This window comes from Periplaneta americana, chromosome 2 (genome assembly GCF_040183065.1).
Source record: "Periplaneta americana isolate PAMFEO1 chromosome 2, P.americana_PAMFEO1_priV1, whole genome shotgun sequence".
Taxonomy (NCBI): Eukaryota; Metazoa; Arthropoda; class Insecta; order Blattodea; family Blattidae; genus Periplaneta; species Periplaneta americana.
The window spans coordinates 100,996,920-101,065,392 of NC_091118.1; the positions used below are offsets into that span (position 1 = coordinate 100,996,920).

General features: G+C 35.9%; 1 protein-coding gene across 2 annotated transcripts; it reads left to right on the plus strand.

The window, feature by feature from the left end:
- The first annotated feature begins 30,693 nt into the window (after positions 1-30,693).
- LOC138694467 (uncharacterized) lies at positions 30,694-60,033 on the plus strand. Of its 2 annotated transcripts, XR_011330942.1 has the most exons (4): positions 30,694-31,127; positions 36,166-36,263; positions 49,454-57,620; positions 58,255-60,033. XR_011330942.1 is itself a non-coding variant. In XM_069818209.1 (3 exons), exons 1-3 carry the CDS (start codon positions 30,890-30,892, stop codon positions 49,925-49,927), a joined length of 810 nt encoding a protein of 269 aa, XP_069674310.1. In that variant the 5' UTR covers positions 30,694-30,889; the 3' UTR covers positions 49,928-60,033. The 2 variants fall into 2 exon arrangements, 1 of the variants encoding a protein (XP_069674310.1); XM_069818209.1 differs by having other exon boundaries at positions 49,454-60,033.
- The last annotated feature ends 8,440 nt before the right edge of the window (positions 60,034-68,473 follow it).

The window sequence follows — 68,473 nt, forward strand, 5'->3', positions numbered from 1 at the left end:
AAGCCACTGCCTCCAGTAACAATTCAGTCAGCAATACCAATATCACAGTCTAGTATATACAGTCACGAAGCTTAATACTTACTAAATATGCAAACATAAACAGTTGAAATATGCATCCATAGATAGTTGCTCACCACCAGGATCGCAACTATCGCCTCATCACAGAGACTTTCCCTAACAGACCATAAAATGTATTGTACTTTCGATATCGTGTTCTTTTGAAAAAATTAACACCTTCCTTCCACTATTGAAATATGAAAAATCATAAGGTTTATATATTATTTTCATAAAATATATATTAAATTCTATAAACTCACCTTCCTGGATCTTTCGGAAGAAGGATAACTCTAACCTGTTTTTCTTACAATCTATAGTACTACAAACGTCTCCTTGTCCCATATCATTATTCAAATTATTGTATTTTAGCCATTTACATTTATTACAACCGATAACGAACATCTGACAGTTTACATAGCTTTTCACAAAAATGCGAAATACGGCACAGTCAATGCTTTTTCGATCTAGACCGCCGTAATGTTTGTTCGGGTTTTCTATTTCAGTGTAAGGAGCTCAGTGAAATATTATATTATAACTTTATTGCTTATCATTGCTAAGCTTTATTTAGTGTAATGTGTCCATAAGTTCCGTTTACTTCTGTTGCATAATATGTTGCAGAAATAATTACAAAACTATGTTATTTTAATGTGAAGAGAATTTTACATGTTAACATAATCTGTTTGCATCAACATTTCAAGTTTAGAATGGAAGCTATTTTGAGGTTTAATAAAAAAGAATTTATATTGTGATTTCAGTTTAGCACATCTACATTCCTTAATTTTAGACAAAACATTTACCATACCATTGCTATGAAATTAGTGTACGTACAATTGTGTTACTTCGTCTCTCAGGTAGTAGATAAATACAATAATTCAGTACTCAATTGTAGTATAAAAATACAGACAAATTGAATGTCCGGGGTATCATATATGACATTATGCTTAATATTATAATGTATGATTGCGAATTTAGGAATATAAGTTAAATATAGTAAACATAACCTATAATTTTCATATGAATGGCAAGGCATTAGACAGAAAGGGGCAACTGGTACAGTAAACATAATCTATAATTTCAACATATCTAAATATCCGTGCGGTGCAATTGAAAATTATTGAATCGTGCATAAATGAATGTACAAGAATTTCGTAATATTTAATCGAAATAAAGGCAGGTATTACACATACGAACAACGTAATTTTCACACAATAAATAATATTACATCTTAAAATCCTTGAAAAAGTTATGTATAATAGATTAGTTCGGTTTTTAGATTGCAATGGTGCACTATCTAATGCTCAATTTGGGTTTCAAAAAGGCAAAGGAATTAATAACGCCATATTCACTTTCACGGAATTTATTCTAAATTCAAAAGACAACAAGAATCAAACAGTTGGGCTATTCCTGGACCTGAGCAAAGCATTTGACACAGTTGACCATAAGATACTGATCCAGAAACTACAATGGTTTGGCATAAGGTGGTTAGCTAAAAGTTGGTTTGTTTCTTACCTAAGTGCAAGGCAACAATTTGTTGAAATAGGCTCAATGAAATCATATCCCACTATCATGAAATGCGGGGTGCCCCAGGGTTCCATACTTGGCCCAATTCTATTTCTCCTATATATAAACGACCTTCCCTCAAGGATAACGCAAACTAAAACCGTTCTCTTTGCAGATTACACTAATATTGTTTTCAATGCTCTTGATAAAAATAATTTACAGGAGAAAATAAATGAAACCTCAAGACAACTAGAACAGTGGTTAGCTAGCAGTTGACTAAAACTGAATGTCAGTAAAACCGTTTTTATGTATTTCAGTCAGAAACAACTACATGACTCCATTGAAATACTACTTAATAATACTGGAATAAAGGATGTCGATTGTACAAAATTTTTAGGGATATGGATTGATTCCAACCTCACGTGGGAAAGTCATATTCAATTCTTAACTGATAAACTAAGTCGTTTGTGTTATGCTTTCCGTGTCCTAACCAATATAACTCCCAAGGAACTACTTAGAGCGGTTTACTTTGGCTATGTTCACTCTGTATTATCATATGGGATAATTATCTGGTGGTCGTCATCAAAACTTGCACAAGTGTTTAGACTGCAAAAGAGAATATTGAAAATTATAAAGAAAGTACCTATTCGCTCAGATAGTAAAAAAATATTCAAAGAGTTTGATATTTTGCCCCTACCCTGTATTTACATTCTTGAAACAGTCTGTTTCATCCACCAAAATTATGATAGTTTTAAAATAAACTCTGATTATCACAGCTACAGCACAAGAACATGCAATAATTTACATTTTAATCATCATAGGTTATCCAAGAGTCTCAATAGCTTATCACATACAGGGATAAGACTTTACAACAAACTCCCTGTTGAAACTAAAGCCCTTAACTATGCCAGATTTAAAAAGTCAGTGAAACATATTTTACTTTTCCACATGCCTTTTACTGTCAATGAGTATCTTAGTTTAGCACTCCAAATTTAGCTTACAGTAGTTAGTATCTCCTTTTGTGTTTACTGCTCTTCTTTTCTGTCTGATTCATGTCTGGGGTGAGACTGCCCAAGAAGATAAGGAAACCAAGAACTTTGTACAAATAATGGTCTGAAGAAAACTGTGGAGAATTGATTTCATTACAGAATGTGTTGATTGTATATTATTTGTATATTATTGTAGACATCTTGTATGTCGGAATAACATGTATGTAACCGCATATTTATTATGTATTCACTCTGACGATGCCATGAAATCATTGTATTTCCTAAGGCTAATAAATATCTATCTATCTATCTATCTATCTATCTATCTATCTATCTATCTATCTATCTATCTATCTATCTATCTATCTATCTATCTATCTATCTATCTATCTATCTATCTATCTATCTATCTATCTATCTGTCTATCTATCTGTCTGTCTGTCTGTCTGTCTGTCTGTCTGTCTGTCTGTCTGTCTGTCTGTCTGTCTGTCTGTCTGTCTGTCTGTCTGTCTGTCTGTCTGTCTGTCTGTCTGTCTGTCTGTCTGTCTGTCTGTCTGTCTGTCTGTCTGTCTGTCTGTCTGTCTGTCTGTCTGTCTGTCTGTCTGTCTGTCTGTCTGTCTGTCTGTCTGTCTGTCTGTCTGTCTGTCTGTCTGTCTGTCTGTCTGTCTGTCTGTCTGTCTGTCTGTCTGTCAAGTGCATTATGTCTGAAGTGTCTCATAATCATTGTTTTAAATTTTATTAATGGAAGTACACTACATTTTAGAGAAACATATGTTACTGTTTATGCATTCCAACTAATTTATATGGTTGAAACGCCGCCCTTCGTGATCGGGATAAGCGAGTTACATGGTCTGCCTTACGGCCTGTATTAGATCACGATGGCTGTGGCACAGTCTATTGTTCCTAGTACTCACAGCGCTCCAAGCGGCTAGCAACTATAGCGAGATTTGCAAAAAATCACCCCACGCTTCGTGACTGTATATAGGAGACTGTGCCAATATCCTCAAAATTATAGCTTGACTCCACTACAACTCAAGTTGCTTCCCTGACGGAAACACATCTCAAAACAGCTGCGAATCTGGAATTGGGAGTCTTTTCCAGGACTAAAAATGTATATGCAAAACATTTCTTTGTGAAACCTTTCAATTAAATCATATTTTGTATTAAAATTTAATATTCAATACAATCAGAATTCTACTGTCTAAGTGACTACAAGCTCATTTTAAATATGATCGGTGTTGATACAAATTTTGTATCCAGACCAGTCAAATGATCCTTCAGAGATCGAAACCTACTACGCGCATGCGTATGAAAATGAAAAACTTGTCTGGATTATGCCGAAGATCGAAGTACAGAGTACGAAATTACCTTTTCTTGACCTATCTTGTAAAAGTGGGTGAATCCAAAATTTTCTATTTCTTCGATTTCGGCAATTACGTAACCGCGTGTATAGATAAATAAATAGCAAGTGTCTGTTTCTTTCCCTTTCATTCTGAGAAGACTGCAATCGGCGCGACTGGTGGCATGAACATAAATGTCACACCAAGAGAAGCGCTACCGAAGTCTACTGGTGGCGTGGCCTTCGTGTGAAGGAAGTCTTAACTCACCATAGCCTCAGATTAAGCCATCTGCGCATGCGTAGCAGTCCAGAATTTTCAGTTCCGCTCTTAATCGAGATCCAATGTTGAAACAGCAAATTGGGAGTTCAGAAATCAGTTCAAGTCTTGTTGGAAAGCATGTTGAGATACTGTGCATGAGCAGAGTTTTCAGAATCGATTCTGAACTAGCAGGAAGAAACTTGTTAACAGCTGTTGACAGAATCAAGAGGACTATATATATTATAGTCCTCTTGGACAGAAGGAAAAAAAGAATAGATAAATTTGAATTAAGAATTTTGTTCCATCTGAAACATTTATTGTAATTTATTTAAACATCATTGAAGTGTGCTGCAATTAAGGTAAGCTACTGGTAGGAACTTCAAATTTATTTCGTCTACTCAATATAAAACCTGTATTTAGGGATGTAGGTCTACATCACATTAAACTATACAACTCAATTGTGTTCATTTAATGACTTAACCCCTTTTCAAAATAAATAATTCAATTACAGAATAGAGAATAGTGATAACAGTAGTACCGGCAATACATTTTACATACATAGACTATAATAGAATTTGTATAATGTTAATTTAAAGGTGAATATTACTTATGTCCCAGCCACTATAGGAACTTGATAAAATACCTTGAAAATACCTTGGATTTATAGTATTGATTAGTAGAAATTGATGTGATCACTAGGAGTGCTGTAATCTCACTCAACCTGCCATAAATACGTACCCTACTTATATACGAGAATCGCCGTGCGTGAACGAAGAATACGGCCATATTTATTTAATGTAACAGGGGGTTTCAGTGTTGTCAACGTAGTCATAATACTACACACCTAATCAAACCTAACCTAACCTGTCACATAATACACATCTAATCAAACCTAACCTAATCTGTCACATAATACTACACACCTGTAGTAACATTCCTCACATATATCATTTCATTCTCATGCATTGCCGGGTCGGCACTCGTGTCACTCGTGTCGGCTGCCATTTAGTGTAAGTGGATCGTACTAATTCCAGGAAGTAAATATGGTAATTTTCATGATAATCACATTTTACATGTTTCGTGGTAGGGTATACTAAACGTGTTAATGTTGTAATAATTATATATAGTGCAATAAGAATTGAAATGTGTTGTGGTTGTGATAAAAGTATTGAAAATTGGTTTATAGCACCACATTAGGAGTGATAAAAGTGTGCAATATTCGTTCAGTGGCTGATTATACACTACATTGACCACAGAATTGGACGCAGTTACGCAAAAAGGAACTAACTCACAAAATTAGCTTTTTCTTTTATTTAATACCATTTTCGGATGTGTACGATATCAATTTATGTTTTGTAAAAAAGTTCTAAGCCAATTGACCAACGGAGAAGCTTCATGCACCACGAGAGAGCAGAACGTCCGTCGGCGTCAACCTCCACCACTGACGAAAAGATTGAGCAAGTCCGAGAGATGATACTGGCGAACAGAGGCGTTAAGATTGGTCCACAATAAAGCGAGAACGGAAACAACAACGAGAACGGAAATATTGTTAAAATGTATTTAAATGTGAGCATTCACAATCAACGTTCCCGTTCCCGGGCTCCGGCAAGCTTCTCGTTAATTGTGAATATTCACATTTAAATACATTAAACAATTTTTTATTCTCGTTCTCGTTGTTTCCGTTCCCGGTTTATTGTGGACCAGCCTTTACCGTCGATGAGGTAGCGTGTTCTCTGCACGCAAACGTGTTGCGATGTGCCAACGCCTACCCGACCACTAGAGCAATAAAGACGAAGCATTGTTGAGCAGAATAGTCACAGGCGGTGAAATGTGTGTCCACCCCTACGAGCCCGAATTCAAATGCCAGTGAATGGAGAGGAAGCACACGAGATCGCAGCCGACATAATTTACAATTTTTCATATGAATTACTTTGTTTTAATTATTTATCAATAAGTGATTTTCTTCTCTGTTGAAATACGATATAAAAAATAGTTATTAATTCAGAATTAATTATAGTTCTATCCTATGTAGGACCTACGTATATAATGTGCGTTCATATTATGTTGCACTAGTGAAGTATTATCTTGATTTGAGAAAGAAAACCACGCCATCTTGACTTCCTATTACGACGACTCATGCACTTATCTTCCTTCATTCAATGTTGTGTCCTTTCGTGTCCAATCTTTTACTTATCATTTGTATTTCACACTTTATTCATCTGACACTTATCGTTCTAAAACCTACCTAAAACTAATTTCCCTCTCCCTACTACTACGTTTACTACCAGAACAATGGAAGGAGTCCATAATTGTACCTATTTTTAAGAAGGGGGACAAGACTAACTGTAATAACTTTCGTGGAATATCATTTTTATTGAGGTCGTACAATATTTTGTCCAATATTCTTTTGAGAAGATTAACTCCGTATGTAGATGAAGTTATTGGGGATTATCAGTGTGATTTTAGGCGTAATACATCGAATATTGATCAGATTATTTGTATTCGAAGATATTGGAGAAAAAATGGGAGTATAAGGGTACAGTACATCAGTTATTCATAGATTTCAAAAAGGCATATGACTCGGTTAAGAGAGAAGTTTTTATATAAGATTCTTATTGAATTTGTTATTCCCAAGAAACTAGTTCGATTAATTAAAATGTGTCTCAATGAAACAGCAGAGTCCGTATAGACCAGCTTCTGTCTGATGCTTTTCCAATTCACTGTGGGCTAAAGCAAGGAGATGCACTATCACCTTTACTTTCTAACTTCTCTCTAGAAGATGTCATTGGGAAAGTTCAGGATAACAGAGAGGGTTTGGAATTGACGAGTTACATCAGGTTCTTGTCTATGGGGATGACGTGAATATGTTAGGAGAAAATTCACAAACGATTAGGGAAAACACGGAAGTTTTACTTGAAGCAAGCAAAGCGATAGGTATATGACGAAGTATATGATTATATCTCGTGACCAGAATTTTCTACGAAATGGAAATCTGAAATTTGGAGATTTATCTTTCATACTTACTTACTTACTTACAAATGGCTTTTAAGGAACCCGAAGGTTCATTGCCGCCCTCACATAAGCCCGCCAGCGGTCCCTATCCTGTGCAAGATTAATCCAGTCTCTATCATCATACCCCGCCTCCCTCAAATCCATTTTAATATTATCCTCCCATCTACGTCTCGGCCTCCCTAAAGTTCTTTTTCCCTCCGGTCTCCCAACTAACACTCTATATGCATTTCTGGATTCGCCCATACGTGCTACATGCCCTGCCCATCTCAAACGTCTGGATTTAATGTTCCTAATTATGTCAGGTGAAGAATACAATGCGTGCAGTTCTGTGTTGTGTAACTTTCTCCATTCTCCTGTAACTTCATCCCGCTTAGCCCCAAATATTTTCCTTAGCACCTTATTCTCAAACACCCTGAACCTATGTTCCTCTCTCAGAGTGAGAGTCCAAGTTTCACAACCATACAGAAGAACAGGTAATATAACTGTTTTATAAATTCTAAATTTCAGATTTTTGGACAGCAGACTGGATGATAAGAGCTTCTCAACCGAATAATAACACGCATTTCCCATATTTATTCTGCGTTTAATTTCCTCCCGAGTGTCATTTATATTTGTTACTGTTGCTCCAAGATATTTGAATTTTTCCACCTCTTCGAAGGATAAATCTCCAATTTTTATATTTCCATTTAGTACAATATTCTGGTCACGAGACATAATCATATACTTTGTCTTTTCGGGATTTACTTCCAAACCGATCGCTCTACTTGCTTCAAGTAAAATTTCCGTGTTTTCCCTAATCGTTTGTGTATTTTCTCCTAACATATTCACGTCATCCGCATAGACAAGAAGCTGATGTAACCCGTTCAATTCCAAACCCTGCCTGTTATCCTGAACTTTCCTAATGGCATATTCTAGAGCGAAGTTAAAAAGTAAAGGTGATAGTGCATCTCCCTGCTTTAGCCCGCAGTGAATTGGAAAAGCATCAGATAGAAACTGACCTATACGGACTCTGCTGTATGTTTCACTGAGACACATTTTAATTAATCGAACTAGTTTCTTGGGAATACCAAATTCAATAAGAATATCATATAATACTTCCCTCTTAACCGAGTCATAAGCCTTTTTGAAATCTATGAATAACTGATGTACTGTACCCTTATACTCCCATTTTTTCTCCATTATCTGTCGAATACAAAAAATCTGATCAATAGTCGATCTATTACGCCGAAAACCGCACTGATGATCCCCAATAATTTCATCTACGTACGGAGTTAATCTTCTCAAAAGAATATTGGACAAAATTTTGTACGACGTCAACAAAAGTGATATTCCTCGAAAGTTACCACAGTTGGTTTCGTCCCCCTTTTTAAAAATAGGTACAATTATGGACTCCTTCCATTGTTCTGGTACAATTTCCTTTTCCCAAATAGCAAGTAAAAGTTTATAAATTTCGCTATATAATGCACTCCCACCCTCTTGTATTAATTCTGCTGGAATTTGATCGATACCTGGAGACTTGTACTTTTTCAGATTTTCTATCGCAATTTCGACTTCAGAAAGTGTGGGTTCCTTTATGAATGGCTCAGCAGTTTGCATTTCAATTTCGTCCCGATCATTTCTATTTGGCCTATGTACATTTAGTAGTTGCGCAAAATAGTTTTTCCATCTGTTTAGGATTGATGGGGAGTCTGCAAGCAAGTCACCATTCTCATCCTTGATCACGTTTACCCTTGGCTGATATCCGTTCTTAAATTCCTTTATACCCTTATATAAATCTCGAATGTTTTTATTCCTACTATTTGTTTCTACCTCATTCAGTTTTTCCTTCAAGTAACCTCTCTTTTTATTCCTAAGTGTACGACTTGCTTCCCGTCTTTCATTGAAATAATTATCTCTCTTCTCCTCAACTGGATCCTGTAAGAATTTCAATTTTGCCTGTTTCCTTCTTTCTACTACCATGCAACAATCTTCATCAAACCACGGTTTCTTTTTCTTAGTTTCATAATAACCTATGCTCTGCTCAGCTGCAATTTTGATACTATCTCTGATATTTTCCCACACGCTATTAACATCTAATTCTTTCTCAACTTCGTCGGAACTTTCTAAAGTGGCAAACCTATTCGAAATTTCGACCTGATAATTTTGCTTAGCTTCCTCGTCCTTTAATTTCAAAATATTGAATTTAGTAATATTAACTTGTTGCTCTACTCGCTTGGCTACTGATAATCTTTCTCTTAATTCTCCAATTACCAAATAATGGTCAGAATTACAGTCTGCACCCCTGAAAGTTCGAATATCTACTATACTAGTATGTCTCCGTTTATATATCAAGATGTGATCTATTTGGTTGTGTGTCAATCCATCTGGAGAAGTCCAAGTATATTTATGTATATCCTTATGGGGGAATGTTGTACTTTTGACAATTAAATTTTTCGATGTGGCAAAGTTGACTAATCTAACTCCATTGTCACTACTAATTGCGTGTAGGCTCTCTTTTCCAATAGTTGGTCTAAAAATATCCTCCCGTCCTACTTTAGCATTGAAATCCCCCAATAAAATTTTCATGTGATATCTAGGGAACTGATCAAAAGTATGTTCCAATTCCTCATAGAAGCTATTCTTTATATGGTCGTCTTTCTCTTCTGTAGGGGCGTGAGCATTTATAACTATGATGTCGCACCATCTACCCTTAAGTACTAAATATGATAACCTGTCACTGATAAATTCGACCTTTTTTACTGCTGATTTTATTCTTTTATGAACAAAGAATCCTGTTCCTAATTGGTGATTATTGTTTCCTTCCCCATAATACAACAAGTAATCTCCTATTTGTGATATGCCATTCCCATCTAACCTAACCTCTTGTACTCCTACGAAATCTATTCTATATCTAGCTAGTTCTTTTGCTACTAATGTTACCCCTCCTGTTCTATAAAGACTAGTTACGTTCCAAGTGCCAAATCTCAAATCCTTATTCCTTTGCTGTGGTCGTGCCAGAGAATCAGTCCTATTCCGAGGCTTATTATAGGGATACGTAACAAGCTGTTTTTTTACGGTGATGGGTTGTTAGCCCTTCGCCCAACCCCCAAGCTGGAGGACCACCCCTTATCGGCTGTCCACGACTGCTTATTCAATATATTCGCAGCTACCCTCCATATCTGGAGGCCGTCTCCTCTATCCGCAACCTGAGGACGCGCCATGCCGTTTTGAAAAATTCAAATACCTTGGAGCAACAGTAACAAATATAAATGGCACTCAGGAGAAAATTAAACGCAGAATCAATATGGGAAATGAGTGTTATTATTCGGTTGAGAAGCTTTTGTCATCTAGTCTGCTGTCAAAAAATCTGATAGATGGAATTTATAAAACAGTTATATTACCAGTTGTTCTGTATGGCTGTGAAACTTGGACTCTCACTTTGAGAGAGGAACAGAGATTAGGGGTGTTTGAGAATAAGGTTCTTAGGAAAATATTTGGGGCTAAAAGAGATGAAGTTACAGGAGAATGGAGAAAGTCACACAACGCAGAACTGCATGCATTTTATTCTTCACCTGACGTAATTAGGAACATTAAATCCAGATGTTTGAGATGGGCAGGGCATGTAGCACATATGGGCAAATCCAGAAATGCATGTAGAATGTTAGTTGGGAGGCAGGAGGGAAGAAGACGTTTTTGGGGAGGCTGAGACGTAGATGAGAGGAAGTTGGGGTATAATGATAGAGACTGGATTAATCTTGCACAGGATAGGGACTGATGGGGGCTTATGTGAGGGCGGCAATGAGCCTCCGGGTTCCTTAAAAGCCATTTATAAGTAAGTTGTAATATTTTCACTATAGGCCTACATACTTTTCATTGCCTTTTTTTTTACCTCTTATTCATTATACTCATATTGCAAAAAATATCTTTTTTCATATTCTCTATCCCACCTGATAGGGCCTACTCACTTTCCTCATTTTCAGTCCTTACTGACATGTAACATGGTTAACTCACACTCCTCGCTCACTTTGCTATTTACACCAATTCACTAATTAATTTAAGCCTACTACAAGTATGCTCAAAATTGTAAAAGCACCGATTACACGGATGATGCTGCACTGCATAGCACACACAGTGTACGGATTGGGCTCTGCAACTACAGGGACATCATTTTGTTTTTACTAACATTTTTAATATTAACCTGACTATATCTTTGAATTAAAGATCTATAAACGGAAACACCGCTTGCTCCCCCTCCCAAGACTGGAGTTCGATGATACTGGCATAAAATACAAATCACTTTACTAGGTATAGGAGGGAAGAGAAGTAGTTCATCCATTTATGTAAACTAGGAAATACCGCAATTTTGAGTTTGATAATTTTCATTAGGTTTTTGTTTAACCAAAATACAGTACCGTATTAACACTTAGTGTTTATACCACAGTCTAATACATACAGTCGCGCAACTCATACGTATAAAATATGCCAACATTTGACAGCTGGCGCGACCGTAGCCCTCTAGCGGCAGGCAAGTTAAAAGTGTGCACACAACATATGATAACACATCAGAAAACGGGTTTTGCGTAACTTATTTTATATTTGTATGCTATACAGTAAGTGTATATCGTTCTTATTAATTTTACTTTAGAATCCTAGAAGAATTTCACACGCAGTTAATCTACAAGTTTCAGAAGCTTGGAATAAACGTAATTCTTTCTCCTCCTTACAACTGAATCATGACCCTGATCACATATCATGGTTTGAAATAATATAATTGTTCGTACGTGGACGGTTAATTCAATTTATTCCTAAATATATTTATGAATCATTGGAAGTCTATATTTCCTGTGAGAAGAGTCAAAATTAGTAGTTTCAAAATTGTAGGGCATATCTCGTAGGGTACATTGCGTGTGAACTCCTCTCCCTATTTCCTGAGAAATTAACTATTTTCCATACCGCAAATCGGCCGCTGAGGTAAACTTGAAAATAAAAAAGTGGAAGATTTAAACCTTAATATGACAGACATTGATTTATGAATTTCATTATTTTTTCATTTCTTAAGAACCGGTATTTCCTTTATTATTTTGAGTCACAAATAGTGCTGATATTATGGTTTAAATTTTTATGGCAAGTTTACCGCATACAGTTTACATTTCCAGTTTTCACACGTAAGCTTAATTTTAACTTATCCTACCTATATAATACGTAATTTACATGCACTTACTGTTAATATGACGTAGGTGAGAACAAATAAATGAACACACAATTTTGTTGAAAAAATTGTAACTTCAATTAACTCAGAAAATGTAGGCCTAATTTTATTTTCAGAGCAAAAGTGGTGTAAGTCAAAAATGGGTAATGAGGGTTAAAGTAAACATTCTGTAAAATGTAGCGCAAAGTAGCAGTCAATATTGAATTTATTTAAACTATTAGTAGTCAGTGAATAGCACGAAGGCTATATTAATTGCTACTTTTCGCTGTATTTTACAGAATTTTTACTTTAAACCTCATTACCTAATTTTGAGTTACACCACTTCTGTTCTGAACGGCTCAAATAATCATTGGGAATGTAGAATCAACAGCAATAACAGTCATGCAAATTATTACAGTAAAGATTGCTTTTTATATTAAATTTAAAAAAGCTCTTTTATTTCTTGAGAACTTAATACGTCTGCCACATGAATCTACAGCAACACATCAGAAATGTATCGATACAGTCTGGGTTTATTCAAGAAGAGAATATTTTGCTAAAGGATTACAATACTACATGAATTCTTGAAAAATTAACACCATGAGCCATACTTGAATGCAATACAACATTCAACTTTTGAAAAGTATAAAGAAAAAAACACGAACACAAAATTATGGAATTACTTGCATTAAAAACTGTAGATACATTATCCAAAGTCGGAATGGTTACACATTTACACATATGATCTCTGCAAAAAAATAATACACTGTAACAGTTATTTACTTTGTTTTTATTTAAACTCTCCTTCCTGACATAGAAATAGGTAACTGATAACTAATAAATCCATTTTGAATCTTGCGTACACTACTATTAACACTTGAATATAATTAATTGATTAACTAGTGGACTTACTCGTGTTAATTATGTAAGATTTGTCCGGCTTACAGCTGTAACACGAATAAGTCCACTAGTTAATCAATTAACTAACAAATGTTTTATAGAACACAATACCTAGGCTACCTACAACGTGGATTATTGCTTATGACTGAGTTATGATTATCTCTTGGTCTTTAGGGAATCTGAAGAACGACAAATTCGGAGATTTAAACTTGTTGTTACTGCAATTTTCGTCATTCCACACATTGCCTTTATTCCGACTTACTATAACATCTCGCATCCCTTTAAAGCACGTACTGGCTGAACGTGACTGTATCAACCCTATGACCAGTGCCTTGCCTGCCGCTTGGGCGCTAGTGTCGCGAATGTTGGCAAAAAAAGTGTTGAAGTTGCGCGACTGTATGTATTAGACTGTGGTTTATACTCACGAATTGAGCTATCCATTCGGACGTATTAATTATGCAGTGTATATTATACTGTTACAGCACATTAGCGTACATCATAGAGAATGAAGTTAAATTGAAAAATAATCATAATATGGATATTTAAATACATTTTTAAAATGGTGGCCGTTCATTTCGATACAGGCTTCAGTTCTTTTGTGCATATTACTGCACTATAGACTATTGTACCTAATTCCAATTACCAATTTCGTCCTTCGTACTAGTAACTCAAGTTGAAATAATTCTGTACCTACTCTATAAAAGAGTACTTTACGTACTGTAAATTTAATCTTCACTTCTGCCCGATCCGAAAAGATAAAATTACTCAGAAATGCTATCTATTGTCCGTCCAAGTGGTTATGTCGCAGGGTCGTAGAAAGGGGGGGGGGATCACGTGACAGTTAATTACTTAATGAGGCCCTTTTACTTAAGTTATTTTAAACAATTGTATAATATTACGTAGACGTCCAATTCCTAACAGAAAGTAATGTTTTTAGAAAAGAGCTAAGACAGCCCAGTTACTAGACTTTACAGAGGGGCGAACAGAAGCATATGGGGGAAGCCAGGATGCGACATAGGAAAACGGACGACAGTACCTGTGCGAAAATATGATTCTATATTGAAAGCTCTTTCGTCACTGGAAAACGCGAACATATTTCTGGAACGAACTATAGGCCTACTCACTAACTCAGTACTGCATACGCGGCCTTGTCTCTGTGTGGCGAACGATTGTAAGTTTACTAGTAGAGGTGGTGGGAGTGAAGTACATTAAAAAACTCGGGTACAATAAAAATTGAAGTAAAAATAAAATGATGTCCCTGTACATTGCATTGTACAGGGACATCATTTTATTTTTACTTGCATTTTTATTGTACCTGCATTTCTGAATGTACTTCACTCTCACCCCTTTACTAATGTCCTTGCTCCCGTCAGACACACAAACTTACGGCCGCTGTTGCATTCGAAGTCTTAAAGCAGTGAAGTAAACACTGCAGTGTATAGTGTGTTTCATAAGTATGATTGCGTTTTCTATAGAAGAAAGAACCTATATTAATAATATCGTACTAAAAATTATATTCAAGAAACGATAAATTCAATTTCAGAGAATATGCTTCAAAATGTTTTTAATAATATGCATACTGAATTGAAGCCTGCATTGTAATGAACGGCAACCATTTTCAGCAACTTGTTTAAAAATTCAGATTAGCTTTTTTGAATTGAGGTGGCTAGAAGCAAAGGAATGCTAGTTACATTTGTAATAACATGAGTTAAGTGCATCCAGTGTAAGCAAAAGTATCTAAAATTTTAGTGGCAAAGGAATATTTTAATCGCATCACACATTAACATTTAAATAAAAATTTCACCGATTTTACGAAAGCTTAAATATTTAAACCCCATTTTCTCAAAAGTAACTTAAGTGCACTTACAGCCCTTTACTTATGACCCCTCAATTTAAATGCACTCTCTATATTGTATGTTAACACCAATAATTAATATGCTAAATAAAGTAGATATTACATAACGAACATAGCCGCCTGAAAAGTTGAGTTTTTGAAAAAAAAAAAAATGTTACTACTCTACTGTATTTTGATAAATTCCGTAAAAATGATGATCAAACTGAAAATCGTAATATCGTATTTCCCTACAACATAAATGGATACACTACTTTTCTCTCCTCCTATACCTAGTAAAATGATCTGTTTACATATTGCACTAGTAACATCAAACTCTTTTAATGGAAGGGGGGAACAGTGTTTCCGAGTATAGCCAGGTTAATGTTAAAAATGTTGGTAAAAATAAAGTGATGTCCCTGTACATTGCAGCACCGCCTATAGCATAGTTCTTACACTCTTACAAATACGGATAATAAACTGAATTTGAAAAAGGAAAGAGTATGCACTGCAATATTCAGTTATTACATTATTTATTATATTTAATATAGTTATGATATAATAATATCATAGATACTATCATTTTCATATTTCACCATATAGTCTACATTGCGGTCTATTCAACATCTGCATTCTTTTCTGCAAGTAATCGGGAATCTATTTCCACCGAATTTACTGCAATGCGCTAAAGATGCTCATCTCTTAATCGGGACTTATGTTTGGATTTAGCAACCTTCATTCTCGAAAATACATAATTGTTCGCATACATATGTCCAGGCGAAGGTAGCTAACATAGTGGCAGCGAATAAGCTCATCTTGGGATATTTCGTTTTGTTCGTTTTTTAAATAATTCTATGCTTGTCAAGTCATATTCTCTGCATTTAGTTCTGAATTCTACGTTACTTAGTAAATCAATTAACTCGTCCTGAAACTGCACTCTCACAGATTGTACTAAATTTACTATGAAAAGATTAACAAAAAGACAAATATCATTCTCCATACGTCTAATATCACTAAATCTATGTTCTGTGAATTCACATTTGAGCTGTTGCAGTACAGAGACATAATTAACTATATTTTGTTCAGGCACCATACATCTCTTTTCAAGTTCACCATCCATGAAGGGTTTTAGTGCCGTAGCTAATTCCCAACATACTACATAGGCTAACTTGCGCCAAATCATAGACTCTGAATTGTTAGACTCTCTTCAATGTTTGGCCTTTCATGAAGTTCTTTCAATTCTTGAAGCTGTAGTGAACGTTGTACCCCTGAAAAATTATTTTATCAAAATATCTATTTCTGCTGGAATAAAATCAGCACAATAACAATAATAATAGTAATAATAAGAGGTATAATAATAATAATAATAATAATAATAATAATAATAATAATAATAATAATAATAATAATAATAACGTTGGTATATGAAAAATAGACTATATTACAGAAAACAGCTTCTCTCTCACTTCGGCATGTTGTGGGTAGCAGAGCCTATAATATAGTTTTATGTTGCTCAGTAGTATTCCTGACAGTACCTTACAATATAGTAAACACTTTACGTTTTCACCGAACGTACAACAAAAATAGTCTTCCTCCCACACTGTAAGGAATGATCGTTTGCATACAGAAGGTTTTGACTGTATTGTCCCGCACTGTTCGTGCGTTTACTAAGTACTTGAACTGCCTTCTGCAGTCATCCATCGAGCTTCGAACGAGGAACAGCACGCTCTACATTGGAAGGTTGTGATTACAGAACGTAATCGGGAGTCAGAGAATGAGCATACCTGGCCTACTACCTTTACACCATATTCCTACACTTTACATAATTTAAATGACTCGTGTACTTATTTTCCATTGTTCTACACTGTATCCTTACATGTCTTTTCTTTTCTCATATCACTTAGTCAATTTCGTACTTTACTCGTCCAACACTATTTACCGTTCAAAACCTATTTAAATCTAAATCTAAATTTAATTTCCTATCTCTCACCTATGTTTACTATAAATATATTCCAGACTCAATTTTCACTACACCAATTATTCCAACTGTTTCAACCTTTCTTTCCTACTTCTTAGACCTTACTGGCATGTATCATGGTTACTTCCTACATCTAGCTCACTTCTTACATCACTTCATTATTTCAGTCATTACCTTTACATTATACTTCACAATCTTTGGGACATTATGATATTTTCACTCTTTTTCATTTTTTCTTTTCAATATCCTTTGGCACTTTTTCCACACTTACACACCATTTTCTTAAATTGTAGGTTGGTTTTTCTTTACTATTTATCTTTGCTTCACACTCTCAGTTTCCTTCTCGTTATCTTTTCCTTTACTTTTCAACCTACCTCTTTTTTTCCCTTTATCTTCATTCCCGGCCTTCTCTTGACTCTTCACCAGCTGACAGTCTTCATTCCCCCCTCTCCTCTTGCGCAGCTTTGGAAAGACGTCATCAGTGCTTTATTCCAAGTCTCGAAGCCGCTGTTCCCCAGTCCTTTCCTGACGTCATTCTCTCAGTTCATTATCTTCGTTGTCTTCGTTTTCACGCCCGTTGAGGATTTTTACTAATAAATTATTAGCTATCTTCTTGATCAATTTCGTTACTAATGTGGTTCAAGATTTTCGTATGGGGACCTACAATTTGTTTAATTAATCGTATGGGGAAAAGAAAATTTTGTCTGTATGGAGCCATACGGCATATGGGTGTCTAAGTTTTGTACGTGGAGATCTGTACAGATCTTAGATCATCTCTTGCTGTTCATAATATATATTGTTTGATGTTCATAAACAAAAATTGTCCACCTCTGCAGCACTGGAACCCATAATTATATAAAATAATGGTTGAAGTGCTGCAAATACACACTCCAAGATTCATCGAGACAAGTGTGGATCTACGGTGGTGTTACATGGTGTATTCTTTAAATCAGACTTGTTGTACAATTAAAATGTAAAGCAGAACAATTTCTTTACTCCTTTTTTAATATAAAAAAAATCATAAAGTAACAGTCGGAGAGATAGAGAGAGGAGAGTAAAATATATTTCAGTGGAGAAAACAAGGGGTGGGGCATATGCCCAAGAAAAGAATTACAATGACAGCACTGACAAGCAGTGTTTTTGTGTTCAAAGATTTTCTTTCTCTGGCTTCTCCGCGGGGCTTTCTTAGTACACTCATAGCATGCCACATGACACTCTAATCATTCTTTAGAATATTACTATGATGTACCGAAGTAGATATGATATTTCCGTGCATTACTATATGGTTAAGAATGGGTAGAACGGAGACAAATTCTCTCCGGCACCGGGTCTCGAACCCGGGTTTTCAGCTCTACGTGCTGACGCTTTATCCACTAAGCCACACCAGATTCTAGTTCAGATGCCGGATTGAATCCTTCTCAGTTTAAGTTCTACCTCTCTGTTCCCCTTTGGTGGCCACCCTCATGTACTGTGTCACAGAATATGTGACAGTGGCACAATGTCCAACACTATGTACAGAGGCCGTCTTGAATCACGAATACATTACTTACGCTTAAATTGGCTGCAATGAAACTTGTACGAGAGATTTTGCAGCTTTAGAAATTATGTAGCTAATGAGAGCATTCTCATTGTCACTATTTGAAAAAAAAAATACAAAAGAAGTTAAATCATTTTTAATTCGTTAGCTTTTCGTGTAAAAAATCAACAGACTTTTTTACATGGGTTGGGTATTTAGTTTATAAATGACGTTTAAGCAGAGAAGGTTTCAGACTATTATATTAGCAAGAATGTCACCACAAACAACACACTGCTGACTCGGACAGTCCTTGTCACCTGTATAGGAAAATCCAAATCTAATATAAATAATTGTTATCATATACTTTCTTTTCTTTACACGCGGTTGGCTTTTGTCGGATTGACACGCATCATTAGAAGTTGATCATCCGATTAGCTTGACGCAGTCGCTTACTCCCGATTTCGGGCGATTGTAAATTGCACTGGAAAATAGTAAACTGCACTGCAAAGAAACCGGACGGTTAATCACTTATCATTAGGGACCGGATTTTTATGTAATATCAAGGTGTGAAATATGTACATATTTATGTAAGAAAAATAAGCTGAATATGTACCAAAATATGTCAAATCATGAAAATATTTAATATCAATATCTGGCAGGTATAGGATAGGTAAAACTCTCCAGTTGTGATTTCATAGAGCACCCGACTTTTTTACCGCACACTTGACACATTACTATTTTTCCATCTGTAATGAAAGCTTCGTCCATCGCACTCCATGATTTTATTTTTGTCGTTAGGGTTGAAAATACAGAGGCCATTTTAGTTAGTTAAAAAACTCACTTGCACTTTATACTGTAAGTACTAAAATTATTTATAGAGAACTGAATGAAATGAATGACACAACAGTACTGCAAGCACTGTTTCGCTTTACTGGATTAGGAGAATAGTGCTCATCCAGTTTATAAAGTGTTAGATAATTATTTGTGCTTATATACTTTACAATCATGCCTCCGAAAATGTTAAAGTCTGAAGAAATCGAGGCTACAGTGCAGCGAGTGGTTAAAGAAACGTTTCTAGCCATGATGCAGGAGTCTGGCGCGCTGCAAACGTTAGCCAACCTTATAAAAGATGCGGTAGTGTCGGAGCTGCAGCGTAGCATAGACTTCAACTCCGAAGTTATCCAGGACCTGAAGCAGACTATTGAGCAACGGGACCGTAAAATTGGTGAACTGGAAAGAAAAGTGGACGATCTCGAACAATATCAGAGAAGACAATGTGTCAGGATCTTCGGGATCGAGGAGGAGGTTGGCGAGAATACCGACAAGCTCGTGGTGGAACTGGCAACGAACATAGGAGTGGAACTGAAGGTAGAAGATATCGACAGAAGCCACCGGGTAGGCCGCACGACTAGCGACGGTAGACCGAGGCCTATTATTGTCAAATTCTGTAGTTACAGGAAGAGAAGTGAAGTTTTCTTTAACAAAAAGAGGCTGAAGGGCTCCGGAATGACCCTGAGAGAAGATCTGACCAAGGTAAGGCATGGCCTGTTACGGGAAGCGATAGGCAAATTTGGTGTGTCTAGTGTCTGGACTATAGACGGTGTAATATTCGTTAAAGTAGGTAATGTAAAGCACCGGATAACTTGTGCTGCAGATTTGAACTTCTGAACTGTGAGCTGTTGTGCAATGTTACTTTTATTCCTCCTACTTTTTAATTTTCTTTAGTGTTAGTTTCCCAAGACTATATTATTATTATTATTATTATTATTATTATTATTATTATTATTATTATTATTATTATTATTATTGTTTAATTACACTTTTTAATTATTAGTCTAGGTTAGATCTACTAGCTTTTCAACTGGGTTTATATTTAGCTAAGTTAGCTAAGTTATTAATTAATAGGAAATCTTTACTTGTAGCAACTTTATATTTTTATATAACATTTTTTTTTCTTTTAAGTTGGATACCCTGATTTTTGACAGCAATAATCCGGTTGTCTCTGACAGAACATTGTACAATGACCTTCACTCACACCATTCCCCTATACCTGCTGACCAGAACCCTCTCTCTCACCCTGAGGCATTCAACATTTTAACAACAGCATTTTCAAAGAACTCTTCATCCCTTCACGTAGCCCATATTAACGCTCAGAGTTTGGTTGCACACTTTGACGAAATTCAATCCATATTCTCGAATCAGAATTTGCATGCTCTTCTCATCTCTGAATCTTGGCTCAAACCTACATTATCCTCAGCGACATTACACATAGATGGTTATACGCTATTAAGAAATGATCGTTTAAATAAACAAGGAGGCGGCGTTGCTGCATATATCAGATCAGATCTCAATCCCAGAATAATACACACATCTCCTGGCGAGTATGCCGGAAAACCTGAAATGCTATTTGTAGAAGTCTTGAGAAGCTTTCAGAAATGCCTTATTTGTGTAATTTACCAACCCCCGAAGATTAACGATATTGCAGAGATCGAGAGATCGTTGTTGGAATTCATCACAGATTATGAACACGTCTTAATAATGGGTGATCTTAACACGAATTTGTTAGCCTCTGATTCGAACTACACTAGACATCTATTGACCATGTTCCAGGCTCTTGATCTAGCAGTCCTTCCCCTTGAACCAACCCACCATACCCAATCTTCCGAATCCCTATTAGACTTAATTATTACGAAGAATGCAGACAAAGTACAAAAACATGGACAATGTGCGGCTTCGGGAATTTCGTACCACGATATTATTTATCTAGTATATTCTTTGAAGTGTCCCAAGCCCACACCTAAACCCATAAAGTATCGTGACTTGAAACGTATTGATGAAACCCAACTACTTGAAGACGCAATAAAGATTCCCTGGGACTCAATATGGACCTTATATACTGTTGACGAGAAACTTGTTAAACTAAATGAGTATATTATAAATTTATATGATAAGCATGCTCCTATCAAATGTAAACGCGTAAAAAGGACACCGGCACCATGGATGACTGCTGACATACGTAGTATGATTACGGACAGAAACGCTGCATACAAAACGTTTAAACATGACAAGACAGAAATCTCTTATAATTATTATAAACTCTTACGTAACAGAACTACTCAAGCCATTAGAAACGCAAAACTGACACATTTTCATAACATATTGAAGGAGGGAGCTGACCCTTCCCAACTGTGGAGAAACTTACGGACAATTGGCTTAGGAAATCCCAGGACTCAGGTAGACAGTGTGCCAGTTTCTCTTGACGAACTAAATTACCATTTTGCAACTGTACAGTCAATAACCTTGGATACGGTCAACAAACAGCAGACAGTTAACGAATTACAAATGACTCCAATTCCGGACAGAGAAATATTTTTCTTCACTTATGTCACAGAAACTGAAGTGAGAGCGGCAATAAAACGTATTACTTCTAAAGCTGAAGGTGTGGATAATATTAGTATAATATTATTGAAGAAAATATTGGACATAATACTGCCGACATTAACACATATATACAACGCCTCACTCATAACTTCTACCTACCCGAACCTCTGGAAGAAAGCCTTTATCCGTCCGATCCCTAAAATCAAAACCCCATTATGTGCAAATGATTTCCGTCCAATTAGTATCCTACCTGCCCTATCAAAAGCTCTGGAACGTATTGTTCACAAACAACTAATGAACTATCTAACCGAACATGCCTTACTGGACGAATACCAATCCGGGTTCAGAAATGGACATAGTACGACTACAGCACTACTAAAAGTGAATGAGGATATACGTGAAGCCACAGATGAACGTAAATTAACATTACTGACATTACTTGACTTCAGTAAGGCATTTGATACAGTTGACACGGACCTTCTATTATGCAAATTAAGACTTCTCTGAATCTTTCTGAAAGTTCTGTTACTTGGTTTGAATCCTACCTTCGCGAACGTCAACAATGTGTCATTGCATGCGATTATTCTTCAAGATGGTGTGTCGTGAAATCTGTAATTCAACAAGGATCAGTTCTCGGACCTTTACTCTTCATGATTTATATTAATGACGTGACTAAAATGATAAAACACTGCAAATACCATGCTGACGACTTGCAAATTTATTTGCATTTTCACCCTGATGAGACTAGTGACGCAGTAAATAAAATAAACGAGACTTAAATTCGATTTCACTGTGGTCACACAAATTTGGATTAAGGTTAAATCCAGAGAAATCGCAAGCAATCGTAATGGGACATAATCGTCTACGAAGTACTCTTGATAGTGGTACTATACCACATATAACATTGAATGGGATTATTGTTAAATACAGTGAAACAGTTAAAAATCTTGGCATTTTTATGGATAGCGATCTAAATTGGAACACCCAAGTAACACACACTTGCAAAAAAATATTTTCTCAACTTCGCTCTTTGTTTCATATGAAAGAATTTCTACCACTTAGTCTAAAAAAGAATCTTATTCAGACGTTTGTAATGCCCCATTTTGATTATTGCGATTCCTTACTAACTAATGTAAGTTCACTCTTAGCTGAGAGACTACAACGTGTTCATAATGTGTGCATACGATTCATCTGCAATACTCGTAAATTTGACCATATAACACCTTCCCTCCAGTTACTTTCATGGGTGCGTCTGAAGGAACGAAGAACAATACATTCACTGTCTCTTCTATTTAGAATCATGCATACTTCTACTCCGAATTATCTCTTATCGCGCTTTCAATTTCTTACAACTCTTCGAAACCGACATCAAGCACTTCTTTCTATCCCTCATCATAGAACGTCTCTATACTCATCCTCCTACACTGTAGAAATACCTCGTCTCTGGAATTCGCTACCTAATGATGTCAGGGACTGCCGGACTTTATCACAATTCAAAATTAAATTGGAAAATTTTGTCTTGTTTAATACTTTTTAGATATTGCTAGAAGTGTTGATTTGTGTTTTTTTTTTACTCCAGATTAAAATCGCAAGTTTCTTGTTTATGTTAATTAGGATACAATTAATTATACTTAATCACTCATTTAAAGTTTGTGTGACTGCAACCTGTGTATATTTTTGTGTGACTTTACTTCGTTTATAGTGTTTTTTTCCCCTTTTTATTTCTGTTATTGTATTTGTATTCCTGGTGTTGTGGAAGAGAAGGCCTGATGGCCTTAACTACATCAGAATAAATAAATAAATAAATAAATAAATAAATAAATAAATAAATAAATAAATAAATAAATAAATAATAAATTCCTGTCTCATTCAGACGAGTAGAATTATTCAAGCCGAGAACCATACTTTCTAATTGCTCGAAAAATTCCATTTCCGCATAGGTCTACTAAATGTAAAGTAAAGAGGTCAAGCAATAACCTGAAAAGCTATTTATTTTAATCTTTCAACATCTTTCCAGTTTTTTCCTTTACTCCAGCTTCTTTTCAAAAGTCGGCTACTTTACTGCGGCTCATGTCAGATTTGACACGGGTTTTCCCTGGAAGGATTAGGAAGAGGGTGGGTAAGGTTGCAAATTACATGGGAACGGCTTGTTAAGACGTGTGCAGAACAATAAATAGTTCGAGACAAATCATGTCATCCTCGTCCCACTCCACCGCATGAAATCAACACTCCTTTCTGAGTGATATTTGCAATACTAGGTAGTTGTATTAGAAAGGTTGTCTTTTGTTCACTCATATTTACAGTGGGTGGCATGGAGTGAGTGCCTCTATTACTTCCTGGAACTAAGGACGTTATGTTTCGTCCAGAAATATATCCTTTCTTGGGTAGTTAAAACGTTTTTTTTAATCTGTGTATTTCAAATTGTAAACTTCCTCAGGAGAAGTTTTTTTTTTCCTCTTAGAGAAGTAAAAATGAATAAAACCTCTAAATACGTAGATTTATGTAAGACTAAGCCATAATATGTAATGTGGGGTAAATATGTAGAAATATGTAGTATCAAATTTTAATATATTAATGGCAATTACAAGATTCGTTAAGATTTGTTATTTATTTACGGTTAGGTTGAAAGGAATATAATATGTAATTACATAAAAATCCGGTCCCTACTTATCATATAAGCTGCACTGGATGGCCGAGGAGTAGAAGGTAGAAATTGCACTGAAACTATGAGCTGATATTTGTTGCATAGACTGTACTAACACTTCAGTTTATTATGCGTGCTGATTATGAAACACTTGTTCAACACTAATACTGTACTTTATGCGTGTCCACTATGAAACATTTGTTGAATACTAATACTGTACTTTATGCGTGTCGATTATCAAACACTTGTTCAACACTACTGTACTTTGACAAAGCTATGATATGTACTTTTTATGAATCTGAATCGATCAAATTTTCCTTCCTGGTAATCAGAAATTTGTCTTTCAACGTAAATTTGTTTCTTCTTACTGTGTGAATTTTTCCCTCCATGTGGTGTATTGATGCTATTCTTTACGTAAATTTCGGTCTGAAGACTGATTAACTGGTTCACAAAAATATCTATAGAGGGATGAGAAGAATTAAAAGAAGAGTTGAAATGCGAATGGAAAGGTTCGCACCCATTCGTTGTCCGACCTGTGTCGATAGAAATGGCGCATCAACATCAACATAATTGCTAACTAAATAGAAGAAAATTGTACTATAGACTCAGTTTCAGATTGTATGGGAATCAGATCATGCACAAATTAATGCATCTTCTATTTCATCCGGCTGAAAGTAAAGCACCCCGAGTACATACATAGTGTAACCACTGTCCAAAGATAGAATCCTTGTTTTTGTATTCACACGCCAGACATAACACCTGAATTTTTTTTCCAACAAAAATTGGTTAAATGAAACCTGCACAGAACAGTTTCAGTATTTGCCCACAAGTTTTTCACTCCAACATGAATAGCCATTTCGAGATCTGAAATTACTGTAGCAGACTCAAATTTCTTACTAAAGTTCTCTTCATATTAGCTACAAATGACAAGAAATGTTTTTCATAAGAAGCTTTATTTTATCGCGAAGTAAACAGAACATTAAAGGAATGTAGTGACCATTAATGGAGCCATGATTAGTAAACAGTTTGCAGACAAATTTAGCACAATAATTGAAAGTTCCATCAACATACACTGAAAAAACAGTTTAGTAAAAGTACTAAATTTGTATGAAAACTAAAAATAATACAGCTATCCTTGTCATTATGCAGCATAAACTCTTCTTTATTAGTTACAACGCGCTTTGAAAGAATTACATCATGAGATTCATTACATTACGATTGCTTGTTAATTTCGGATACATCTTCCTGCGTGCATTATATGCATTTCTTTTTATTCGATTTAAATCATATTTGTCAAGAGAATTATTACTATGGAAAGGAATTCTCTTAGAATTGTCCAATCACTTTGCTCGGCCAAGAAGATATATCTTCCGTTGTTTTGCGTTTTGCAATAGCATTCACAATTTGATATTCCGATTTATTCATTTCTTTGTAATGGTTATGAACTAACTCAATTCTAACAATGTTATTGTTTCGTACCGTATATATTTTCGCATTTTACTTTCGAAGTGTACATCTCCACTTCACTTCACCAGATTTAAGTTCACTATGTTTATGAAATTTAAAATCGTCAATAATGAGTAACTCTCTTTCTCGCTCACTAGTAGCAAGAGTAGCAACCATAGAGTTAGGCAACCGTTAGAGTACACATAACTGAAGTGACTGGAGTCTGTTCAAAAATAAACATCAGTTTCAATACGCAGCAAAAGCCTATGTCATGAAGGAGTTGGTTCATGAAAACAAACCCTATGAAATTCAAGCAAGGTGATATATCGATTGTCGAGAGTGTACAGACCGGGCAAAAATGCTGGGCAAAACTTAATAAAATGAAAAGAAGTGCAATTTACAACATGCAGTGCAATTTACCACATGCACAATCAGTGCAGTGTACATACATGAAGTTTGGATTCCAGTGCAATTTACTACCGCGCCCGGTTTCTGTACCAGTTTCAAATTTCCACTTTTCAACCACTAGCCACTTTAGATATGAACTGAAACGATTCTGATAACGATATGCGACTGCATTTGCCAACCAGGCAGCCTATGTTGAAACTATAAAATTCTATAGTTGTGATTGTTCGTTACAGCTAAAGTTATTACATTTAGAAAAGTGTGATTTGCTTGGTTATTCATTTTCTAAGGTGGAGCCACAGTCTAGAATATAGTCACGAAGCTCATTATGTAATAAATATGCATCCATAGATAGTTGCTAACCACTAGGATCGCTACTATCGCCTCATTACAGACAATGCGAAATAATACCTGCACAGTCTATTGTTCCTAGCAACCTCAACAACTCAAGCTTCGTGACTGTATATACTAGACTGTGGTGGAGCTTAACCGTTTCCTAGGAGAAAGTTTGGGTTTTACTCTATAAATTAATGCAGAAATATGTCTTTTAAAATTCAACTCAAAGTTCAATTCAGCACGCTTTATGACCATTCTACGTGCTGTCAGAAGGCAACAAACGATGTCAGCAAACCTTTTAACAGATCGGTAAAACATCAAAAGAATTAACAGATAGCACTTGATTGCATATGTAAGTATACAAAATCGTTCAGGAACTAGTAATGCACGTGCTCTACAATACCTCCCGAACCGCCACTTAGCTTGGGTCTCTTTATTACAGATTGCGGATTCTACCAGTCGCATCTCTATTCAATCGCATAAAGTCACAGCGTAGCGGTATGTCTCTTTGTACCTGCCGGTCTGTTCCTCCCTTCCGCCGCACAGTATGAAATTTCGCCAATCTAGCTGGCCAAAATTCAATTTTTGACTTCGAAAATTGAGATCTATGCCGCAGTACATTTTATTCTTAAATGTCTGAAGTATCTTGTTCTGCATTTTGTTTGGCAAGGGTCATCATAGTTTACACTCAGCACAAGCATAAACATACGCCTCGAGATAAGGTTTCGGTTGCCGTTCTCAGTTGCGTTCAGCGCAACATAAGAAGAAGCTGTGTAACTTTTGTCAGAAGCGTGGTATTTTAAAAGTGAAACATGGAAAATGCAGAGGAAGGTATGCACTTTAATCCTATATATATTTAAATAATTTATTTTCTACTAATAAGCCACAGCATTAAGTTTAAAATGGCCAAAAAATATAGGGTTTAAAAAAAAATTTTCTCCTTTAAATAGAGTTTTGAAAATTTCCAAAAAGTTCCAAACTCTGGAATTTACATAATTATGAAGATCGATTTGTTTTAAATATGCATGCAAAATCTCAAAGTGCGGAAATGTGCGGAAGTTTGTCATTTTCAGACTCGCCCACTTCAATTGCAAGGCGGAGGCTGTTTGAAGTGTGGCGTAGTAGCTCCAAACAAACAAGGAATACAGAAATGCTGGACTCGCTGCTTCAGGCTTTGGACATAGGAGAATTTAATAAAACAACTCTTAATAAAATGAAATTTTTTTTTGTCAAAACATTCGATACAGTTTAATAACAAGTGGGTTAAGTGTGGAAGACGGATGCATGAATTTTTTTAATTGAATCATCAGTGGTTAGATTGTGACTTAACATTCGCAGCAGAAATACATAGAAACATGAAATCGGACTGTGCAGAATTTACGAACAAATCGGGTTCAAGTAAGGTAGGCCAAAATTATTCTTTGGCGATAGTAGTTACAGGAGTAAGAGGCGGAAAGCTAAATCTTTTTCTCAGGGGCAAGGTTCCGGAGCTGTAATGTTAGCAGCTGAACTAGATCTTAAACATTTAGGGTAAAGAGATGCTGCTAACATTGTTAAAGAACTGTTCCTAGCTTCCCTTAAAAGAGCAACAAAAATAAAAAGCCAGGCAGTTATTCGAATCAAAACCGAAGCAAATTACTCCTGAACAGGCATTATCCTTCTATGTTAGTGCCAATCTTACGTACAATCAATATAAAATTGTGTACAACAATGCAAAAGAATTAGGATCACTGATATATCCTTCCTACTACATTTTACATCAGGCAAAAGAAGCATGCTACCCTCTAGAGGACAGTATTTCGATCACAGAAGTAAACGCAGAAATTAAATTACAGTCATTATTGGACCATACAGTTCATAGATTACCAAGTGTGTAAGAGGATGTTCTAAATAGTATTAGGACACCAATGAAAATAAATTCAAACAATATTTAAATCAAACAAGAGAACTGTACATTAATTTATATCCATGGTATTATATGGCAGTATCTGTTCATAAGATCCTGGTACATGGCCCAGAAATTGTAAGTAATTTCATGCTACAATAGGTCAACTATCGGAAGAAGCACAAGAGGCTCGCAACAAGGTCTGTAGAAGATACAGGCAGAATCATACTGGAAAGATGTCAAGAATCCATACTAACAGAGATATACTTTCTATGATGTTGATTTCAAGTGATCCTATCATCTCCAGTCTCAGAAAGTTTCGGCACACAACACATGTTGATTTATCACAACTATAAAGTTGCTTACGGAACCTGACATTCCCTTTAATGCTGGAGATAGTGAGAGTGATAATGAGTTTTAAGCATTTGTTGGTCTGAAAACATTCTCTTGCTTAGATATTACCTGTTTTAATTTAAATGTCAGTCAGTATTTTAATATATCCCTTCTTTATTATATTAATATTTTATTATTCATTTTATTTTGAGTTAGTATTATTGCCTTCTTACCGTCTTCATTCTTTTTTTAATATTTCTATTTCGTATTATGTTCTGTTTGTGTGATTCAGTCTGCTCTACCTCCATTTACACAAGAGTATTTATTTTCTGTTTATTCAATTATTATGTTTAGTGTGCTGTTATTATTAAAAAAAGGTAAAGGTATCCCCGTAATATGCCATGAAGGCACTTGGGGGGCATGGAGGTAGAGCCCCATGGTTTCCATGACCTCGGCACTAGAATGAGGTGGTGTGGTCGGCACCACGCTCTGACCGCCTTTTACCCCCGGGAAAGACCCGGTACTCAATTTTATAGGAGGCTGAGTGAACCTCGGGGCCGTTCTGAAAGTTTGGCAACGAGAAAAAATCCTGTCACCACCTGGGATCGAACCCCGGACCTTTCAGTCCGTAGCTCTACCAACTGAGCTACCCGGCGCTGTTATTATTATTATTATTATTATTATTATTATTATTATTATTATTATTATTATTATTATTATTACTACTACTACTACTATCATTATTAAATGTTACTTTTAAGTGTAATTTCATTCACTTATAAACTACTGGCTAACATGTCTTTATTTCCCCACTGCTGGACAATAATATTTTATATATTTTATTATGTTCTAAAGTGTGATGTATTGTGAAAATGTTTAAGATTCTAGATGTTAGATACAATATATGTGAGTTAAAATACAATAGGTTTTTCCATATCTGCTAAGACAGTGATTAAAATGTGTACGTGTCAGTATTATAATTGTCCGATAATTATCCCTCCAACACTTAACGCAAAATAATTATTTCTGGTTAAAGAAGTGATAAAATTATTTTTAAAATATTGAACATTACCTACAGTAATTTTTCTTTTCCAATTGCCCAATTTAAGAATATTCTATACCAATTCCAAAATGTAACATATTTTTTGTAATCCGTAGAGATTCGAACCGACATCCTCGCGAGTTCAGAAACCTCGCGCATCTGAAACTGTCTTCAAATGATAGAATAAGGGTAATCTCATGTTATTGTAACATAAAACATTACTACTCGTGCTTATAGACGCGACAAATATTTTTGGCCAGCTAGAATGGCGAAATTTCACACTGTGCGCCGCCTGGCACGGTCTTCTCCTTTAACAGACTGAGGATTTGAGGAAGCTACTCCATGTTACAAAATATCCAAACACACGCTTCATTTCAAAGAACTAAAAACAATATGTCTAATGAGTCATAGTGCTATATTTCAAATTCCAAGTGCAACTTACAATAATAATAATAATAATAATAATAATAATAATAATAATAATAATAATAATAATAATAATACTGTAATGATAAAAACAATAGCCTCAGAATCCGCCATTAGAAAAAAATCTTTGCGAACTCTGCAAAATTTCGCGAACCCCGGGGTTCGCGAACCACAGTTTGGGCAACGGTGCTTTAGAGCGAACGGACACTCGCACGAGATTGCTTCGCGAATGTTGGAGTCACACGAGTGGAGTGAGCGCGCATGTGCGTGCGCTCTCACAGGCCGCTGAACATACTCAAGGACGCCGTGTGCGTGCTGGAGTGTGTGCGTGCATGCATGCGTGCTAGGCGGCTGTATTTTCAGCTGGGTCGCGTTCTACCGTTACAGACCAGCAATAAGAGAGCTCCTGTGTTAGTTGTGTTACATTGATCTTGGTTGTTACAATGGATTGGCCTAATGATTTGTGCTTGGATTTAATCGATTTGTACAAAGAACACCCCGTACTGTGGGATCAGAAACATCCTTCACACTATTCAAAGAAACGGAAGATAGAGGCGTGGGATATTATTGCAATGAAGTTGGGTGTCGATATGCAGTCTGCACAGAAAAAGATGATGAGCCTCCTTGGCTCTTTCCGCGCCCAGAAAAGTAAAGGAAGGAGATCCATAGAAACAGAGCAAGGTATGTAAATATTCTTCATTACCTACTTCCTCCCCGTCGTCGTCATATTATCTTCATCTATCATGTAGTAGATTTTTACCTGTTATGGTTTCGCTTTACACATTGTAGGTTTTTTAGGCTTATTCCAGTGGGTTGCATTAGACTAATTACAGTAATAATTTGCATTTGATTTTGCAAGCATTTATTTTCACGTAGTTATCTTTTCAGTTGAAGACTACAGTAATTTTTGTACAAATGTTTTACTTTGTTCACATTTAATTCCTCCAAAATACCTCTTGTGGTAGAAACATTGTAAGGTAAGCGATTTTCTTCGAAGATTGTATTGTATTGTATTTCTTAACATTCCATGATATTCATACATTGCTTCACAGCTAGAATATGGAACAAGTTAAAAAACTGAATACTACTATAAAGTCTTCATTTATAGTCACAGTCTAGTTGAAATATATACAGAAGAGATTTAGAATATAGTAGTACAACACAAAGTATTAGTATCAATTTCATGAATCGTTGCTGAATGTCATGAATTCACCTACAGAATAGAAGCGTGAGAAATTAGGTACCTAAGGTAATTTAATCTTATAATCAACAAATTTGGATCAACTATTCATAAATAAATGTATAATTTGGCCCTAAATAATCTTATGTTTTGAGTTTCATTTTTTAATTCGATAGGAAAGCTATTAAAAATTTTTACTGCCATATAAAGCACTCCTTTTTGATAGCACGATAGACTTGCCGAGGGATTATGAAAGTCATTTTTTACGCTTATTTATGCTATGAACTGTTGATTAGTTACGAAGTTTCCACGATTACATACGAGGAAGATTATTAATGAAAAAATATACTGACAAGCCATGGGAATTATTTGTAGTTTTTTAAAAATAGTCCTACACGATTCCCTAGATTTGGGACCTACTATTATTCTAATTACTCTTTTTTTGCAGTAGGAATATACTGTTACTATCTGTGGAATTTCCCCAGAATATTATTCCAAAACTCATTACAGAGTGGAAGTATGCAAAGTATATTGTTTTAAGGTATTGTTATTTACTACCTTTTGCATAGATCTAATAGCAAAACATGCTGAATTTAGTTTGGGGGTAATTTCTTTAATATAATTTTTTCAGTTTAACACATTATCGATTTTTAAGCCAAGAAATTTGATTGTTGTTGCTTCTTATAGGGACCTGTTTTTAATTACTGCGCTTGAAATTTACGAGGTTGAATTTGGACAGTATTTAAATTGAATTATGTTACTTTTGTTACAATTTAATATTAATTTATTGACTATGAACCAGTCAAATATTTTGAAGAGAATTTCCTCTGTTAAAAATTGGAATTTGTTGGAGTTATTGGCTGTAATTACTATACTTGTGTCATCTGCAAATAAAATGGGATGACCTATATCTTTTATTAGGGAGGACAAGATTATTTACGAACACTAGGAAAAAATAGGGGACCTAATATTGATCCTTGAGGAATTCCATTATTAATACTTCTCCATGTCGAGGTAGATTTCATAGCTATATTGATTTCGACTTTCTGTTTCCTATCTGTGAGATATGACTGAAACCATTGGTGTGCAAAGCCTTTAATTCCATAATAATCTAATTTGTCTAGTAGCATTTTATGATTTATACAGTCAAATGCTTTGGATAAATCACAGAAAATTCCTCCAACTTGTAATTTTTTATTAACTGCCTCCAGAATTTTGTCAGTTGAACTAAATGTTGCATTTTTCTGTGTCTTTATTTTTTGTAAATCCAAACTATTCTGGGACTAAAATGTTGTATCTTTCTAGATGATTATAATCTTTTATATATTACTTTTTCAAAGATTCTGGAGAAGATGTCTTTTCTGCAGCGTGTAACCTTCTTTTGTCTGCAGACTTAATTATCCAGTGCTGATTTCATTTATATTGATATCAGTTATAATTCTGTAGGCTAAATATTAAACGTGATTTGTTCCTGCATTAACGAGACTTTAAAATCTTGATTTATAACTTCTATAAGTAGTGCAATACAATTTTTATGCACTTTCTTAAAGCATAGGGAAAATGAAGTGGTTGTTAGAATGAAACTTGACGTCAAAAATGGTTAAAATGGCGACACGTTGCTACTAGAGAAACAGCACAGGATGTTGGGATGAATGTAGACGTACTCATATAAAAGCAGCCTACATCTCGGAAAATATAATAATACAACTTCCGGTTTTCGTCATTGCAAAAGGAATATTTCAAAGTTTTATTCATACTACCCTGCTCAAGCGCATGCACCAGCTGACGGCCGTGACCGAGCTCAGTAACATTGTCGACACCGCAGGAGAAGTTTGCATTCGTGTTGTGGCTAGTCGAGTCTAGGGCTGGGGACGGAGCGGTTCGGTTCGGAGCAGTTACTGTGACGTCATTACTCGGTTGAACCGGGTACAGAACCTATAATATATGTAGGTCTAGTACAGAACAGAGTACAAATTTGTGGCGGCAGATTTAAAATTTAGATAGATTGAGTCGATTTTAGAACGTACTTTGAAAGTGAAACCAAGCGTGTTTAAAAGCGTTGTAGTAAAGCGCTTTCGCTTTACCAATTGACGAGAAAAAAAACTTCTCTTCATTACAAAATGGCTGTTGCAAATTTCATTTCCGTGATTACAACTATTTGCGGAGTTATTTTGTATGAAAGGCCTATCTAACTTTCAGTGTTGTTATATATATATGACAGACGAAATAAAAGTGATAAAATAATTTATAATATTAACAGCTAATAAATTAACATGTGAGGTAAACGTTAAACGCTGCAGCTAAGTAAAAAAGAATATAGAAAGAAATGGGCTCCATGAAGCGCTGCCTAAAACACTTAAAAATAACACACAGAATTATTTACTATTACGGAAAGTGGATAAAATAATCAATAAAACGTGGAATCTTAAACTGAAAAACATAATGTTTATTTATTTTATAACTTTACTAGCCTTCACTACAACCATTTTCTCTTTCGTGAATAGTAATATTATTAATAAATTAAAGTAATTAGGTAACATAATTCGTAGAAATAAATACAAATAAAATGATGACTGATGAGGTAATACAAATCTAATAAACACAAATAGAAGAAAAATATAATGCACTTCCTTTTTTTAACATAACTTAATATTAATCAAACACTCTAATATTATGATGATGATGATAATAATAATAATAGTAATAATAATGATAATAATAATAATAATAATAATAATAATAACAATAACAATACTTATGGCTTTTAAGGAACCCGGAGGTTCATTTCCGACCTCACATAAACCCGCCATCGGTCCCTATTCTGAGCAAGGTTAATCCAGTCTCTATAATCATATCTAACCTCCCTCAAATACATTTCAATATTATTCTCCAATTTACGTCTCGGCCTCCCCAAAGGTCTTATTTCCTCCGGCCTCTCAACTAACACTCTATATACATTTCTGGATTCGCCCATACGTGCTACATGCCCTGCCCATCTCAAACGTCTGGATTTAATGTTCCTAATTATGTCAGGTGAAGAATAAAATGCGTGCAGTTCTGCGTTATGTAACTTTCCCCATTCTCCTGTAACTTCATCCCTCTTATCCTCAAATATTTTCCTAAGCATCTTATTCTCAAACACCCTTAACCTCTGTTCCTCTCTCAAAGCGAGAGTCCAAGTTTCACAACTATATAGAACAACCGGTAATATAATTTTATTGTTTTATAAATTCTAACTTTCAGCTTTTCTGAAAGCTGTCTGGATGATAAAAACTTCTCAACCGAATAATAACAGGCATTTCCCATATTTATTCTGCGTTTAATTTCCTCCCGAGTGTCATTTATATTTGTTACTGTTCCTCCAAGATATTTGAATTTTTCCAGCTCTTCAAAGGATAAATTTCCAACTTTTAGGGGAGAGTCGGGTAGTATCGGACATCGGGTAGTTTCGGACAGTGCGTTTCTTTCATCTGCCACTATATGGTAGTACTTGAATGGCATGGTTACGTTTCTCTATGCGACATCACAGAAACGTAACCATGTCAATCAGGTACTATCATCGTTTGGTAGATGAAATAAACTCACTGTCCGATATTACCCGATGTCCGATACTACCCGACTCTCCGCTATATTTCCATTTCGTACAATATTCTGGTCACGAGACATAATCATATACTTTGAATTTTCGGGATTTACTTTCACACCTATCTCTTTACTTGCTTCGTGTAAAATTCACGTGTTTTCCCTAATTTTTTGTGGATTTAGTCACGTCATCAGCATAAACAAGGAGCTGATGTAACTCGTTCAATTCCATACTTTCTCTGTTATCCTGGATTTTAATATTAGTAATAATAGCAATAATAATGCTATTATTATATTATATAATAATATAATATAATAATAGTAATAATAATAATAATAATAATAATATTATTATTATTATTATTATTATTATTATTATTATTATTATTATTATTATTATGTAGAGTAATATGTTCAGACTGTCAGTGTTCATTAGGCCCACTTGAGAGGTCATATAATAGGATGAACTCTTCTTCAATACTAGAGGCCTTTCAGCCCGCCTTAGGGATAAGGAAATAATTTGTCCTGCAGCAGAAAATATTTAAATACAACAGTACCTACGTTGTTGTTTACTAGAATTAACTAAAACACGTAAACTCTGTTTGAACGTTTGAACTGACCGGTAACGGCTACGGTTAACCGAGTAACTTCTGTGCTCCGATGCCAAGCACATAAACCGATAGAACCGAGTAACTCAACAGTTCTACTCGCTCCGTCCCCAGCTCTAGTCGAATCGTTTTAGAACGCAAATGGATATGAATCTCCACCACGGAAAAGCATTCGTTTCTGAGACAAGAAACTTAGGACTATAGGAAATCTGTTTTTGTTCAGGATACCTTTGAGCTGGACACACTGTGTAATATCATTTGCTATTATAGCTGTAAAGTTTTTGTTATCTAACATCAGCTAGTCTGTTTACAGATAACTATAAATGTGTTTCTACATATTTATTTACAGGAAGGAAGGATGTTTACGTTTCTAAGTGGTTTGGTTTTGATAGAATGAGATTCTTATTGGATAAAGATGATTTCCGCAGCACCATGGACATAGAATGTGTAAGTATACAATATATATACCTTATTGTTCGGGGAAAGTGGGAAGTTTTCCAGAGTATTTCTATCTGTTTTTGTGCTGTCAAATATGAATATATATATATATATATATATATATACATATATACAGTAGCGTGTAAATTAATCCGAACAACGTAATTACTTATGCAAAAACACTCAAGCGGGATAAAAAAAAAAGGATCTAAGACATACCTCAGTAATCTATGTGGCCTCCCTTGTTCCTAATAACAGCTCTGAGACGATTTGGCATGGATTCCACTAATTTCCCACAAATATTCTTCATTTCTTCATCGTGAAACCATACACCAATGAGGGCAGAAATCATCTTCTCCTTTGTAGAACAATCCATTTTTTGCATTCTTCTTTTGCAAATTGACCACAAGTTCTCAATGGGGTTGATGGGGGTGAGTTGCCTGGCCAGGGGAGTACCTGAATATTCTTCTTGTTGAAGAATTCTGTAGTTTTTCGAGATGTATGGCATGGTGCCAGGTCTTGTTGGAACACACCTCTGCCATCCGGAAATGATTTTTGCAGCTGGGGTACGATTCTGGTTTCCAATAAGTGAATATATTTGTCAGAATTCATCATTCCCTTGATAGGTATTAATGCTCCAGGCTCTTCATGTGTAAAACAACCCCAAAACATTACTTTAGGGGGGTATTTGGGTGCTTGTTGGAGATGAGCTGCTGTTACTTTTTTGGATCCTTTCCGTACGTAAGAAACACGGTGGCCGTGGACCTCGAAATGAGACTCATCGGAAAAAAGTACATTCTTCCAGTCATTCACTGTCCAGTGTTGATGTAATTTTGCCCACATTAAGCGTTTTTTGCACATAACAGGGGTTAGCAGTTGCTTCTTAATAGGCTTACGAGCCCTTCTTCCAGCTTCCAAAAGCCTATGCCGCACTGTTGTGACGTGAATATTCGCCCCAGTGGTAGCCATTAACTCGCGGGTTAAGTCGACAGCAGTTAGTCTAGGATTTAATTTACTTTTCCTGACAATCAAACGATCATCTGCAGGTGAAGTCTTCCTTTTCCAGCCACAGTTTCCTTTTTTCTGGGGTGTGATGGATCCAGTCTCCCTGTATCATTTTATGATCGAATTAACAGTAGCCAAACCGATGTGACATTCTGCAACAATTTGCCTCTGTGTCATAGAAGAATGCTCTGCTAATGTTATAATTTTAGACCGTTTTCGTGGAGTTGTATCCATTTGTGAAGACGACAGAATGTAGACAGGATTGCTTAGTTATTTCAGAATATTTAAATTTTCAAAATCTATATTTGAGGAGTGGTGGGGGCTTCTCATTGTGAATATAAACTAAATTGTACAGTAGTTTGTTACATAAGCTGGACATTTCTTATTATCATTAATACAGTATTAATAAAGTCTTAAAAATTATTCTCCTGGCGGTTGTTTTATTTGCAAAGTGTTGCTAGAATCATCGTAATTTTAAATTCGTAATTACAATAATTTGTAAAACCACACATTTATATGCGTAACTCAGACCCTAGCCTTTCTAATCAATACATCTTTGTGATTATTGTACCTGATTAAGTTCTGAAAAGGATTTAAGGATTTTAGCACAGCTCTTGCGATTAGTTTGTCATATGAAATAAGATGAGGTTTGTAAAATCTTTGTTGCCGCTCTCATGTTCCAACATTGCAGTACGCTATTTTAAACCGCTTAAGGATTTGAATGCATATCTTGCGATGTGTTTTCATAATATGAAATTATGAAATAAGGTGAAGTTTGTAATGTCTCTGGTTTTTTCCTCGCTCATGTTTGAACATTGCACAATAGTAGTCGGTATTGTCCACACCTGTGGAGTAACGGTTAGCGCGTCTGGCCGCGAAACAAGGTTGCCTGGGTTCGATTCCCGGTCGGGGTAAGTTACCTGGTTGAGGTTTTTTTCGGGGGTTTCCCTCGCCCAATATGAGCAAATGCTGGGTAATTTTCGGTGCTGGACCCCGGACTCATTTCACCGGCATTATCACCTTAATCTCATTCAGACGCTAAATAACCTGAGATGTTGATACAGCGTCGTAAAATAACCTACAAAAATTAAAAAAAAAAAAAAAAAAAACTTGTCGGTACTATGAACATATGCGTTTTTTTAATATACTAGCCATACTCAGGCGCTTCGCTGCGCTTTCTAAAAACAGATTTGATTTTCTCAGAATGGCTCAGTAACTTAGGGTACGTTAGGAATTAAGACTTTTTTAATAACAACTTATAATCGACTCCCATTAGAATGCAGTTTTACCAAATTCTCGGTGTTTTAAGAAATGTTTAAGAAACAACTTTTTTTTGACAAGATTATATTTATTTTATTCCGTTGGTTTATTTATATGATGGTTTCATACTTTTTCTTCTTTCTCCCTAAAACTTCAGTGATACTTCACTGTTCTTATTTATTTATTTTCTTTCTTTATTTCTTGTCATGTTTTATGTTTTTCACAGACTGTATCTTAGGAAAGGAACTGGCCACCCTACCCCATTATCTCCTGGACTGGTTGCCTCATAAGTGCCTTGTTGATAACACTTGTGAGGTTCAAACCTGTCTTCGGACAGTTGACATTTATTTATATTACGTTGTACAACATATTAATTATCTGATCTTGCATAGCCCCTGAATATAAGTTTCACTCCATTGGGCATACTCAATAAATAAATCGCAGAATATGTTTTCATTTTATTATATCAGCCTGATTGAGGCGGCAAAGATATAAAAGGCATTGCTATTTTAAAACTCATATATTATCTAGTTAAATATCGGCTCTATATAAATTTTGTTCAGAGTAAGACTTATTGGAAACATTTTTGAAGCAACTTTTGTTGTGTAATATTATCCTAAAAATCAATAATAAGCGAGATATTTCGATTTATTTTCTTCAGTCCCCCTTATAACCCCTCTTTTAAAGAAAGTATTTTGAATGTCATATAGTCTAATCTAAGTGGGATCTAACTTATTTTACTTACCAATTTTCGTAGAAACTGGTTCAGCCATTATCGTGTGAGAAGGTAACAAATGGACATACAAACAAAAATGTCAAAAATGCTATTTTAGGTCTCATAACCGTTCATATTTAATACCAATTATGTTTGTGAAAGCGAAAATTACCAGAAGAATTTAGGTTACAGTTTTATCATTAGTATAGATTTTGTTTCATTTATATACAGAGTGATTCACGAGGATTTACCGTCCTTTACGGGGCTTATTTCAGAAGACATTCTGAGCAAAAAAGTTATAGAAACATGGGTCCTATTCTCAATATTTAAAGAGTTACGTTTCGTTATTGGAACGCATTGCTGTGAACGCGTGATCTTGGCCAACGTGCAGTCAGCAGCCAGCGCGAGCGCCATGGAAATCAAAGATAGCCGTATGCAGTTACGTAGCGCGACGAGTGCCGTTCACAAGCGTGCGGCCAAGTGTACTCAAACGGACGGCAACATTTTTTAAAATGTGCTGTAAAATCTCCAAGACTGTAAATTAGGATGCAAAATTGAACTGCAAATAATTAAGTCGGTTGAAGTGGTGTGATTTGTAATAATTGTTGTGATAAGTGCATAAGAATAATGTAATTTTCTAGTTAAAAATAGAAAAAGATGTCTGTACGAAGCAACTAAGGAGTTCACAGCACATTTTTAGCTTTATAATACTTGGCAATTTAAGAAATGATACTTCTGAATGGTTCATTCTCTATTTGTATTATTCTTTTACCTTCAAACTAAAGAAAAAACGTATTTTACAAACAAATTTAAATTAGTGTAACTCTGAAAATATTGAGAATAGGAACTATATGAATTTTCTGCTCAAAATGTCTTCAGAAATAAGCTCCGTAAAGGACGGTAAATCCTCGTGAATCACCCTGTATACGTATATTTTTGTGAATGTTTAGTAATATTAATAACAAGAGAAAATACCTATATTCAATACTGTGCGTAACTTTGCAAGATATGTGCCTTACAATCTTATGCAGCTAAAACATAAACGCGTAGGGAGAGGAGGAACTAAGGAGAAAGGCACCGAACATATGCAAGGAAGGGTAAAGATTGAACAAACCCGAAGGGAGCTTCGGTTCTACAGAGACTCGGTAAACTTGAACCGAACATAAGGCCTCTGACCGGTTTTCAACAGACTCTGTTATTTTACTTTATATGCTTCATTTCCACTTACTTCTGGATGCCTAAGGAGTAGGGCGAAGTTCGTAGTATCTTGATATCCCTTCTCAAGTTCGAACATTGCACGACAATAGTATGTACAGTCATTAAAGAGAGTAAATCTCATCTGGCACTGGTAATCTAGCGAAATAATAACTTATAGAATAAAGTGAACACTGTTTGTGTTAGTTTACTATGGAATTTTCTAAGGAATTTTATATTTTGTAGACTATCCATTATGTAGGAAATAGGTACACGTGGTTGCTATTAGGACTACAAAAATTGCATAAAGTATGCTCAGTAAAATAAAATTGAAAATGAATATTAAACATTAAAATATAAATACAATATTACATCAACTATTTGAAAGATTCATATGCTTTATTGGAATGAATTACACTGTATATCCTCAAATTTTTAAACGAAAAACTTATTTATATTTTCTGCAAAAGAATATTTTAGTTGAGAAAACTTTTTCTACGTCACATGACGTGACAAGGGCAAACTTAGAACCACGGGATGTATAGTACATACATTATATAAGCATATTTTCGTATTTCGCAAGACCTACTAATGCATTGTGAATATTATATTTTTTAGAACATTTCTAAGTTTTCCCTGAATCACCAAAAATATTTCATCTTCAGTTTCATTTCCGACCATGGACAATTTCTCCTCGAGTCGGATGGCTTCAGTCATTTTTATGGTCCTTGGCTCTAGTTGCATGGTTTTTTGAAAGGTTTTTGAAGTTGTATTCAGTGAACGAATTTCTTAGTAGCTGTTCCGAGACGAGGCGTTTGACTTCTCTAATTACTGAAACAGCTGCTGCATCGTCAAGTACGTTCATTATTTTTATTATTTGAATTATTATTTGTTCAACCCACACTATGACGCAACAAAAGATGCACTTATCTCTTCGACTGCACTCAAACTGCAGGTACCAGTACGCCGCTACTCTACGTACAGTTGTGGGCTGACAGCTCTTCCTATGGAGCAGAATCGTTCGCTTACGAACGTGGACATATTCAATACCTTAGTTATACACCAGTGGTGTTCAATCTTTTTTGCTGGCGTACCTCCAAACTGAATTGCAATAAATATAAAGTAAAATATAACACAAGACTATAATTGATGTTGCATCCAAATAATTAATATTATTATTATTGTAATACATACAATAGTTATCAATAGTTATTAATGCAATAACCAAAACAAACAAGCACGAATTAAGATATACAGGAAATCAAACCTACTACAACCACAGACACAATTCATAAAACCATCTCATACAACATAAATATGCAGGTTTCCGTACAATGACACAGATTAATTAACATACCAATGAACGACAACTATATTGAAGAACTAAATATAATAAAATATATAGCACAATACAACGGTACAACCCTAATATAATAGACACTCTAATAAAAAAGGCAAAACAAAAACATAACAAGCCAACACAAACAACACACGAGAATAAATACATAACATTAACTTATCACAATACCAACACACACAAAATCGCAGCTTCATTCAAAAAAGTAAAATACAAGTTAGCATATAAAACAAATAATACACTACAGAAATATCTAAACAATCACATTAAACAAACAAATAAATACAATAAATTCAATAAGAGTTTACAAATTAAAATACAAAAGCTGTCCAGATTTCTACATAGGACAGACTGGAAGATCATTCCAAATAAGATACAATAAGCACATTAAAGCAATAACCAAATCATACATCACATCAAATTACGCAGAACATATTGCTAACAACAATTACAACTACAATAACATAGAATCAGATATGGAAATATTACACATCACACCAAAAAGTCCACAATTAAATATATTAGAACAATACAAAATCTACAAGCACACAATAGCATATCCACAACATATACTTAATACACAATTACAATTATTCAACATACATATATTATCTGATTTAATAATGCACAATATAGAAACAACTCCCCACCACCATAACCAGCACATTCCCAGCACTGATGATACAATAGCCGAAAATCAAGACTAGCTGGAGCCGCTGTAGTTCGAGAGACACTAATGATGACACTACACCAGTGTTGTACATGTACCGTCAGTCAGTGAGGTTTATTACCTTTTTAATATTTTTAAAGTTTTAATTTTTAAGAAAGTTTCATATTTTTAATAATAATAATAATAATAATAATAATAATAATAATAATAATAATAATAATAATAATAATGAATTATGTAAAATGTTATTGAAGCTAGGAAAACAAGGGTCCATGTTGTAAAAGAAAATATGTAAACTACAATAAATCAGCAAGACTACTTACGTAGTCAGTGGAATGCATACCCCCAGGGTACACGTACTATAAATTGAATGCCACTAATATGCGTAAAAGTGACTAAACTTCCGGGTCTTAATGAAATCAGATTGAGTCTTCAGTCTGTGATCAATGATGTGACAAATCAATTAGAAACGCGTTTCATGGCTTAAAGATTAGTGAATATGCTAGATCATCCCCGGACATAAGAGGGGAAGTTAAAGGGACGAAGGAAACCTCTCCCATGTCCTTTCCGCTTACATCGTCTTATAAACAAACGCAGAGTAAGGCTCTGTACATCAATGGTGGATTTTAGGCGACCAGCGAGAGCCGAAAGTTCGTAAAAGCCTTATACAATCAGCCCGTCACTGACTTCCTGTCCGCTCGTACCGCATCAAAACATAACATTCTCAGCCGGGAAAGATGGAGTGGGGAATTCAGGGGTGATCTGTAGTGACTCAAATGAGTTAATAACGCCCAGATCTGTGCTAGACGAACTTGAAACAGTTTTTCTGGCAATACTACGGAATGAAATTCTCAGAGGGTGCCCAAAAAATGTATACACACTTTGAGAGGAGATATCTATTTAATATATTTCAAAGTTGAACCGAAAAACAACAGTAATGTGTAGTATGATGTCCTGTAAACAGATGAGACTCACATACGTTATGCTAGCGTTGCTGCGCGACAGGTAAAACAACAATAACAACGGAGCCAAGATTATCGTTTGAACAGCGGAAAGCAATTTTGAAGTGGATTGGAGAACCGAGAATGTTGAAGTTCAACGGCAATGGAGACGTGAATACAGAACAGAATCACCAACGCGATTAAAATTGCACGCATTCGTGACAAATTTGAGACTCATGGTACTGTATGCGGTGTTTACAAGGGCAGATCTGGGAGACCTCGCACATCAACAAGCCCCGCGTTCTCAGCTATGGTTTTGGAACGTTTTGAGCACTCACCACAGAAATCTACAAAGCAATGTGCACGTGAGATTGGGATTAGCAGAACCAGCGTACGTCGTATTATTAAAACAGCAAAGTTGAAAGTTTTCATCCAAAGACTTTTGCATGCATTAAATGAAGATGACCCTGATCGGAGAATGCAGTACTGTAAGTGGTTTCGGAACATGGTGCAAGAGGATGAGGCCTTCGTAGGGAAAATTGTTTAGTCCGGTGAGGCACAATTTAAGTTGAACGGGACTGTTAATCAGCATAACTGTGTCTACTGGTGTGCAAACACTCCACATGTTTTTGTGGAAAAGGCTGTTAATTTACCTGGAATTAATGTTTGGTGTGGGTTGTCATCTAGGAGTTTAATTGGACCATTCTTTTTTTATGGAACAGTAATTGGCCAAGTGTACCTGAACATGTTACGCACATCCGTCTTATCCGCCATTCGTACACTCTATGGAAATGAGAAATTTTACTTCGAACAGGATGTTGCACCACCACATTACCATCGATATGTACGTGCGTACCTTGATGACAATTATCCAGGACACTGGATAGGACGAAGAGGTCCGATTGATTTTCCACCGTGTTCTTCGGATCTAACTCCGTTGGACTTTTACCTATGGGGGACTCTCAAGAATGTTGTATACCGCAGTAAACCAGCTACACTGGCAGCACTTCGGAAAGAAATTGAAACGCATGTGCTGCAATCACTGAGAACACTTTCGCAAACTTGGTCGAACAGTAGTTCAACGTACTCAGAAGTGTATCGACGCCCATGGTGGACATTTTGAGCAACTGTTGTGGTTAGTGCTCATCATTTTCTGTTTGTGTGAATTCAGCTTTGTTATGTAACATAGTTTTTTCTTTGCTTGAAGTGTGTATACATTTTTGGCACCCTCTGTATTTAATGCAGTGAGTAAACTTCTGCAGAGTGAAAAATTTAATTTATCTGTAACAGTTAAGATTTTGAAGTCTTTAATTGCCTTCATTAAGGAAAGGAGGTTGTTTTGATGATTATGAGTCCAAAGCAAAGGCGAAATCATTTGTAACACGACACACATAAGCGTCACACAAAACTATAATGAGAAACTTAAGAGAAGAAAAGGCTTAGAATAGAGACATTCTTTCAGATAATAGATAATCTGTTTTATAACTTAGAACTTCGAAGTGAAGCTTATGTAGAACATTTGGAGAGTTTTTTTAATCTGCATGTGTTGGATACCTAGTTCAGAAATATAAGTACAGGGCAATTACAAATGATTAATCAGATTTTTTAAGTAAAATATTTGCGAAAACTATGGATGCAATATGCTTATGCTAATCATGAATCTAAAAAAAAAAAAAAAAAAAAAAAAAAAAAAAAACCTTTACTTTTCCATTATTGTAACTCTGGCGCGTGTAGACAGACGGCAGCACAAGCTGTTATTCAGCAGAAATTGTTCGCAGTTTTGGAATATGAGAAGTAATTTTCCTTTGTTACCGTACAGCGTGCGCTCCGGAGACAATACCCTGGAACACCGTCAGGTCACCAAAGCATTCTGCGATGGCATCGTCAATTTAAGGCAACTGATACTGTGAGTAAAGGTAAAAGCAGTGGACGCCCAAGCGTTTCTAATGAAACAGTGGCGCGAGTGACGGTGAGTTTCATTCTCAGCCCTCAGAAATCAACATACCGCGACAGTCGGGAGTTTGATATTCCGCAACCGACTGTATGAAAATTTTACGAACTCGATTGCGAATGAAACCGTACCGCATACAGTTAATGCAAAATCTAAAACCGGAAAACCTCGTCAAACGATATGAGTTTTGTAATTCCATGCAGGCCGCTATGGAGGAGAAAGATGGTTTTGAGGACCTTCTAGTGTTTAGTGACGAGGCTTGAATGGCAAAGTTAATCGCCATAATGTACACATCTGGGGCACTGAAAAACCACGTTTGGCAGTGCAACATGAACGAGTTTCTCCAAAAGTGAATGCATTTGCTGTAGTGTCTAAATCACGGAAACAACTGTGACCGGTATGTCATTCCTCGATATGCTGCAACAATGGTTGTTTCCTCAAGTGACTGAGGATTCCAATAACTTCATATCCCAACTCGATGGGGCGCTGACCCATTGGCACGCGTCGCTACCTGAACACAGAATTCCCTCGCCGTTGGATTGGGCCAGGGACCGTCAAGTGACTACACTCTCGTGCGTACGTACAAACCCTCAAGCCCTGACGTACGGCTGCGGGCAAGGGTAGTTGCTTCCACAGTGGCGGAGCTAAGAACTTGTATGTGAACCGAATTTGTGATAAGAATATAAATTAATTTCAGCTTTTAATTGAAGCACGCTTTCACTGTTAATTGCACTATACTGAAAAAAAGTACTCTATACAATTTTGTACAGTTAACTATATACGAAACAAATTTTTGCATGTTTGCACAATAATGAAACAAAACAAAATATACACTTTTATACAGATTAATATACTGTTTGTCTTCTTCTCATTGCTATACAATTCAATTAACAAAATAAAACAACAGTACAAATGCTGTTATTCAAATACAATTCTCTAATAATAGTACTTTTTCTTAAATATCAGAGATCCGGGCGATTTTTGCAGTTTTCTGTTAGTAAGCAGCTATTTAATTCTCGGAGCTATTGTTTTAGTACCACCCAATTGCAAACATGCTTTCAAGTGTTCATCACTTAGTTGTTTCTGTGACGTGACTTTGTAAACTTCATTAAACAAAACAGTGTTTCGCATACGTAGGTTGTCCCGAACATTCACAACGTTCTTGCAGCAAGATTGTACTGTTTAGGAAACCTTTCTCGTGGAAAACAAGTATAAAAATGGTTAATACTTTTTGTTTTGATACTTATCCTTTAGCTCAATATCGCTTTATAAATCAAATATTTCTAATTGTAGTTCAGCAGGAATATCCAGGACACTCACTGAAAAAGATATTGCAGATATCTTAAATTGTTGTTCAAGTTCTCTAATATCCTCAAATCTACGTTCGAAACCTTCGCACAATTGTGGCATTATTCTTATATATTCTTTCATGTCCAAGGCTTCTAACAGGTTTCCCATGTACATCCATAAATAAGACAGTTTCATTTCTAAGTGCGAGAAAACGTTCCAGAATTTTTCCTCGACTTAACCACCTTACCTCGGTATGGTAGAGTAAATCCCCATACTGTTAATACCATCAAACAGTGCCCTGAAGTCCCTGTGATTGAGTCCTTTAGACCTTATGAAATTAATTGTTTCTTATAACAACATCCATTACATTGCTAAGGTTCATGTTTTTAGCACATAAATATTCCTGGTGCAAAATGCAGTGCACCGGTGTCCCCAAGCGACCTGGATAGGTTCCACCACTGACAGACTGCAGTGTACAACTGTACTGCCCGCAGTGGAAGCCGTAAGCAGCCCTGTACGCCCTCTCGCGATCTTGACTCGACTTGGCGGAGCCTGGATTGGGCGATGTGCTGAAGATGACCTAGCGTTGTTACAGTGGCCTCCTAGATCCCCCGACCTAACGGTCTATGATTTTTTTCTCTGAGGGTGTGTAAAAGACATAGTGTATGTGCCACTACTACCAGCAACTTTCGTTGAGTTCAAGGATCGCATTACAGATGCATTTATGATCATTACTAGGGATATGCTACGCGCGTATGGGACGAACTTCAATATCATATCGATGTGTGTCGTGTAACGAGTGGAAGTCACATCGAACACTTGTGAAGGTGTGCCCGAAACTTGGACAGTTTCTGTTTATTTTGTTGTATAATACATTATTCTAAGTGTTATATTTTTATTTATGCAGTCGCTTAAAACCTGATGAATCATTTGTAATTGCCCTGTATTATGAAAACCTTGCAAGTTTATATAACAGAGATCTTATTTCTGCAGAGCTGATATCTGAATGTCATCACTTAGTTGCATGTCTTCATGAATATGAAATCTTTGCAATAATATGCATAAACTTTACAGTTACATGGAAAATGAGAATTAATTTATCAATATTCCACAATACAGAAATTACTATGAGAATTTTTCTGACGTTGTTTCTTACCAGTGCTTCTGAAGAGCGTTCTTTTTCAAAGCTAAAATAATTAATAAAAGATTAATTAAGAAATCGTATGGCACAACTAGGCTTACATCATTTAAGATTGATGAAATTTTGACAGAGATTAATTTTGAAGACACAATGTACGATTTTTCCTCCTATGTACCGAAAAGTTATTTTCTAGAGATTAGTTTTAAGAGAAAGATGTTAATAAATATGTGACTATAAGTGAAGTTCGTCTCTGTGTTCAGAATCAAAAAGGGGAGTTATTATTGTAGTTGCTATTATTATTATTATTATTATTATTATTATTACTGCTATTACTATTTTTTTCAAGAGGCCGAATTATTAGTTTCGTTGGTTGGGGGGCCATACCATTCTTCAATCGTACCTGGGAACGTTTCTCGTAATGTCTGCCATTCATAAAGATCTGCTTCTCACCATATAGATCGTAATCTTAATTTATCTTCAAATCTTTTTCTTTTTATTTACAGTCAGCTCTGGATATAGTGAACTCGGTTATAGTGAACATTCGGCTATAGTGAACCTAAATCGATGGTCTCGACCCGTATACATTATAAACTACATTAATATTTCCGTTTATAGTGAACCCTCACTTCGATTATAGTGAACCTAAAACTAGAACTTCCCCAAGAAAATGTAATTTTAAAATGACCAAATGGTAATTTAGGAAACCCTTCCTGCTATAAACTTCAAAGAATATGTTCAGAACAAAATCTCAAATCATCTACTCGTTATATGCATTGAAAGACAAAAGATTTGTTCAGCTTCCTGGACAACTTGAAACATGTTAAAGAGAATAGTGCACGCAGTGAGGGAGAAAGGAAGAATTAGTTCTGACTTCTTTAAAAGAGGTTATTCGAAGAATAGGAAAAGAAAGTGTTTTCTTTTGTAAAAGGGAGTAGAGTGATGACCAAAGGGTAAATACAAGAAGGATTAGTCTACAATATAATGGTCCTCAACTCTCACTCCCGCATCTTTGTAAAAGTGAAACCGGGGAAATTCCGAGGCCGAGTACACAGTAGCGTACCTCTAGTGGAAAGAGGTGCGATATCGGTCAGTGCCTACTACCTACATGGTCAGATTAGATTCAAGTTTCGAACTGTGAACATCTGAATGTCGAAGCATAAAGTGTTTAAGTCGGAAGATAAAGTGAACATTATTACTGATATTGAACGTGGTCTGTCCCAAGTGGATATTAATATTGCATGTAGGCCTATAGCAACGTCAGTAGTATAAAAACACACACTTCGGTTTTAGTGATCCTCGGATATAGTGAATGAAATATGCTGGTCGGCAGAGATTCACTATAACCGAAGTTGACTGTATTTATATGATGTGTATCCTGACATGTTCATCTGTTTCTCAGGATTCTAGAATATTGCCTGTTTTTCTGTAGCACTGAACTTTTTCAGGGTATGATCAATTTTATCCATTTCCAGTTTCTTGTTTGGAATTCAAGAGAAATTTTGAGTTATGTGCCCATATACTTTCTGTCTCTTTATTTTTTAATGATGTTTATTTATTTACTCATTTTCTCAAAATATCTAGCAGCATGGTTATGAAAATTCACTGAGACTATCAGCACTTTACAAAACTTTAAAATTGTATACTTCTTCTTACTGGAAATAACAATTATTTTCAGAATCGTTTGGACTTAAACGGATGTGAAGCTTTATCGCTGGATGAATCAGTCACCACAATCGAAAAGCTTGATGATTCTGAAGGAAATGATGAAACAAGTGCGACGGCTGATGAGGCTGAACATAGCGACACGCCCAAAGATAGAATAGCAGCAGAAAATGCTGCCTATAGTTCCTCTTATTACAAGGCAAAGAAAATTAAAAAAGAAAATTCTTACCAAGATCCTCGGATTGGAGATGTGTTCACGCTAAGAGATGTCCATGACCACTACATTGTGTCTCAAACGCAAGTGACTTCACCTCCAGATCGTTTCACCGTTTATGGTTTACATGTAGCAAATAAATTACGAACTTACAACACCAGAACTGCAAACATTGTTGAGCATGCAGTGAACAATATTTTGTTTCAGGCTGACATGGGAAATTATGATACAGACCATGCTGATAATCATGATAGTCAGAGTTACTTGAGCTAATCTGATTCAACATTCCTGCAAGAGATGAGTTGTAGGGCCTATTAATTGATCTCTTAAACAGTAGGAAACATTATAATACAAATTTACATCCAAATCAAAACGTCACATTTGACATACAAGACTTAAGACAAATAGATAAATAACAGAATAATTGGATATGGATGTAGTATCAGATCACTAGTGCCAAAATTATGCAGATGATGGAAAAAATCTAAACGATTTTGAGATAAGGGATTCTCGGTCAGCCACTGTTAACTACAGAAGTTCAGCAGTGCAGCAGTCGCTGTTTTCCGAAATCTTAGTGAAAATATAGTACAGTACTAGGATGATAGCTACATTTTATTAAAGGCTACGAGTCGTATTCAGGAACGTCACTTCAACTTGACTTTCACTTAGATCTAAATTTAGTAGGCAGAAAACTCAGAATTTGTATCCAGAGTCACGACTTAACTTACACTTCAGTCGCAACTTAGCCAGAAGCTAGGAAGATTCAAGATACTAGCGGTCATCAGCACATTGCACCCTCGGGCTAGCGTCTCTTAACCGCGGATAAGAGACTGCACTATGGTGCATCCGTGGCTGCTGGCGGGTATGCTCTCTCTCTCTCTCTCTCTGTCTTCTTGCTGCACGACGGGACATATTACGAGGCATTGGTTATCTGTTACCCATTTCAGCGAATGCTGACAACACTGCCTTATACCGCACTTAGTGCTATAATTTTACTTGTCTTAACAACAATTATTAAGGAGACATTTGTTTACTACGGTAAAATTAAGTTTCAGGGCTGAAATGGATTTAAAATATGGCAGTTTCCAAGAATTAATTGATTATGTGTTCTGTATCATATTATTTTCTTCTTTACCCTCAATTTATATCTATGTAATCGCAATCTCAAAATTATTTCCAGTTTTACTAGTTTTTTCCGACGTTATGTAGCTATAAAGTATACTTTAAAATTTTCATTACATACATACATACATACATACATACATACATACATACATACATACATACATACGTGTTCTGCCCATGGACAGGTCTTTCACTGCAAACCCAGCATTCTCCAATCTTTCCTATTTTCTGCCTTCCTCTTAGTCTCGCAAATGATCCACATATCTTAATGTAGTCTATCATCTGATTTCATCTTCTCTCCCGAACTCTTCTCCGTTGTTCATTATTACCATATTGTTATCATCGACGTCATCTGGAAAATTAAGAAGGAAGATTTGATTTTTTAACATTGGTTAACTCATAAAATAATGTTTATGCTCGACCATGCCGAAATGTAGTAATTATACACCTGGTAGCAGACCTTTAATGCATGTCATTAAAGTACACCTACTCATTAAAGGTCAGGTCTTTCAGCCAATGACGACTCAGGTTACAACTGTTCAGCCAATGACAAGTCAGCTTTGTACCGTTATAAAACCGCAAGTATCGATTATTCTCGGATATGCAATCGAAAGAGAATTAGCGAAAAGTCACGGAGGCTGGAAATCGAATACTGTCGCAGAAGGTTATGTTCTGTTACTATAATAATTAGCGTTAATTGTAAATAATATTCAAATAAATTCAATTTGTCATCTCGTTTTTCAATGTCGAATTCAATAATCAAGATTATAATATTATAATATTATCAAGTTTAACGGGACTACGTCAAGGTCAATGACATTATTGTTCCTCGGAAAAAAATCAATACTTTCGCGTCTGCGCACATCTCACGATTCACGTCCTAGAACAAGGTCACTTCCGATCTTGTCAGATACAAAGAAAATGTATACATCTGAATACCGGTAATTTCAAGTTAGAAATATGGTCGAGCATAAAAAGTCGTATGAAACTCGCCTATAATGGTAATTAAGAAGCTCGTATGAAAATGATGAAACTCGCTTGCGCTCGTTTCATAAATATCCATACTCGATTCTTAATTACTATCATTATAGGCTTGTTGCATAATGTACTATTATAGGCCTATAACACAATGGAGTTCGGAAAAAAAATCTACTATAGACTATGCTATTTTCTTTCATATTACATTAAAATTTACTTATAATTTTACATTAACCCACTTTAATCGACATAATACTAAGATTTTAGTTCAATCTTCATGTAATTAATGTTATCAGTATTAATTATATTTTTGTGCTCTATATTTCGTGTTTTCTTTTCTTCTTTGTCGAAATCTAAACGACGTATGATTTATTATTTTTCATCACGTATTTATATTTATAAGGAAGTTCTTTTATGTAGGCCTACACTTTCATCTACGGTTCCTTCCATTTCGATATATGTTTTTGAAAATACCTTTGAAACGAAATGTAGCCAACAATAAATGAATGAATGATGTCCGCACTTTCCACTGAAGCATCTGTGGGCTGGAAGCACTACAACCTACGTCATTATACGTATGTTGAAGTCGAACATCGAGCTCACTGGCTTTTTACCTACATTTGACTTTATTAAGGGAAAGATAAGTAGGCCTATTGCCTCTGAATACGGATCCGACACACTTCACTTCATAGACCTATGTCTGAACTTCTGACTTGAAGTGAAGACGAAGTGAAATTGTTGAAGTGACGTTCTGAAGTACGGTCCTAAGAATATTTGCGCAGAATATGTTGGGTCGCTGTAACGTTTGAATCGATGTTGGCGATCACTTCGTTAAATTGGCATCTAGTAGTTAGAAGTAAAACCCTGTAGACTAACTTATTCTAAGAAAAGTAAATAATAAGATATAGGGTTAAGGATTAAGTAATAAACCTTAAGGGAATCGATAGAGAACCTAAAAGCAAGCGAAAAAGTTCATGTAAATATATAGTAAATTTCACTTTTTTTAAATACAAGTAGACCTACTTTTTAGTTAATACATGTTTCCTTATTGCAACTTTATTTTTATACCTTTGTTTACAAAGTTCATGCATCATTTTACGAATAGTGCTCAAAATGGCCACCGCAACTTCTGATACAGGCTTCTAAGCACAGCATCATGGACCGTCTAACCCAGTGGTCGTCAGCACTCGCTGAAATGTGCAAAGGACAAGCGGAGCCGTCCCGTGTGCCCCGTCGTGCAGCAGGAAGAGGTAGAGAGCATACCCGCTAGCAGCTACGAGTGCACCATGGTGCACTGTGTTCTCTGCGGGTAAGAGACGCTAGTCCTAGGGAGCTCTGTGCTGACGACCGCTGATCTAACCCTTTTATATATTCCAGGTGTCTGTTGTATTTGCTGACATTCTTCTTCAACACGCTGGCGAAGAAGTTCAATGTTCTCAATATGTCTTGGGTACACAATTGCTTTTCAATGTCGCCACATGTAACAATCCAATGGATTGAAGTCAGGAGAACGAGCGGGCCAGATATTGGTTCCCCACGACCTATCTATCGGTTTATTGTGGAATAGCTGACTTAAAACCATTCTAGCAGCAAGAGAAAAATAGGCGATATCACGCCATACATGAACCACACATGATTCCACTAGAACTTGTTTTCAGTTGCCAGGTGGTAATAATGAGTGCTGATTTAATAAACATGACTCAATGAAATAAAAATGTAAAAAAGTATATTTACATTAATCTTTTTGTATGTTTTTAGGTCCTCTACCCATTCTCCAAACGTTTCCCACTTACTGGTTAACATGCTGTATACTCGATGAATTATTCATATCATCGCTGTTATTCCAAAACCTCGCAAATCCAATGACCGCTGAAATCTAAGTGTCGGGCTTAGGCCTAACGGTTGCAAAATATCTTTCGCCAATGGTTCTTGAACGCTTACAGAATAACGGGTAGTACATTTCGCAAATTTCAAAATATATATATCTATAAAAAACATACATCGGAATGATAGCACACCTGTTAAATTTTTAAATACAAAACCTCGTATAGTTAATGTTTAAATATGTTTTTGTGATTTATTCTGTTAACACAAAATCTGGTAAATGGTCAATACGAGGTTTAGATAGTTATATTTTGTGAAAGTACCTCTTGCACTCCATTAATATTTTTGTTCTTACTGAAAAATGTTGTTTTCTGGAGTTACGAGGTTTTGGGATAAACTCGACGTTACGACAAACAATAATTAAATTCCTTGTCTAAGTGCGTTGAAAATTACAGTGTTGTTGACGAAAGTTTGTTTTATATGCCAAAAAGTAGGTTTGTATAATTATCTATTAAGTTCGTACAATTAATATGCGAGTGAAACTATAAACCCTTATTTAGTTCGTTTTTACAATGGTGTAGTATTTCTTTCTGACACAGCCTTTCACTTTTTTTTTTCCTGAAGTGTAGGTGTGGAAAACTTCGTGCCTTTGTGTTTTTTTCACATAACCTACATAACAAACTTTTTCTAGGACATATAAAAGAATGCTTGGAAGCAGAAAATATATAGATTATACAAACAGAAAATCTGCGAGTAGAAAAGCGTCTTCACTGTTATTTGTGGGGTCACAATGAGAAATCGATAGGCTGTACAAGAATTAGGGACAGCCGTCGGCAGAAATGTCATCGCGATGCCTGTTACTAAGTGACGTTGCAGGGGCAGGCATCCTCCCTCCCAATCAACCCTTTGCAGGCCCCTACATTGTACAAGCAGCTACCAGTGGCGTAATATATAACTAGTTAAGCATGGCTCTGTCCAAAGGTAGGAAACGTGTATTTAAAGAAGAATGGGAGGAGACGTATTTTTCTTGTGCTTATGGAAACAATAGCATATCTTTATTTTGCTCAAAAGTTTTAAAGGGCATTTATCAACACAATATTAAATGTAGCCATAAAGAGCATCACAAGTATTTATGAACATTTTAAATCCAAATTGCAGTACGAAAAGCAATAGCAAAACGTAGTAGATATGTACGATATGGTGCGACCATTCATTACAATGATAGATATCTGCAAATCAAATATGCGGGAAAAACAGTTCCATCATTTCCCATACTTACAATCTCTTCTAAAATCTCATCTAAATCTAAAAACAGAATTTCAACAGCAGAGATTAGGTGATTTTAAAAATATTGTAAATGATTTCTTACATTTTGCGAATTCTTTGATCATAGACATAAACAAGGTTAAGCCAGAAATGCAGCAAATAGTAATTGATTTACAGAGTGATACATATTTACAAACACGGTGCAAAGACATGTGTGGTTGAAGTTTCTTTAAAATTCTGTCTACAGAAAAATATGCTTCCCTTAGGTTGTTTGCCGCTAATATAGCAGCTATGTCTGGTTACATTTACAGTTGCGACCTTTTTTTTTTTTTTTTCAAAATTGAAACTTGCAAAATCAAAACAAAGCGGTGAAAAATGAAAGCTTATTCGCTATCTTGAGATTGGCTACTTGTGACATAAACTTATAATTCTATGGCACCTTGAAAGTTATGGTACAGTAGGCCTAAATATGAACTTTGTGATGGCTGCACGCCACTGATGTCTGAGCGTGCCCTCAACCCTACCCACAACCATGCGGCGTCATGTGTATTGCTGGTTGCATTGCCTGATGTCATCGTGAGTACAATTCTGCCGATGACTGGTTTGGGATCCAAGAGAAGTTTTTGTAGGCCTATAATACCTCTTATGAACTTTTTTTATTTATTATTATTATTATTATTATTATTATTATTATTATTATCATCATCATCAGTAATATCATCATTATTAATCATGAATGTTAGCTACTTAAATTTCCTACTATTTAATAAAACAGCACTACATAACAATATAAGGACTGTATGTGGCACAACGCATCCCCGAGGAGAGGAATTTTATTCTTTTTCTTTTCATTTGAGTTTATGCATGAGATAGAGTCACACCACAAAGGTGTAACATTATGCCAGAGATAAAGAATAACACAAAAGTCATTTATGTCTTACATCATTTAATCTCATTGTCAAATGTCCAACCTAACTGAAAAGTGTAGGCCTATAAAAGTTACGATTCTTCAAAATGTTACTTATTTTACGATAGTACAAATTCTACTATACAAAAATATGGCACCAAATAATTCCGGGTGACCATATTTATTTTATCATAGACGACATTAAGATATACGGATCGTATGCGGAAATAAAGATGAAGGCAGAAAATAATAAAAAAAATATATTGGAGAATGTTGTGTTTGCAGTGAAAGACCTGCTCTTGGGGAGAAAACTATGAATGAATTAATTAAGGAATGTAGAGCTTAATGGACTTTACTTATGTACACAAAGAGTTCTGTTTCGAGGGATGTACGAAAAATTTATGTAGTTTCATTCTTAGGCTGTCACCGTTAATTTTCGTAAGATATATGCGCGGCACAATTTCTAAACGTGTTTCCTGTAAATTACGGAAAGTAAGGGCGGGATACGAAATTAGGGGGTGTTACGATGTGCGAGGGTGCCTTGGCTTGGCTTTTTGAGGACAGTGTGCGCCCTATACTGTATATGCTATGAGTGTTCAAGTCCGACGGTGGTCTGCGTGGCATTAATGAATCCGATACTGACAAACGTGGGCTATCCCATGGGTGTCCAAACGCCTATAGAACCAGGAGATACTGCACGTCAAGCATGCTCTGCTAAGGTCAATAACTTAGGAAAAACGACCTTAAAGAATATGCGCTGCGGGTTGCTTACGCTAGGGGTTACCTGGTACGAGTTGGTTATTGAACATATATGGACATCTATCCACAGCCCTGCCCAAGCGAGGTCCCATCCCCAGATGATTACCTGATAGGCTCCAGGGCCCGGATTCCCATGTCTTTCCCATATGAAACATGTACTCTTCAGGATTTTATCTCAGCCTGTTGTTGACCATTGCAGATGACGGATGAAATGAGGGAAAAATGTAGAATGATGATGGAATGATAGAGGGAAGTGGAAATACCCCGAGAAAATGGCTCTGCAACGTCTACTTTGTCTAACACAAATTCCATCATGACCAAGCGGGGTATCGAACCTGATCCTTCTTGGTGGAGACCAGCTCACTAGCACTATAGGTCTGCAGAGCTCGGGTCTAGGCCCTGCCCCGATCGACTGGGCGCGGGTTGAAATTCATACCTGTCGGGTTCGGGCCGCACTCAGACTTTATAGAAACGCAAATAATTTTTTCCCCGAATTATGCAGTAATTAAAAAAATACGAAGATTTTAATGCTTTTAATGCATGCACGATTATATGTTCACCCGGTACTCATCTAAAACAATAGACTATCGGATCGGTACCGTAAATTATTGTTTAATAGACTACGTATTTCGTAAAGACATTTGTCTCGTCTCTGGTCTGTTACAGACACAGAGTATCGATTATTATTATTATTATTATTATTATTATTATTATTATTATTATTATTATTATTATTATTATTTTACCCAGGTGACTGGGAGATTACTCTTTTTCATACTTCTACTGCAGTGATAATCTCTGTTCCTGATCCCCGTGGTTCCTGGCTTCTGCTTTATCTGCTAGTCTGCTGACAGTACCAAAACGTAATACGGCGAACGCTAAGCTCCGCCCACGACCCCTTTCCACTTTTCCCCTACTACAGTGACTGTATGAATGCAGTGTGGCCATTGGACGTGTCGTTTCTGATTGGATGTTACGGTCACGTGGTACAATGCCGCCATTAAGATTCCAGACAAATAGTTGGAACCCGTGTTATTCATCTTCAAGACGTGAAAAAATAAAGAATTACGTCTGATTTACAGCAGATTTTATGGATATACCTTCAAGGTAAGATAATAATTACATTTCTTTAACATATAGATATAGGCCAAAGTATTCTTACCGTAATCCACGTAATATTTGTGCTACAATGCAAAAGATGAAAACTTACATCAGTTGTTAGCATGATAACGGATTTTATTATTTCCTTTAAGTAATTAAACATGTAAGCAGTCGTCCGGATAAAAATCAGAAATTATATTAGACTGACATTTACTCTATTATTTACAGTGTTTATTACCATTTTCATCCATAGTAAAAACAAGTTATGAAACAGAAAATCGTGAAAGAAATATAAGTTGGCTACTATTCAGTACATTTAAGCTTTATTAAATACATCAGAAATTGTTTAATGCTGTAAGCATTAACGAACTTTATACAATTCCTACAATGAAAACTCTCTATTACTATTAAATTATAAGTAGGCCTATATGTCGCAATTTATTTAATCTGTACCTGTAAATATTTATTTAAGATGTTCTTCAGTAAAACACAATAGACGAGCCATATTTCACTAATAAAATAATATTTTAGCTTATATTTGAACGTATTTTCTGTCTGTTGTGGAACTACTATATTCTATACCTGCTCCAAAATTTGTATAAAAATATATTAATTATTTCACATGCGGTTTTTATTACAGATATAGTTGGATGTGCGCCTATGGATGTGCAAATCGACCCGAGAAGGGATTTGTAATGATAAAGTTCACTAAGGATCCTGGAAGTAGGAAGACCTGCACTTCTAAAGCCACAATGAGGGATGGATTCCTACAGAGAGCTCTGTCCTTTGTGAGGTAGCTACATTTTGAAGAATCCATATGGGGGAAAAACCCGAGAGGATGGAGGATACTGACATCACGTTTCACACAAGATTGGAAAATTTGTTTAGTGTGCCGGTAGTGAAATCAAAACAGGTTACTCCTAATACGTCCCAGTTTGAGAATACTTTAATAAGGCTAATAATATGTGTTATCACAGTTTCTTAATGATGTGTCACAGGGTAGTTATGATGAGGATGACAGAGGATTTTAAGTGGTTTCCGAGATTTTTTACAAGAGAAGGGTAATACTGTGCGTGATGAGCAATTGAGATATTGAAAGAGACCGCGGGCCTTCAAACTGAGTTACAGTGAATTGAGTTCATTATATAATATTTGTGGATATATTATAATCTCTGGTATTATGAAGACTATAAAAACTTGTGTAGTGTGTTTAGACATTGTTGTCTCAAATATCATTCATTACGGTACTGATAATGTTGAATTTACAAGTACCTACCGGTATTTAAGTGCTTCAGAGAGAACTGCTTGTTTTTTTTATTTATTGTAATCATTTAACTCAAAATTTTCTGTATATCAGAGCAGACTTTTAGTAAATATTGAGCTATTGTAAAATATCTTAACATTGACTTGAAAACATTTTTCCTACATAAGATGCAGAATGTTAAAACAATTCGTTTTCTCCCTGTCATAATAATATGACAATAAATTGTCCCTAGGTTTTTAGTCTTAGGCTTAAAATAGCTGGTATGCGTACGCCTAAGCAGAAGAGAGAGTAGTAAGTTGTTGCTATGCACAGCATTTGGAATATTGTTCAATTCCTGAAAATTGTTTGTTTAGACCCACATAACCATTCTGTTGACCTAGTTGTTCATTTGTGTTTAACAGACCCTAGTGATTTATGGCTTAAAATTTTTATCTATTGTGAAGGACGTGTCATCCAATTACTCGCGACTTTTGGTATGCTTTGCACGTACAAATATGTGACAGTTAGGTCAGGGGCGAATTTAGGCCTAGGCAGACTAGACAGCTGCCTAGGACGGCAGATTTGAGGTGGCGGTTTTTAAGCTATCACTGTTAATTTTTTTATGTTTTTTAAATTTTATTCATAACTCTTTAAAAGAGTACATAAACTTAAACGCACAATGAAAAGGATATGAATAACATTGGCAACAATTAGTTCAAATTTAATCAACGGTCTGCCAACAGAAAAAGGTCAGTTTTTCAATAATAATTAGTGTCACAATGCGATCACAGCACTTTTTTCACTGTTATGCCCTCTCACCGTGAGAGTCTCACGTGATAATATTAAAGAACTTACTGGCATTATATTACGATAAAAGAAAAATTAAATGCTTAAGTAGAAAAGAGAGTAATGGTAATATGTCTGTTGCTATGCAGATATACAGCATTTAGAATATTATTGTTTAGTTTCTGCAAATTTATGAGTTTGTTTTTAGGCCTACCTAGCTATTCTGCTGACCTGGTTATTCATTTGTATGTAATAGAGATTGATGACTTTAAAATGTTATGTAGAATTTTTTTACTGTGATTATATGGTATTATTGTTCAACAGTGATCTTAGCTTGGGAATATATACATCCTACAAGATGTAGTTTTGATGCAATAAATATAATAAAACATCTGATATCCCATAGCAGTTAACCTAACCTTACTTTGCAGTTTAGACCTATATCATTCCACGACAACATACAGGAAGCAGGTAAGACAGATAGTATTTTTGTTTTTACATACCTCAGATCTTATTTAAAGACGTTTCGTGTCAATAATTGTGAGTACATGAGTATTAGGTTACGATTTTCTTATTAGCTCCATAAGAGCCTTCAGTGTGTTTGGAATCTTAATGGCGGCGGGTGGGCGTGTCCAACTCCAATGGCCACACTGTATACATACAGTCACTGTTTCCCCTACAAGCTCACCACACACTCTAGCGGGAAAGAGTGTGGAAATAGGGGTTTAGGGTGGGGTGACATCTAATGTGGGAAAGTGAAACAAAAAGAATAAATGCGACATCTAAGAACCAAAAGAGGAACTTCATCCTGCCCCCCCTCTCCCTCTCTCTCTCTCTTTCTCTCTCTCCAGCCTCTCATTCTCTGTCCCTTGCTTCATGTTTCTCTCTTTTTTTTTCTTGTGACTTCGCAGTGGGTAAGATTCGATCCAAGTAAGTTCGTAACTAAACGCTAAACGCACGCTTTTGGTCACGCTTTAGACCTCTCGGCTACCGAGGCGAGTTGGGGGTAGAAGGGAAAATGAATCTATTTATGTTTAAGGGAACTGCCATAACGTATTGCAGAAGAATGGCGCGGGGGAAATGACCGAGGGTAGAAAGTGGCGGGCTTGTGAGTGTAGCTTGGTAGGTAGGGGTTGACTGCGGGGGTGGCATAACTGTTAACGCGCGCTGGTGGAGCTTCATTGTGTCCGTGTTCAGCTTCGTGTACAGACGGAACCACGTGTAGTGACGAGCCGTACCGAAGACGTGTACTTCTTCCTCAAATTGTGCAGGGATACACAAGGCGGATACGGTAAGGTACTGTGAGGAGAATGGACTACTTGCTAGTCATTACGAGTGTCCAACCTGTGGGAAAAATATGAAGTTAGCGCCGAAAAGCGATGCTACTGATGGTGTGCATTGGACAGTGGGGCATTGCGAAGTTAATAGGTGTTGTTTAATGAAAAAACCACATTACATTGTATTGTGTTATGTTGTGTTAGTACATGTGGTGGGCTGTGTTGTGTTGTGCTGTTGTCTAATGCCGCAATTTTGTTAGTAGTCTACGTGTTATGAAATACGAGCGATTTTGTTAGTACGTGTTATGAAATACGTGCGAGTGATCCATCGAAGCGGGACAGATAGTAGAGAGAGACAGTAGAGAGGGAGAGCATGCGAGCGAGGTACAGAGCGGCGAGGGTGGGGATAACTTCCCCTACTGGCGTTCGCCGTGTTACGTTTTTGCCTCTTTCTAAGCTAATCTCAGGTTTCAGGCCGGACCTAAGAATTGTTGTTCGTGCAGACCTCTATAGAGTATTCGGACCTTAAATTGCAGTAGAGCAGAGAATAGAAATTCGTCTCTTTCCTTCTCATGAATTTGGCACCATCCTCTTCTAGTCAAATGAGGTTGCCACATTTCCGTAAAAGATATAGTAACGAACAGAATTTGAAGCCGCGTCTGTTGCCGTCAATCAAAAATGTATTACGAAGTAATTAATGGTTAAAATGTCAATATAACGAAAATTTACCCCAAATGCAAAATCATCGGTGCACGAAACATATTGCGTCATAAATCCTATATTAAATCTATTAGAAACCTTTTCTTTTTACTCTTGGTGAAGAAACCTCCATTCTTCAGGTACATAAATTTAAATCTACATTTGAATGATAAGACTATGCAGAATGTCTCTTTTTTTCATTCATAGTCAAACATTTTTACACGAAAACTCGAAGAAGTAAGCCAGCGGAAAACCTTTTTGGTGTTGACTTGTACAAGGGGTCAAAGCAAGAGAAATGTCCTTCGAAGATGGAAGTTATTTTTAAAACAAACCCCAAATCTGTAACTCATTTAGTTCTAGATTTATGATTTAGGAAAGGGTGGCTATCTGTTCTGTTTCGTTCTGACGCGCCGAGTTAAAGGCTGGTTCACAATAAACCGGAAACGAGAATCGGAACGAAAACGAAAACGGTAAAATTGTTAAAATGTATACATTTAAATATGAGCATTCACAATTAACGAAAAGCTTGCCGGAGCCCGAGATCGGGAACGGAGAGTTGGCCAAGTTTCAACTTTGGCGTTCACGTTTCCGATCACAGCCCACTAGATGCATTCTATTGCCATCTAAAAGCTATTTTGTCGTCGTATATTTTGTAGCAAGAAGACCGTGACATAACCTATGCATTATTTTGTTCTGTGCTGTGCATCATGGAGCAAGTTTTATTTCATGAGTTTCTAATATTGAGTGTTGAGGAAAATCCTCACTTTTACGATAAGCGGCGTGCCTCGTATAAAGATGAGAAAATGAAGGAGAATACGTGGCTTTCAATAGCTGCATCTTTGAACACCGATCGGAAGCGAATCATATTTTATTACTGTATTGGTTGTATTACACACTACATATTCACGCTTCAATTCAATAACTACTGTTGTGTTCATTTTTATTCTATTACAAATGTTTCTTCTCTAATTATTTTACGTTATGGTAGACTTAAAATAGCTTGTGATAATAAAGATGCATGGGCATATTTATAGTGCCCTAGATCATATATGTAACAGATAACTCATCGCAATGTTAAATTGGGCAGCACTTTGAAAAGAACAACCGCCAGGATCGCCACCCGTCCGCCGTAAACGAACAAGAGATGGCAGTACAATCGCTAATGCAATTCAAATGGAAATTATGACGTGACTCCTTATGTAACAACTAGATGGCAGCGTAGTAAAGCTGACAAAGGTTGTTAACCTCAAAGCCTATAAGGCCGACCTATCTGGATATATATGATCTAGGATAGTACCGTACCTAATGAAATGTTTCAGTTGAAATTTCGAAGTTGGTTAACCTGTGTTTATGTTGGCTGCCTTGTACTCATGAGAGAACGCCATTGGTCAATTATACACACATAACATCATAATGCGTAATATCGACTTTACATATCGTTATTGACATACATATCGATATGCATAGTCGTCTACGTTCTCGGTTTATTGTGAATCAAAAATTTTCATATTCACGTCCTCTGCTTCTCGTTTTCATTCTGGTTCTCGTTCCCGGTTTATTGTGAACCAGCCTTTAGCGCCGAGTTGCAGATATCGTACAACATACACACATTCGAAGTCTGCCCGCGGAGATTACGGAGTTATACATTTGAATCTCGAGACGGACACGTGCATTGACGAGCATTAGTAATTTTTATAGTGTAATATATATCCAATTATATACAAGTGAGGACAGTAATTTTATGTGTGTTTGTGTTTTAGTGCTTGTGCTTAGAGTTTCTTAAAGTAAAATTTGTGCAAGATAAAATAAAATATAGGTGTATAAGATATCAGTGTGTAAAATGAATTCTCAAATTAAGAAGAAACTTTCTATAGATAGGCTTAAGGAGAAGGAACTCAGCATTGTTATGAACGTTCTGGACTATTTTTTAAAGGCAGTGAATGTGAATAGCTCGGTTAGAGAAAATACTAGAGCAACAAGTTGTTCTAAGTGAACAATATATGCTACAAGGAAGGGACCAAAATAGGAGCCTTTGCAAACTCCCTAAAAAAAAAGGACGGCAGAAAACCACGAGACAAATTAAATATGATGCTATTGTGCAGACTGGGTAGGTCGAGTGGTTCATTCTCTTTTATTTGTAGATATATCTCCGGCACTGAACGTAATTCTGACAAGGGTAAATGAAGATTATTCTTTGCCACAATTTTCCAGAACTACGTTGTACCTATCATTTCTTGTCAATGAAGAATTAAGCAAAATATGGAACTCATTAATACGATTAAAATCAAATACAATAATTAAGACAAGAAAATTCAAGGGGTTTAAACGGGATCGGCATGATCTCAGGATGAATAAACAAATGGTGATGAAAAAGATCTTTGAAGGAAAATTGGAAGCACAAGAATGTCCAGAGTGCAATAGATTGATGATGGTGTGGAAGAGCTGGACGTTAAAAGATAGAATAAAGTCAGAGCTAAACTTACAGAGCCCCAAAGTAAAGGAGAGAGAAAAATACTATAACATAACTATATAACTATAAATAACTATAACATATTATTATTTTCGACCATAAAACTCTGAATCATTCAAGTATCTATGAGAACATGTTCCCTAAACCTAATCAACTTGTCTTATACGACTCATTGCTGACATTCCATTCTGCTTTTGTAGTTTTGCTGTATAAATCTTCAGTGACTTGAATCACGTGAGCGTTCAGCACCTGCCCTAAGGAGAAATAGTTTCAAGAAACTCAACAAAGTTTGGGCTGTGCGCTCGATAATAGTTATTTCAAAGTCGATGTTGCATGACGTCATGCGATGACACATTCCGAAAGCGTTCTACTAGTTCCGGTGCATGACGTCTCATGAGAATTACTTACAAGTAATCTATAAGAAGGAAATTTACTTTTTGATTGTCCTAAGCCATGGGAAATAGAAGAGCGATTCGTGATTATAAATTTAGCACAGACAGAATCTTTTCGTGTTTCTCCTGAGGTATCTCATTGTATCCTTATTCAGTTTTCGTCAGAGCAGGTATTTGAGATACCCAAGTTCTTGCAAAACAGAAATATATCAAACATATTACTACAGAATATCTGTAATATTTACAAAAATACTACCATAACAATTAAATTCAACAGCGTCACCTCCGAATACAGGACGGTAACCCAATAATTAAGACAAGATTGCCCCATATCACCAACTCTTTTTAACATATTTGTAGATGAAATAATACGTTACTGGCATAAGGAGTATACATTAAGAATTCGAATCTCAAATAACATAAAACAAAACAGTATTATTTGACGATGATCAAGTCATAATCACCAATTCCGAAGATAATAATTTACAAAAGGGTTTATTCACATGCATAAAATCACACAAGAATATGATATGAAAATCTTACCTAACATTCAGAGGCACAGATTCAATACGAAGCAAAGTAGTAATCGTGAATATGATTATCATCATCGAAGTGCTTTGTGTGGAGTGTAGAGTTAGATGGGGCAGAAACATGAACATTACGAAAAAGTGAAGAGAAGCGATAGAAGCGTCGCCCTGGGTGGCAGAGTGCGTGCGAATTGGACAGAAAGAATAAGAAACTAAGCTGTGTTGAAAAGAGTGGGTGAAGAAAGAATGATGCTGAAACTGATCAGGAAGAGGAAAAGGGATTGGGTGGGTAACTGGCTGAGAAGAAACTGCCTTCTGAAGAATGCACTGGAAGGAATGGTGAAGAGGAAAAGGGTTCGGGGCAGAAGAAGATATCAGATGATAGACGACATTAAGATATATGGATCATATGCGGAGACAAAGAGGAAGGCATAAAATGGGAAAGACTGGAGAATACTGGGTTTGCAGCGAAAGACCTGCCCTTGGGAAGATCACTATGAATGAATAAAAAATGAATCAACATCGTCAATGGCTCGACAGCCCAATGTGGACCCTGGCCTTTCCCAGAAGCTTCTTCCATTCCTCCCTGTTAAGAGCCTTGCTCTCCCAATATATGATTATAGAACAAGTAAACAATTTCCCATACTTAAGATGCAGTATTTCTTATGAAGGAGAGACTAACATAAATAAAAATCTTAGAAAATCTTTACAAAAGCTTGGACTATTAAACTCTACTTTAAAACCTTAAATAGTACAGAAACATACCAGACTAAAATTATATAATACTCTTGCTCTTCCAACTCTCATATATGGAAGTGAAATTTTGGTCCTTAAGCGAAGAAACATCAGCACATTACGAGCTGCAGAAATTAAATACAAACTGTTTGATGTACTTTGATGGACCATCGGAGGAACGAAAAACTCCCTATGCAGCTATTGGAAGACAAACTATCTTCATATCGAGAAAGGTTGCTCCAACATGTATGCAGAATGTCACCTACTCTTACAGTATCACCCACAAGGGCGACGAAGACCAGGACATCCATAAAAGAGACTTCTAGACCTGTTTAGCTGAGACCGAAACGAGTCAAAATGGCCTAATTTCATTCATGGGGTATGGTGATGAAGTTTGTACAGACCATGCTTTCTCAAATACTGTATATTTTCTTGCCTCTGCGTCTGTGTCTGTTTCTGTGTATATATTTTGCCTACCTCTATGAGTTTCTTTATAAACTTATGTGATAGACACGCAGGCGCACCGGTGTTCGAGTCCTGATCAGATCTGGAATTTATCATTTGAGAAATCTATAGTGACATGTGGTGAACAAGGTCGTTTCTTCTGTCTCTTGGTTTCCCATTTATAACATATTTCCAGTCGATTCTCATTGTCAGCTTCATAGCATTTCTCCGAACATTGGTTGGTAAGAAATATTCCCCATCGGAATTGAGACATTTGTCATATCATGGGATCGATGGAAAGGTGCAGACGGCTGTCAAACGCTGGTTCCGACGGCTGACTTCTACGAAACAAGGATACAAAAATTGAGCCCATGGTATGACAAATTTCTCAATTCCAGTGGGGGATATGTTACAAATAGCCCAACAATTACTTTATCTGTTCCAATAAATCTTTTTTTCTGTAAACGGCCCCAGGAGAAATAATTTTCTAGACGGCCCCATAATTGCGATCGAGTGGCCAAAATTTGTACAAGCACTTGTTTTGACATTATTAACATGATGGAAGAAAAAAAATTAACTTTATCTGCCCCATCAGAATGTTTGTTTATCAGTTATTATTCTTATCACTATCTTCAAACCAAAAACGCAATTTAAATTGTATTTATTCTCGTATTAGATCTATTTTTCCCCCAAAGACTTTCAAATATTTAGGATCCAAAATTACTAGTGATGGTCGGATGGAAACTGAAATCAGAGAAAGGATTGTAAAAGGAAGATCAATGATAAAAAAATAAGCGGAATCCTATGGGACAAAAAGATCTTTAAAACAACAAAATATAAACGTATACAAATCATTAGTTCGGAGCGTGACAACCTATAGAGCAGAAGTGTGGGTATTAAATTAAAAATTTAAATCTAAATTAGAATCCATAGAAATGGATTTTCTCAGATCTGCTCGATGTTCAAAATTAGATAAAGTGCGAAATGAAGAAGTAAGGAGAAAAATAGAACATCAAAATTCTATTTGACTATATTCGTAGCAAAAACTTAAACCAGTGCGACCATGTTTGGAGAATAAATTGCGAAAACAGATGTTGGAATGGATCCCTGACAGCTGGGGAAGGAGGAGAAGACCATGAACTACATGGATGGAGGAGATCATAAAACTATACAACGTAAAAGATTGGCAGAAGGAGACTGGAAAGATAGAATAGAATGGGGAAGAAACATTTGGTCATATGAAAATGTTTAAGCATTGTTAACCTGTTATATATAAGGCATAATTTAATCTAGAAATTATTTTAAGTTTTGTGTAATGTACAAGACGAAAATTGTTAATTTTCATCGATACAAATTTTAAATACGAGAATTAAGTAAAATTGAGTACAAAATATAGTAAATAGAATGACAATTCAGGACTAACGTAAATATTATCGTTGGTCAACGTCCGAAGACACGTTTGAATCTCACACATGACACCAATAAGACATCACTCATGAGGCAACTAAGTCAGGAGCTGAGGTGAGACGTAAATATTTTATCTTTCATTATCCCACAACATATCTAACACATTAAGCCACAGTAAAGCTTACTGCAGTCTATGCCTCACCTCATCTCACCAAAACATTGTTCATAAAGTAAAGCTTCAATGTAAAGTCTGTGGAATACGATAAATGAAATAAAATGAAATGTGCGCTTCCAATTAAAAATTAAGTTTTCTTCCTGTGAATGTCTTTCTACGCGAGCATAATTCGCTCGTCAACATGGTTTATAGTGCTCTTCGCTCGAAGGAAACGCCCTCGACTGCGGGACCTTCGGACGAATACGAGCGAGCGAAAAAATTGTATTGCAGTGCTCTGGTTGGTATATTGCGTAGAGGGCTGGCTATGAACATACTCAGTAATCTGACAGGCATGTCGTCCCCTTAGGTTGCTTATAATGCACTAACTTATCTCTGAGATTGATATGTAACTTTCATGTAACAAAATGGCCATTCCTGCTTGAGCTCTTGTTGCCACATTTATTCCGTTCTAAAATTTTATACAAAATTTTAAATCACAATTACCTTTGGTTTCTTTTTTGTTCCTAACATTCCTACAACGTCTAGATCACTCTCTCACTTCCTCCTCTGATTCATCAGTTGTGTTGTAAACCTCAAAAGTTCCATGTTGAAATGCTGATCTCGCATTACAGGAGTCCCACCATGTATCTGTATAACATAACGAGTGCAGAGAAAAATACGTAAGTTACAAACAATTTTATAGTAGGAAGGAGGGCCCAAAATTT

Excerpts from the sequence above, each read along its gene's own strand:
- LOC138694467 (XM_069818209.1), top strand. The coding sequence starts at position 30,890 with ATGGATTGGCCTAATGATTTGTGCTTGGATTTAATCGATTTGTACAAA. Across the intron at positions 31,128-36,165 it reads ATCCATAGAAACAGAGCAAG|GAAGGAAGGATGTTTACGTT; the intron begins GTATGTAAATAT and ends ATTTATTTACAG. Across the intron at positions 36,264-49,453 it reads GCACCATGGACATAGAATGT|AATCGTTTGGACTTAAACGG; the intron begins GTAAGTATACAA and ends AATTATTTTCAG.